This window comes from Anser cygnoides, chromosome 30 (assembly GCF_040182565.1).
Source record: "Anser cygnoides isolate HZ-2024a breed goose chromosome 30, Taihu_goose_T2T_genome, whole genome shotgun sequence".
Classification (NCBI taxonomy): domain Eukaryota; kingdom Metazoa; phylum Chordata; class Aves; order Anseriformes; family Anatidae; genus Anser; species Anser cygnoides.
This window is the reverse complement of record NC_089902.1, coordinates 156763-226551: the sequence shown is the minus strand read 5'-3', so window position 1 is coordinate 226551 and position 69789 is coordinate 156763. Positions and strand designations below refer to the sequence as shown.

The following is a 69789-nucleotide window of genomic DNA, read 5'->3' as shown; positions in this document are numbered from 1 at the left end:
TCTGCAGGGCTGCTCTCAATGAGTTCTTCTCCCAGCCTATCCCCATGTCTGGGATTTCCCCGGCCCAGGTGCAGCACCTTGCACTTGGACTTCCTAAATGTCATAAGGATCACATGGGCCCAGTGCTCAAGCCTGTCCAGGACCCCTTGGATGCCATCCCTTCCTTCTATAGTATCACTAGTATATCACTATAGTATCTATAGTATCCACCACTCAGCTTGGTGTCATCTGCACTCAATGTCGCTGTCTATGTCATTGATGAAGACATTAAACAGTACTGGTCCCAGGACAGACCCCTGAGGTAAAGCACTTGTCACGACCCTCCACTTGGATATAGATCCATTGATTGCCAGTCTGTGGTTTTGACCTTAGCCACTGAATGGCGCACCCATCAAATGCGTCTCTCTCCAATTTGGAGACCAGGATGTCATGTGGGACCGTGTCAAAGGTCTTACAGAAGTCTCAGTAGATGACATTGGTCAGTCTTCCTTTATCATCTGATGTGGTCACTCCATTGTAGAAAGCCATCAATTCGATATGCCACAATTTACTTTTTGGTGAAGCCATGCTGGGTGTCTCGGATCACTTCTTTGTCTTGCATGTGCCTGCCACTGATTCCAGGAGGATCCTTTCCATGGTCTTGCCAGACACAGAGGTGAGGTTCACCATTCTGTAGCTCCCTGGGTCCTCCTTTCTACCGTTCATCAAAAGGGGAGTGATGTTTTCCTTTTTTCCAGTCACCAGGGACTTCACCCGACTGCCAGGACTCTTCAGATATGATGGAGAGAGGCTTGGCAACTACATCAGCCAGTTCCCTCAGGACCTGGGGTGCATGTCATAAGGCCCCATAGACTTGTACGTGTTTAGTTTCACAAGGTGTTCCCAAACCTGCTCTTCACTTACAGTGGGTGGGACTTTGACCCCCAGTCTCCATCTCTGGGTTCAGGGAAATGAAAGACTTGGGAAGCCTGACTGACAGTGAAAACTGAGGCAAAGACGTTGCTGAGTCCCTCAGCCTTCTCCATGTCTGTCATTACCAGTTCACCCTTCTCATCCACCAGAGGGGGAACACTCTCCTTGGCCTTTCTTTTCTGAGCCATGTATCTGTAGAATCGCTTCCTGTTATTCTTTGCTTCACCTGATAAGCTCTGTTCCATCCGTGCCTTGGATTTTCTTATCCCATCCCTGCACATCCAAAACAAATCCATGCATAAGGGCCTGGGAAAAAGGAACCCTGGACCATCGAAGCCATTCTGGAAACAAAACTTGTAGGTAGGAAGCGCAGTTTTGTGGAGGTGCAGAACCGATGGGCATGTTGTGGAGGATGTTCCTAAAGACCTTTGTGCCCTTTCCCTCCTGACTACAATGCCACTTCTGTCTCAAGACTAGAGTAGCCAAGAGAGGTGAGACAGATACTCTGGGATCAAGAATGTCATCAGAAAGCTGACCCCAATAAGATATGGGGAGGTCAAGAGCAGCCTGGACAAGAGAGATGTGAGATTTTGGGGTGGGAAGAAGAGCTTGGCCAGCAGAAATTAATGATTTCGCAGAGGTAAGAGGGGTCATATAATGTTGATGCTGCGGTAACACTGGCTTAAAACAGTCACGTATGGCCCTTATTTTACTTGAACCAGGAATTTTAATCCCTCAACCTAAATGCTACTCCAACACTCTGACAGGAATCAGTTTTCTCTCTTGCTAATCCTAATGCCTTCCCTTAACACTAGCATTAAAATATTCTATTTAAACCTAGACTTTTTGGGAGACCTAAACAAAAACCTAAAGTATAGAGCTTGTCCATACTTTAACCACAGACCTGACACCACAAGCAGATCAGCAAACACTCCCACTAAAACTTTGCTTAATGTCTACCCCAGAAAGAAAAAACAGGTACCGAGGGGTCTAGAGAGAGCTCAGATCTCCTGCCCCAGCAGGAAGAATGTGGCTGTAGCAGTGACTGGGAGGTCACTTCTGTCTCTGCAGCTGATAGGGCAGCAGCAGGAACGTATCACGCAAACGGACTGTGAGGTCCCTTGTGTCTGGAGGTGGCAGGTCAGCCTTGGCTTCTCCCTGGGATGTGCACTTTGGGGCTGCCATCTGCCAGTGGCCCTGCTAGGCCAGCCTAAGGCCCCTTCTTGGCATGCTGCCTGTGGGATCCCCTCTGCCTCCATCCCCAGGAGGACCCAGACAGAAAGAAGGCCCGCAGAGGGGTTGTCCTGTCCCTTCTGCTTGAGTCCAGGACTGGACAGCAGGAGGCACAAGGCCTGGCTGTGTCTAGCCAAGAAGCTGCAAGGCCAGCAGCAGGCCCAGGCCTTGGGAGATGCTGCTGAGGTGACTTCCGTCTGCTTGGCTGACAGGCCGCAAGGAGCCTGATGGGTTGGGATGCCTGCTTCAGGAGTAGTTTCCACCCTGATGGAGCTTTGTTTTGTTGTGGAGATGAGCAGGAGAGAAAAAACTGCCACAAAGTGTACCTTATAAGGTTGGCAATGGCCATGAGGAAGAAGAAATGTCCAGGGGAACAACTGGTTTTGCTGCTAGAGCCTGAGGCAAAGAAGGCATTAAGTGCCTCAGCCTTCACCTCATCTCTTGTCACCAGGTTTCCTCCCACAGACAAGAAAAGATGATGAAGCTCCTGAATCCTCCATTATTAGAGTGTTTCTATAAAGAGTTTTTATTGTCTTTGACAGTAATAGATGGATTGACATCCACCTGGGCTTTAACCCATCTGTATACTTCCCTGCACAGCTCCATAACTTTTAGGACACAGCTCCAGACAAAATGAAACCATGCATGAGAAGGAAGCACAGAAGAGGTGGAACCTGGCAGCCTTCTGTGCCCTGCCCTTCTGTGACTCGGTGCTGCGATTCCATTCAGCTGGTTACTCCTGTGTTATCCAAACCTTCCTACAGCTCCTGATGCTGCTGTCTTGTCAGAGAAAGCACAAACACAGAAAGGTGGAACTGTCTGCCTGCAGACATGAACACCTGTCAGAATGGAGCATCAGAGTGAGGGAGAAACTGCAGGATTTTGCCTACAGAAACCTCTTGACCTTTACAAGGAGAAGAGCCCAGTCCTGCAGCAGAGGAAGAGGAACCCCACACATCAGGGCAGACTGGGACCCTGCTGAGTGAGCAGTGCCCAGGAGGAGGAGGGCCTGGGCACCATGAGAGGTCTCATACGAGCTACTCAGCTAAGACCCCATATGACAGCACATGGACAAGGGTCTACAGCCAGCAGCGAAAGAGGTGCATGTCTGGGAGACGCTACGATACTCTGGAAATCAGAGGAGCAAGGAAATAGGCAAGGCTGAAAGTCCCAACAAACCGAGATCTTTGTGCCCAAGGCTATGGCTTTTGTCTCTGTCACTGAGGCCTAGGAAGAGACAGCGTATTGCTAAAGAACCAGGACCTCCTCATCCCCACTGATTAACCAGGCAGGGGTCGTACCATTCTCCTGCACTTGGCCATGCACATCCCCATCTCCTCCCGCCCCACGAAGAGCCCTGAGCAGTGTGTGAAGGGAAAGGATCTCCCTTCCCAGGGGCTGGGGGTCAAGGCCTGGCCCTTGTGCTTGATGACACACATCCAGTTTTCCTACACACCAGTGCCACCTTCACACTGCCTTTGTCTCCTTGTCCTCACTGCCTCCAATGCTCTGCTCTAACGAGCTCCAAGGGAGGCTGTGTCAGTGCTGGCCCTCAGGGGGACACTGCAGGAAACTTGCCTCTGACTTGGACTTCTGGAGAGATGTCTTCAATTGTCTCTCAGTGCCTGAGGTTCGTGGGCTCCTCAGCAGAGCCCCCCGAGGGGGGATTCCAATGCCTTGGGCTGGGCGTGTGGTGCTGAGCTGGGCCGGGCTCGTGGGACAGAGAGAGCTCGTGGCAAGAGGGCCCTGGTGCAGAGAGACAGCTGTGCCCAGGAGCAGCTCCTGTGCACAGCGCAGCAGGGCTGGGGGCTCTGACCGCAGGTGGCAGGGGGACAGGAGAGAAGGAGAGAGGGCTTGGAGGCAGTTGGCAGTGGGAGGATGCTGAGAGCTGCCTGCAGGAGAAATGTGCACAGCCCTTGACAAGGTACGTCTCTGGCTGCAGGGCCATGCAGCTGCACGTCCTGGAAGGGTCTCCTGCTGGGTCTTGTTTCTGGGAGGGCAGTGGGCAATGCAGTAGGCTTTGAGAGTCCTGCTGGATGGCACTGCGAGCTGAGGAAGTTTGGCCCAAGCCCCTTGGAGTTTCGTAATCCAGCTGCCTCCAGTCAGCCAAGAGTGTGTGGCCAAGCCTTCTTCAGACACTGAAGGGGATGGAGATGGGATATTGGGACGTCCAGCTTGTGCATATTCTTGTCTGTCTGTGGGGTGTTCTTCTGGTCTGCAGGCTGCTCTCCAGCAGGATGCTGCTCTCTCGTGGCATGCTTGTGTTATCCAGGTGCCCCAAGGAGGAGACACCTCCATGCTAAGACCATGTCCGTGCTCCTGGATGGCTGCCTGTGGGCAGCTGGAGTGAGGCCTCTGCAGCCCTGGTGAAGAGGGAAAAGCTGAGATCCTGCTCATGCAAGACAAGGTGAGGATCCTGTCCAGATGCACTTGGTATGGGGCTTCTCTGCTCTCAGATGTCGGTACTTTCTTCTCATGGGAACAACGAATAGATTGTTCCTCCCAAACATTACAGGCGTAGCTACCAGAAAATGAAACAAATATATGTCCCTTGTTCGACACAGTCGTTGGATACATTCTTTGAAGCAACACTGCGAAGCTCGTGGTCGGACCAGTGGACTGAACTTGAGTTTCCCCCATGTTCCTGCCTCCCTCCTGCTGCACAGCAGGAAGGACTCCTCTGGAGCCCACAGCAGCCCCTGCTCCCAGTGCCACTCTCAGCCAGCACCAGCTGCAGCTCAAGCAGGAGACCTGCAGAAAGGTTCTCCTGCAAAGAGAGAGTCTTGGGCTGGTGGTGCTCTAAGAATTGCAATAGGTTTTCCTCAGAGAAGTCTGCTTTAACTTTTTTCTGCCTTATCCTCTTCAACAGACAGCTGTGTCCAGAGTCAGGAAATGCCCAACATCAGCCCTGTGAGCGAGTTCCTCCTGCTGGCATTCGCAGACACGCGCGAGCTGCAGCTCCTGCACTTCGGGCTCTTCCTGGGCATCTACCTGGCTGCCCTCCTGGGCAACGGCCTCATCCTCACCGCCGTAGCCTGCGACCACCGCCTCCACACCCCCATGGACTTCTTCCTCCTCAACCTCGCCCTCCTCGACCTGGCCTGCATCTCCACCACTCTGCCCAAAGCCATGGCCAATGCCCTCTGGGACACCAGGGCCATCTCCTATCAAGGGTGTGCCGCACAGGTCTTTTCCTTTCTCTTCTTTATATCAGCAGAATTTTATGTTCTCACCATCATGTCCTACGACCGCTACGTTGCCATCTGCAAGCCCCTGCACTACGGGAGCCTCGTGGGCAGCAGAGCTTGTGCCCAGATGGCAGCAGCTGCCTGGGGCAGTGGTTTGCTCAATGCTGTCCTGCACACGGCCACTACCTTTTCCCTGCCCCTCTGCCAAGGCAATGCTGTGGACCAGTTCTTCTGTGAGATCCCCCAGATCCTCAAGCTCTCCTGCTCAGGTTCAGACTACCTAAAGGAACTTAGACTTCTGGTTGTTAGTGCATGTTTAGCATTTGGTTGTTTTGTTTTCATTGTGCTGTCCTATGTGCAGATCTTGAGGGCCGTGCTGAGGATGCCCTCTGAGCAGGGCCGGCACAAAGCCTTTTCCACGTTCCTCCCTCACCTGGCCGTGGTCTCCCTGTTTGTCACCACTGCCATATTTGCCAACCTGAAGCCCCCCTCTATCTCCTCCCCATCCCTGGACCTGGTGGTGGCAGTTCTGTACTCGGTGGTGCCTCCAGCAGTGAACCCCCTCATCTACAGCATGAGGAACCAGGAGCTGAAAGCCACACTGAAGAAGCTGATTCTAGTAGTAGTATTTACTTAGTAAGGATCTGTCTGTCTCTCTTTTCTAGTTTAACTCAAGTTAATCTCAGGCAGGTTGTGACCGTTAGGTGTAGCATTTGTCCTGTTTTCAGTTAGGACAGAGTTAATGTTCCTCCTAGTAGCTGGTAGCGTGCTATGTTTTGGATTAGGATGAGATGAGTGCTGATAACAAGCTGATGTTTTAATTGTTGCAGAGCAGTGCTTACACCAGGACAAGGACTTTTCAGCTTCTCGCTCTGTCTTGCCAGCGAGCAGGCTGGGGGTGCAGCAGGAGCTGGGAGGGGACAGACCCAGGACAGCTGACCCCAACTGGCCAAAGGGGTATTCCATACCATCTGACGTCATGCTAAACAATATATAGGGGTGGCTGGCCGGGGTGGGGGGGCCGGCTGCTCGGGGATAGTCTGGGCATCAGTCAGCGGGTGGTGAGCAATTGCATTCTGCATCACTTGTTTGTGACATTATTATTATTGTTATTATTATCCTTTTTTTCCTGTCCTAATAAATCCTTTTCTATTTATGTCAACCCACAAGTTTTCATTTCTTTCTTATTCTCCCCCCCCTATCCTAGAGAGGGAGGGGGAATGACGAGCGGACATCTACAATGATTTCGTAGAAGCAAGAGGCTTCACGTAACATTGATGCTGCTTTAACACTAAATTGAAACAATGATGTAAGGCCGTTACACAATTTTAAAGAGTAACCTAAATCCCTATACCTAAATGCTACTCCAACACCCTGACAGGAATCCACTAGTTTAATGCTTGAACTCAAAGGATTCCATGAAGCAAAACTCAGCCCATAGCCCTTTCCCTTGCCTTTACTCTTGTGCTCACCCTAATTCCTGCCCTTAACACTAGCATTAAAATCCTCTATTAAACCTAGGCAGACGGAGAACAAAAAACTATTCCACAAAGCTTGCCCATAACCTAACCAAAGACCTGATACCCTAAGCTGAACAACACATTTGCTAAATTTCTAACCCAGAAAAGTGAGCCCTAGTCCCAGAGGGACTAGAGAGGTGAGCTCTGCCTCAGGATCTCCTGCCCCAGCAGGAGGAATGGGACTGGGGCAGTGACTGGGAGGTCACTTCTGTCTCTGCAGCTGATAGGGCAGCAGCAGGAACGTGTCACGCAAAGGGACTGTGAGGTCCCTTGTGTCTGCAGGTGGCAGGTCAGCCTTGGCTTCTCCCTGGGATCTGCACTTTGGGGCTGACATCTGCCAGTGGCCCTGCTAGGCCAGCAGAAGGCCCCTGCTTGGCATGCTGCCTGTGGGATCCCCTCTGCCTCCATCCCCAGGAGGACCCAGACAGAAAGAAGGCCCGCACAGGGCTTGTCCTGTCCCTTCTGCTTGAGGCCAGGACTGGACAGCAGGAGGCACAAGGCTTGGCTGTGTCTAGCCAAGAAGCTGCAAGGCCAGCAGCAGGCCCAGGCCTTGGAAGATGCTGCTGAGGTGACTTCTGTCTGCTTGGCTGACAGGCCTCAAGGAGCCTGATGGGTTGGGATGCCTCCTTCAGGAGTGGTTTCCACCCTGATGGAGCTTTCCTTGGTAGGAGAAAAGAGCAGGAGACAAAAACTTCCACAAAGTGCACCTTGGAATGTTGGCATGGGACATGAGGAGGAAGAAATGTCCCTCAGAGGGCAGTGCTGTAGTGACAGAGGTCACCCAAAGAGTGTCTTTGATCACACCATGACTTTAAGTTTTAAGGAACAGCTGATTAAGTTTGACGAGACATGGGTGAGATGATGGAAATGCCGGGATGAGAGCAAGGTTGTGGACAGAGATGGGTGTCTGCAGGCTTCAAGGAAATAGGGCAAAGAGTGGGACAGCATAGGAAAGCCTGCAGAGGAGAAGGCAGAGGGTGCTGGCAAGAATGGAAGGCCCCAACAGCCCTGACGTTTCTATCCCTTTGGCTAGAGCTTCTGAGGAGACGAGATAGAGTCATTGCAATGGGGCCTCTTTGCTTCCTTGATACCCTGTGCAGGGGTTGGAAGGTGTCCTAATGAAGTTCTTCTCATGGCATCACACTGCCCACCACATCATAGAGACCCCAAGAAGAGCCCTGAGCCAGACGGGGGGGTGCAGGATCTCCCCTCCCAGGCGCTGGGCTCAGGCCTTGGCCCTTCTGCTTCACCAAAACCAACCAAGATTTTTCTCAGCACAGCGCTTTGCCTGTCTGCAATCATGGCCTCCAATGATCTGCCCTAACAAGTCCCTGGGGAGGCTTTGTTAGGAACAGCCCTCAGTGGGGCCCATTAATACTCCAAATCACTTCAACTTTTCCTTCTGACTTTACTTTCTCAAGCAGTTGCATCATTCTCCTCTCAGTACCTGAGTTTCATTGACTCAGCACCAAAATACACCGTGGAACTCATTAAAACAGAGAAAGTCCTAAGCAGCCATATCTCTCCCACAGTTTTCTTCACGTCTTTAAGACTTGTAGAGCTAATTGGAGAACTTTCATGGTGTAGTTAAGGAGGAAGATTTCAAAGAGCAACTAGTAGAAATCTTTCCTCATTTTAAAGGCTGAATTTTGTTGCATTTCAGTTTAGAGCATCATTCTCCTATAGACACTGTTCTAGGGTTTCTCCTTTGGAGCCCTGCTTAGGGTAGGAAAAGCAGGGTTTTTCCTATTTAAAAACAAAGAATAGGAAACGATGCTGCAGTTTTCAAACCAAAAAAAAAAATAAAGTTCAAGTTCCTCATTTTGTTGCCTCCAGTGAAGTTTACCTTCCCAAAAGGATGACTGTACATGATGTATTTTACACTGATTAATAGGAAATTTTTAATAGTAGTGTTAATATTAATCCATATCATACTAATTCAATGATAAATGATGAGTTTCTTGCTAAGGAAACCATTAAACAGACTGCTGAGAGATGGGCGAGCTGGAACTCACTGAAACTCAAAGCAGCAACTGGGTTGGTGAGAGCGGTCTGAATGATCCAAGAGTAAGGGGAGGGCAAAGCAGGAGAACCATGGGAAGTGCATAGGTGCAGACAGGCAGCTGGAAAGGGGACATTCAGCAGGGTCTGTGTAATCAAGTCAGGTTTTGTACCTGTAAAATGAGGGAGCACATCATGATAGACAAAGCAATGACAATGCAAGTACAGGTGAACACCAGTATTTCTTCTCGAGTGCTGAATATAGATCATGGAAATTAGCATTTCTTCATGATAGAAATTCCACTTCACGTGAGACTTTTTATGGAAGGGATTGAATCATTTGAGCTGATGAGTAGTTGTTTTATTAGTTAAGTACTAAAAAAATTACTGGGCATTGAGGCAGAGCTTGCTGTCTGACCATAAGCATAACCAGGGAAAACCTCCTGATGCCCCATTGTGTTTTTGGCACTTTCCTGGACCAGCAGATGTCAGAAAAGACCTGCAGGAGACCGGAGCCCTTTGGGAAAATCAGGTGGAGCCAGGTGGAGTTCCCAGGGCACCTCCACTGCCAGCAGTGGTCTTTGTCCCTGTAACTGCAGCTCAGCCCAGCACAGGAAACCCCTTCAAAGACAACACCCTAGTTCAGTGGGTTTCTGGGATTGGCCTAGATTTGAAATGGCCATTGGAAACCCATGATACTCCTCCTTATTCCTACGAGATACATGAAAACCCATTAAGCTTCCTGGGTCATGTTTAGCAAACTGGCTGAAAAACTCAAGTATAGCGTGCTTCAAATGGCTGAGGCAGAACCCATCAGCTTGCCCCACTCTGGGGAATCATCCCCTTCCAACTAGGGATATGAAAGTGAAAAATGTGAAATGACCCGTCAGGTCAATGCGCAGAGTAAGGGAAAGTCACACATACCGTGCCGGAGTAGCAGAAGGCAAAAAGCACTGCATTGTGCCTCAGAGCAATCAAGGAGACCTAATCCAGTTCATCCATGAGATGAAGCAGAGTGAAGGACGTTGAGTTGTGTCCTAACATGAAGAAGGATGTACATCACTGGTGAAGGAGCTGTCTTTTTGTGCCATCACCAATGCAAGTTATACAAGAACTACATCAAATAAAGGTAAGCTGTCCCACCCTGGCCCTGTCACACCACGGGGCAGCGGAGGGACCTTTTTCACTTTCAGCCTCTTCTTCAGAGAGGCTTTGCCCTCTCCCTGCACACCACGGGGCAGAGCCTGGCCCTGGACGCTCCGTGAGCGCCGTGCAGGTTGTGGCAGGCTGCGGTGAGGGGACGAATGCCCTGGGCCCCCTTCCTGCTCTGCCCAGGCCAGCAAGGGCCCCGAGCGGCCTCGTGTCCCCTGCCCCTGCAGCTCGGGGCTCCCTTCCCCAGCCCTGGCTCTGCAGCACCAAGCCCTGCTGGGAGCCCTCCCCTGCATGCTGCCACCGCTCCCTGACGCTGCTGGTGCCCTCTGCCGGGCACTGCCCAGCCCAGCCCAGCCCCTGCCCACCTCTCCCCACCTCCCGGACCTCTCCCCAGCCCAGCAGCCCAGGCTGGGCTGGCCCCAGGGCAGTGCCCACCGCAGCCTGCTGCAGGGCTCTGGGCACGGCCAGCACAGCCCCAGCCCCTCGCAAGGCACCGCAGCTGCTGGCACAAAGGCGGCTCTGGGCCTCCCCAGCAGCCCCCGCGCTGGGGCCAGCCACGGCTCAGGAGATGGAGGGCCATGAAGCTGCAGGAGCCCTGCTCTCCTGCCTGGGACATCCCCAGCACAGAGTGCCTGTGCCCCGCAGGGCCAGCCCCGCTCCCCAGGCCAGCACAAGAGGCCTGGCCCACGCACAGAGCAGCTCCAGATTCCTCTCCAGGATGCCATTTGCCATCAGACCCAGCACCACTGGGACAGTCCCAGGCCAATCAAGGCCAGTTACTGTTTGCTGGGCCATAGGCAAGCAAGAAGGCAGCTCCCGGTCCAGCCCTTGGTCCTTCACCGATCACTCTGGGGTTCTGATCCATTGTGAGGCCCAGAAAAGCAAGAGGTCTGTTCAGGAAGCAGCTCCTGGGGTGTATTCCTGAAACCAGGTTTGCAAGAGGCGTGCAGAGACATTGAAGAGATGCCAGTGTAGAGATAACAGGACTGTCACCAACATACATGAGCTCTCAGGGCTTATCCAAATACAAGAAGCACAATGTGGAAGCCAGAAGAGAGCAGCTGTGGAAAGGCCACGTCCTGCTGCTGGCCATGGCCATGGCTCCAGGGAAGCAGCAGCCCCGACCCGAAGGCAGCAGAGAGGCAGAGCCCAGCGGGCAGTGAGGGGCAGCCGCGAGGGCCAGCGGGGCTGCTCCTCCCTGTGGCAGATGGGCTCTGGGCCCTGAGCCCCTCCTGTGTGCTGGGGCTTCTCCCCCAGCTCCAGACAAGGGGAGAAACGGAAGCTGAGACCTATGAAGTTCGCAAGGTTTCTTCAGTAGGTGTAGGTACACAGGAAGCCGGCTTCTATAGGTAAATAACTGACAAGGAGGAGACTAAGAATAACATTATTTAATCAAAAGCATATTAATTATATAAAATAATAATACAGGCATTTAGTAACAGAAGAAATCTTGAAAGTTTCTGAGAAAAGTTGAGATTTTTAATTGTAGGCGTATTATTATAGGTGAATTTGCTGAAGATGTGTGCATTCAAGTAGTGTCCTCACTGAATCCCTTAGTTCCTGGTTCCTCAGGCTGTAGATGAGGGGGTTCAGTGCTGGAGGTACCACCGAGTACAGGAATGACACCAGCAGGTCCAGGGATGGGGAAGAGATGGAGGGGGGCTTCAGGTAGGCAGGAATGCCAGTGCTGACCATCAGGGAGACGACGGCCAGGTGAGGGAGGCACGTGGAAAAGGCTTTGTGCCGGCCCTGCTCAGAGGGCATCCTCAGCACAGCCTTGAAGATCTGCACATAGGACACCAAAATGAAGACAAAACAACCAAAGACTAAAGAAACACTAAACACAAGTGCCCAAACTTCCCTGAGGTTGGCATCTGAGCAGGAGAGCTTGAGGATCTGGGGGATTTCACAGAAGAACTGGTCCACAGCATTGCCTTGGCAGAGGGGCAGGGAAAAGGTAGTGGCCGTGTGCAGGACAGCATTGAGAAAGCCACTGCCCCAGGCAGCTGCTGCCATCTGGGCACAAGCTCTGCTGCCCACGAGGCTCCCGTAGTGCAAGGGCTTGCAGATGGCAGCGTAGCAGTCGTAGGACATGAGAGTAAGAACATAAAATTCTGCTGTAATCAAGAAGGCAAAGAAAAAGACCTGAACAGCACACCCTTGATAGGAGATGGCCCTGGTGTCCCAGAGGGCATTGGCCATGGCTTTGGGGAGAGTGGTGGAGATGCAGCCCAGGTCGAGGAGGGCGAGGTTGAGGAGGAAGAAGTACATGGGGGTATGAAGGCGGTGGTCGCAGGCTACGGCGGTGAGGATGAGGCCGTTGCCCAGGAGGGCAGCCAGGTAGATGCCCAGGAAGAGTCCAAAGTGCAGGAGCTGCATCTCGCGTGTCTGCGAATGCCAGCAGGAGGAACTCGCTCACAGAGCTGCTGTTGGCCATTTCCTGACTCTGGACGCAGTGATCTGTTGAAGAGGATAAAGCAGAAAAAAGTTAGAACAGACTTCTCTGAGGAAAACCTGTTGCAGTCTTAGAGCACCCCTAGCAAGAGGCTCTCTCTTTGCAGGAGAACCTTTCTGCAGCTCTCCTGCTTGAGCTGCGGCTGGTGCTGGCTGAGAGTGGCACTGGGAGCAGGGGCTGCTGTGGGCTCCAGAGGAGTCCTTCCTGCTGTGCAGCAGGAGGGAAGCAGGAACAAGGGGGAAACTCAACTCCATTCGACTTGTCGGTTGTTGCAAACAAGTCATCTGAACGCAGAGCTGAGCTGTAGGGATTTTGTTTGCTTTATTTTATCCCAGTAGCCCCCGTAATGCTTAGGATAGGTATTGGATGGTTGAATGCCCTCACATTTCCTGGACACTCCTGCTGATATTTTATGGGAGTGTCCATTAGTGAAGACCGAGAAGAGCCCCTCTCTCCACCAGTCCTGTTCTCAGCTCCCTTGTGGCACCCCTCTCTGAGTTACACTATCATCCCATTGAGGTGTTTCCCTGAGAAGAAACAGGAGAATTCTGCTGAGGAAGAAGGGCCACAGCAAGCCAGATGGAGTTTGGGAGCTTCTCTTCTTTGCATGGCTGCAGGAGCTCCGGGGCAGCTGGCAGAGAGCCCGGCCTGGCCAGGCAGGGCAGGGTGTTCTGGGCTGACCGGGGGCACCTGGCTTAGGGCACTCCGAGGGGCTTCTGCCAGACTGCTTCACCTCGCAATGCAACCCATCAGGACTCTCAAAGCCTACTGCATTGCCCACTGCCCTCCCAGAAACAAGACCCAGCAGGAGACCCTTCCAGGACGTGCAGCTGCATGGCCCTGCAGCCAGAGACGTACCTTGTCAAGGGCTGTGCAGATTTCTCCTGCAGGCAGCTCTCAGCATCCTCCCACTGCCAACTGCCTCCAAGCCCTCTCTCCTTCTCTCCTCTCCCCGTGCCAGCTGCGGTCAGAGCCCCCAGCCCTGCTGCGCTGTGCACAGGAGCGGCTCCTGGGCAGAGCTGTCTCTCTGCACCAGGGCCCTCTTGCCACGACCTCTCTCTGTCCCACGAGCCCGGCCCAGCTCAGCACCAGACGCCCAGCCCAAGGCATTGGAATCCCCCCTTGGGGGGCTCTGCTGAGGAGCCCACGAACCTCAGGCACTGAGAGACAATTGAAGACATCTCTCAACAAGTCCAAGTCAGAGGCAAGTTTCCTGCAGTGTCCCCCTGAGGGCCAGCACTGACACAGCCTCCCTTGGAGCTCGTTAGAGCAGAGCATGGGAGGCAGTGAGGACAAGGAGACAAAGGCAGTGTGAAGGTGGCTCTGATGTGTAGGAAAAATGGATGTGTTTCATGAATGAAAAGGGCCAGGCCTTGACTCCCCATCCCTGGGAAGGGAGATCCTTTCCCTTCACACACTGCTCAGGGCTCTTCGTGGGGCAGGAGGAGATGGGGATGTGCATGGCCAAGTGCAGGAGAATGGTACGAGCCCTGCCTGGTTCATGGGTGGGGGCGAGGAGGCAATGAGGCCCTGGTACTTTACCGAGAAGCTGTCTCCTCCTAGGCCTCAGTGGCAGAGACAACAGCCAGAACCATGGACACAAAGCCCTGGGTCCCGTTGGGACTCTCAGCCTATTCAGAGGCCTCTGTCCTCTCCACACCAGGCTGTCCTAAGGACTCCCAGACCTGCACATCTTTCCCTGCTGGTTGTAGACCCTTATCTGTGTGGTGTCACACTGGATCTGAGCTGAGTCTGATAACTCAGATCTTCTTGGTGGCCATGCTCCTCGTAAGGCAGCTCTGTAGGAAGCTGGCCTGGTTCCTGGGGAGCAGCACCACTGCTCGTATGGCATCCCTCGTGGTGCCCAGGCCCTCCTCCTCCTGGGCACTGCTCACTCAGCAGGGTCCCAGTCTGCCCTGATGTGAGGGGTTCCTCTTCCTCTGCTGCAGGACTGGGCTCTTCTCCTTGTAAATGTCAACAAGTTCCTTTATTCAAACTCCTGCAGTTTCTCAAGGCTCCCCTGGACCAATGCTGCATTCTGTCAGCTGTTAATGTCTGCAGGCGGATGGCTCACCCTGATTATGCCGCCTCTCACAAGGTAACAGCAGCAGGAGTTTGCAGGACAGTTTGGACAATACGGCAGTAACCAGTTGAATGGAACTGCAGCACAATCTCATATAAGGGTACAGGGTAGAATGCTGCCCAATTCCACTTTTTCTCTTCTTCCTTCTCATGCCTGCTGTTATTTTGTCTGGAGCTGTGTCCTATATACAAACACTGCACCATACCAGCTAATAGGAAGAAAATTAAATCTATCCCAGCCAAAACGAGGACAATATCCACCCCATATTCCACACCATCTGCATCATGCTCAGCTCCAGTACTTTCTAATTAATCACCACCACCTTTTCTCTTTTGATATACACACAGAGATATCATGCCATTGGTCTGTGGGTGTCCTGCTGTTGGCTAGGTTCAAGTTAATTTTCCTCCTAGTAGCTGGTATGATGCTGTGTTTTGCATTTAGCATGAGAAGAATGACGATCACACACTGATGGCTTAGTTGTTGCCCAGCAGTGGAGGGCTGGGGGTGCCTGAGGAGCTGGGGGGGACAGAAGCAGGACAGCTGACCCCAAGTGGCCAAAGGGATGTTCCATACCGCAGCCGTCATGCTGAACAATCAATATGGGGTGGCTGGCCAGGGTAGGGGGTACCACTGCTGCGGGACAGGCAATCACCATCACGATCATCATCATCATTGTTCGTATTATTTGTCTTCCCTTTCTGTCCTATTAAACTGTCTTTATCTCAAACCATGACTTTTTTTTTTTTAGTTTATTTTATTTTTTTCCCCCTGCTCATTCTCTCCTGCATCCGCTGGGGGTGTAGCAGGGTGTGTGTGTGAGGGAATGGCTGTGTGGTGCTGAGCTGCCTGCTGGGTTAAAACACGCTCTTTTTGGTGCCCGACATGGAGCATAAAGTTTGAGCCAATGACAGATCTCACCACAGCATGTTAAAAGTAAACCTTTATAAGCATGAGTTGATTTTAATGGTTGCTGATCACAAACTTGATTTTCTTTCTTTTTTTATTTTTTTTTTTTAATCTCAGGTCTGTTGTGCTCAATTTCAGAACTGTGTTGTATAGCACATGACTTCCTGTATGTCTCCCCTGTCATACTGTTTATCTTTTCTGATGGCTGCTTCAAGTTTATTCTTTTCTTGTATTGTGTAACACTGGCTTATGATATGACTCAGAAACTATTAAGAACTACACTCTTGACCTTTTCTCCTCAGGAAACCAAGCCACTGGGGGGAGACAAGGGGAGGACACTTTTCCCCACTGGTTCACTCTCCCTTTCTCCTGCACCTCCCCCTTCTCCTCCAGCCTAATTACACTAGCTCTTCAAAGCTCTGAATATCCTTGGGATGGTCAAACCAGCATGTTCCTATTGTTATGTCTCCTGCATATTTTTCAGCTTTTGTTTATGTTTAAGCAACTACTTAATGCATGCCATCCAGAGATCTGTCCAGAGGCAGGAGAGTGAGGAGTGGCAGGGACTGTGGGAGGATCTGGGCAGGCACCTAGAGCAGGGGGCACCTCCAAAGCTTTGGAACTTCATCCCTGAGACAGTACAGAATCCTAAAAAACTGCGAAATGCTTGGAAAAGTGGTGTTATCACCCTGGCATTTCCAAAGAGACACATACCACTGCAGTGTGCTGGGTCTCAGCCTATGCCTACAGAGCCACAATCAATGCCACTCCAACCTCTGTGACAAGTCCTGCAGCCACTCCAACCCCTCTGACAGACCCTGCAGCCACTACAGCATCTGCAAAATGCCCTGCAGCAACTCCAGCTCCTTTCATGGGCCCTGTGTCTGCGCCAGAGAAGCAACCTGTGTCTGTATCAGTTGCTCTTATATGCAAGAAAAACAATGGATATGAAAGTCATTTTTTTTTAAGAAAGGAAAGGAACTCCTACCCAGACAAGAAAGGAGGAGAAAGAAGATGAAGCAGGCTTCAGAAAAGCTGGACCATCATGTGAGTAGGAGGACCAAGAGGAACAGGTCCTAAGGGCATCAGTAATCACGCGATCCCTATCCCTGTGCTGCTCTGGTGCTGGGAGAAATGGGGCCCCTCCCTGGACTTAGAGGTCAGGAAAGGAGAGATGGTGGGTACACACGATGTGTCACCCTCTGGTTTCACCTGTGTGACCATGGAGAGGACATGAGAAAGTGGGATGGAAAATCTGCCTCAACCCTAGAGGCACGGGTATGTGAGTGGCAAGGAACAACAGTCCCTAAAAGGGGTTCTTAGAGAACTGCTGCTCCACTTTCCAGCGGGCAGTCCTGCAGACACAGTAAGGAATACTATGGGCAGGACGAGAGGGGCCCTGCCTCCAGCCAGGGGGAGGAAGGGGACCATCGGCCGTATTGGACTGTGAGGATTCGATGGCCTTGCACATCAGGCCCCCAGAAGTCTCAGGCTCCAGTGGACACCACTGCACAGCGTACCCTAGTGCCATCAAGCTGTGGAGGGGTGAACCCATTTGTATGTCTGGAGTGACAGGGGGATGCCAACACTGACCTGTACTGGAGGCTGAAGTGAGTCTAAGTGGGAAGGAGTGGCAAAAGCACCCCACTGGGACTGGCCCCGGACTCTGTGCATCCTTGGAAGAGACTGCTTCAGGAGAGGAGAGATATTTCAGGGACCCAAAAGGGTATGGGTGGGCTTTTGGCACAGCTGCCTTGGAGACGGAGGACATGATGCTGTTGTCTGCCTTGCCTTGGTCTCTCACAGGACCCTTCTGTTGTGGGGTTGATGAGGGCTGAAGGACAGCTGGTGCCAATCACTGCCACAGCGGTGCACCTCAGTCAGTAGAGCACCAACCGAGTCCGCTGACAGAGGATTGTCGTGGCCTGAAGGAAGTCATGCAGTGCTGAGTGCTGCCATGCCGGACACGGTAGAGCTTCCATGCAAACTGGGATCAAAGGCACCCAAGCATTTTGCCACAACTGATGTCGCTAATGCATTTTTCTCTTTGCGTTTGCCAGCAGATTGAAGGCCACAGCTTGCTTTCAACCTGGCATCGACTGCCCCAGGGCAGGAAACTCAGCCCTACCATTTGCCATGGACTGATCCAGAGTGCCCTGGAAGAGGAGGAAGCTCCTGAACACCTGCAGTACATCGATGGCATTGTTGTGTGGGGTGACAGAGCAGAGGAAGTGTTTGAGAAAGGGAAGAAAATACTCCAAATTCCTCTGAAAGCTGATTTTGCACTAAAAGAAATGAAGGTGAAGGGACGTGCACAAGAGATCCTGCTGCAGGCTGGCCAGGGTCCGGGGGACCAATGCTCAGGGACAGGTTGAGCATCGGTGAGGGGCTTCTCAGCAATTGCATGGTGCATCACTTGCTTTGTAAATATTAATATTATTACTGTTATTGTTATTATTGTTATTGTTACTATTTTAACTTCCTTTTCTGTCTTTTCAAATTTTAAATCATTCGCTATTGTCTGGGCCCTTGTGCTAGTTGAAACAAATACACTTTGTCTACACATCAGGGTCACCTTCACATTACCTTTGTCTCCTTGTCTTCACTGCCTCCAATGCTCTGCTCTAACGAGCTCCAAGGGAGGCTGTGTCAGGGCTGGCCCTCAGGGGGACACTGCAGGAAACTTGCCTCTGACTTGGACTTGTTGAGAGATGTCTTCAATTGTCTCTCAGTGCCTGAGGTTCGTGGGCTCCTCAGCAGAGCCCCCAGAGGGGGGATTCCAATGCCTTGGGCTGGGCGTCTGGTGCTGAGCTGGGCCGGGCTCGTGGGACAGAGAGAGCTCGTGGCAAGAGGGCCCTGGTGCAGAGAGACAGCTCTGCCCAGGAGCAGCTCCTGTGCACAGCGCAGCAGGGCTGGGGGCTCTGACCGCAGGTGGCACGGGGACAGGAGAGAAGGAGAGAGGGCTTGGATGCAGTGAGGAGCGCAGCAACAGAGGGCAGCGTGTGGCAGGACAGATCTGCAGGCTCTTGGCACCGTGAGTCTCTGGCTGCAGGGCCATGCAGGTAGGGTTGCCAGAGGGGTCTTCTACAGCTGGCACATCCGATGGCTGACAGCATCTGTCCGGATGGGTCTCTGTTTCTCCAGCAAGAAGTAGAATACGTTGTAGAGAACGGCATTTAGAAGCGGTCATTTCGAGAAGAAGACTGAGGCTTGGTTTATCTGAAGGAGAAGGCTTTTTTTTGGATTCCGTGCTTTCTGATTCCTGCATTGCAAGGGAGGCAAGTTTGATGGCAATGTGTTCTCAGGATTGTACAGGAGACTGAGAATCCCACAGCATTGCACTGAGAGATCGGTATGGAAGCAATGAGATTCATACAGGTTCTTCTGCCAAGAGAGAGGATCGTCTGGGGGGTGTTCTAAGACATGGAATAGGTTTTCCTCATTGAAGCCTCTTCTAACTTTGTTATGCATTCTTTCTCTTCAACAGACAGCTGTGTTTAATGTTAGCAAATGCCCAACAGCAGCTCTGTGAGCGAGTTCCTCCTGCTGGCATTCGCAGACACGCGCGAGCTGCAGCTCCTGCACTTCGGGCTTTTCCTGGGCATCTACCTGGCTGCCCTCCTGGGCAACGGCCTCATCCTCACCGCCGTAGCCTGCGACCACCGCCTCCACACCCCCATGGACTTCTTCCTCCTCAACCTCGCCCTCCTCGACCTGGGCTGCATCTCCACCACTCTCCCCAAAGCCATGGCCAATGCCCTCTGGGACTCCAGGGCCATCTCCTATCAAGGGTGTGCCGCACAGGTCTTTTTGTTTTCCTTCTTTATATCAGCAGAATATTCCCTTCTCACCATCATGTCCTACGACCGCTACGTTGCCATCTGCAAGCCCCTGCACTACGGGAGCCTCGTGGGCAGCAGAGCTTGTGCCCAGATGGCAGCAGCTGCCTGGGGCAGTGGCTTTCTCAATGCTGTCCTGCACACGGCCACTACATTTTCCCTGCCCCTCTGCCAAGGCAATGCTCTGGACCAGTTCTTCTGTGAAATCCCCCAGATCCTCAAGCTCTCCTGCTCAGATGCCTACCTCAGGGAAGTTGGGGCACTTGTGTTTAGTGTTTCTTTAGTATTTGTTTGTTTTGTTTTCATTGTGCTGTCCTATGTGCAGATCTTCAGGGCAGTGCTGAGGATACCCTCTGAGCAGGGCCGGCACAAAACCTTTTCCACGTGCCTCCCTCACCTGGCCATCGTCTCCTTGTTTGTCAGTACTGGCATGTTTGCCTACCTGAAGCCCCCCTCCATCTCCTCTCCATCCCTGGATCTGGTTGTGGCATTGCTGTACTCTGTGGTTCCTGCTGCCATGAATCCCCTCATCTACAGCATGAGAAACAAGGAGCTCAGGGATGCATTGAGGAAAGTCTTTGGATACATGCTTCTTCATCATTAATAATGGGCGCAAAGCCCTCGGGGCTGCCCCTCACTGCCCGCTGGGCTCTGCGTCTCTGCTGCCTTCGGGTCGGGGCTGCTGCTTCCCTGGAGCCATGGCCATGGCCAGCAGCAGGACGTGGCCTTTTCACTGCTGCTCTCTTTTGCTTCTACATTGTGCTTCTTGTATTTGGATAAGCTCTGAGATCTCATGTATGTTGGTGACAGTCCTGTTACCTCTACATTGCCATCTCTTCAATGTCTCTGCACGCCTCTTGCAAACCTGGTTTCAGGAATACACCCCAGGAGCTGCTTCCTGAACAGACCTCTTGCTTTTCTGGGCCTCACAATGGATCAGAACCCCAGAGTGATCGGTGAAGGACCAAGGGCTGGACTGGGAGCTGCCTTCTTGCTTGCCTATGGCCCAGCAAACAGTAACTGGCCTTGACTGGCCTGGGACTGTCCCAGTGGTGCTGGGTCTGATGGCAAATGGCATCCTGGAGAGGAATCTGGAGCTGCTCTGTGCCTGGGCCAGGCCTCTTGTGCCCGGGGCTGCTGGGGAGGCCCAGAGCCGCCTTTGTGCCAGCAGCTGCGGTGCCTTGTGAGGGGCTGGGGTTGTGCTGGCCGTGCCCAGAGCACTGCAGCAGCCTGCGGTGGGCACTGCCCTGTGGCCAGCCCAGCCTGCGCTGCTGGGCTGGGGAGAGGTCCGGGAGGTGGGGAGAGGTGGGCAGGGGCTGGGCTGGGCTGGGCAGTGCCCGGCAGAGGGCACCAGCAGCGTCAGGGAGCGGTGGCAGCATGCAGGGGAGGGCTCCCAGCAGGGCTTGGTGCTGCAGAGCCAGGGCTGGGGAAGGGAGCCCCGAGCTGCAGGGGCAGGGGACACGAGGCCGCTCGGGGCCCTTGCTGGCCTGGGCAGAGCACGAAGGGGGCCCAGGGCATTCGTCCCCTCACCGCAGCCTGCCACGACCTGCACGGCGCTCACGGAGTGTCCAGGGCCAGGCTCTGCCCCGTGGCCACAAGCCCTGCAGGCCCTCCTCCTGCAACCCCGAGTGCGGTGGCTGCAGCAGAGGGGACCCCCAGCCAGCCCCTGCATGGGGCTCTGCCACCTGCCTCACCCCGGCCCTCTCCAGCGCCCTCCTCGCTGCTCTCTGATGCACGCCAGCACCTCCCCGTGCGTGCCGGCCAGCACATCTGCTGAGGGCCAGTGCGGCTGCTGCAGGGGCAGGGAGCTCAGCATGGCCCTTGCAGCCCCCTGCCCTGGGCCTGCCCCTCCCCTTGCCCTCGGCCCCGGCCTTGTCTCTGCTGGCAGGAGCGCTCTTGGCATGCGCTTCCTGGCCTCCCCTCGCCTGCGCACAGCTGCTGCCCACTCAGGCTGCTGGCACAAACGTGTCCTCACAAGCAGCACCACCCCTTGGGCTGTTTCTCCTGGCCTCCCCCAGCTACTGCCTTGGCTCCTTGTCTCTGCTGGGCCCCACCTTCCACACCCAAATGCGTCCCTTGGCTGTCAGCTCCCTCTCTCCTGCCCTGTGGGGTGACAGGGCCAGGGTGGGACAGCTTACCTTTATTTGATATAGTTTTGTGTATTTGCATTGGTGATGGCACAAAAAGACAGCTCCTTCACCAGTGATGTACATCCTTCTTCATGTTAGGGCACCACTCAGCGTCCTTCACTCTGCTTTATCTCACAGATGAACTGGATTAGGTCTCCTTGATTACTCTGAGGCACAGTGCAGTGCTTTTTGCCTTCTGACACTCCAGCACAATATGTGTGACTTTCCCTTACTCTGCGCATTGACCTGACGGGTCATTTCACATTTTTCACTTTAAAAAACATAGTTGGACAGGGACCATTTCCAAAGTGGGGCAAACTGATGGGTTCTGCCTCAGCCATTTGAAGCGTGCTATATTTGAGTTTTTCAGCCTGAGTTTGCTAAAGTTGACCCAGGAAGGTAAATGGATGTTCATGTGTCTAGTAGGAATAAGGGAAAGTATCTCAGGTTCCCAAAGGCCATTTGAAATCTAGGTCAATCCCAGAAACCCACTGAACTAAGGTGTTGTCTTTGAAGGGGTTTCCTGTGCTGGGCTGGGCTGCAGTTACAGGGACAAAGACCACTGCTAGCAGTGGAGGTGCCCTGGGAACTCCACCTGGCTCCACCTGATTTTCCCAAGGGGCTCCGGTCTCCTGCAGGTCTTTTCTGACATCTGCCAGTCCAGGGAAGTGCCTCAAACACAACGGGGCCACAGGAGGTTTTCCCTGGTTATACTTATTTTCACACAGCAAAGTTCTGCCTCAAAGCCCAGTAATTTTTTAATACTAAACTAATAAAGCAACTACTCATCAGCTCAAATGATTCAACTCCTTCCAATAAATGTCTTACGTGAAGTATAATTTCTGTCATGAAGAAATGAGAATTTTCAGGATGTATATTCAGCACAGGAGAAGAAATACTGGTGTTCACCTGTACTTGCATTGTCATTGCTTTCTCTGTCGTGGTGTGCTCCCTCATCTTCCAGGCACAAAACCCATCTTGATTACACAGACCCTGCTGAATGTCCCCTTTCCAGCTGCCTGTCTGGACCTATGCACTTCCCATAGGTCTCCTGCTTTGCCCTCCCCTTACTCTTTGATCATTCAGACTGCTCTCACCAACCCAGTTGCTGCTTTGAGTTTCTGTCAGTTCCAGCTCGCCCATCTCTCAGCAGTCTGTCTAATGGTTTCCTTAGCAAGAGACTCATCATTTATCATTGAATTAGTATGATATGGGTTAATATTAACACTACTATTTAAAATTTCCTATTAATCAGTGTAAAATACATCACGTACAGTCATCCTTTTGGGAAGGTAAACATCACTGGAGGCAAAAAAAATGAGGAACATATTTTTTTTTTTTAATTGCAGGATGATTTCCTGTTGTTTGTTTTTAAAAAGGAAAAACCCTGCTCTTCCTACCTAAGCAGGGCTTCAAAGTATTATCCCTAGACCAATATCTATGGGAAAATGATGCTCTAAACTGAAATGCAACAAAATAAAGCCTTCAAAATGAGGAAAGATTTTTGTTAGATGCTCTTTGAAATCCGTCTCCTTTACTACACCATGAAAGCTCTCCAATTAGCTGCACAAGTCTTGAAGACTTGAAGAAAACTGTGGGAGAGATATGGCTGCTTAGGACGTTCTGCATTTTAATGAGTTCCATGGTGTATTTTGGTGCTCAGTCTACGAAGCTCAGGTACTGAGAGGAGAATGATGTAACCGCTTGAGAAGGTAAAGTCAGAAGGAAAAGTTGAAGTGACTTGGAGTATTAATGGGCCCCACTGAGGGCTGTTCCTAACAAAGCCTCCCCAGGGACTTGTTAGGGCAGATCATTGGAGGCCATGATTGCAGACAGGCAAAGCGCTGTGCTGAGAAAAGTCTTGGTTGGTTTTGGTGAAGCAGAAGGGCCAAGGCCTGAGCCCAGCCACTGGGAGGGGAGATCCTGCACCCCCAAGTCTGGCTCAGGGCTCTTCTTGGGGTCTGTATGATGTGGTGGGCAGTGTGATGCCACGAGAAGAACTTCATTAGGACACCTCCCCACCCCTGCACAGGGTATCAAGGAAGCAGTGAGGCCCCATTGCAATGACTAAATCTTGTCTCCTCAGAAGCTCTAGGCAAAGGGACAAAAACGTCAGGGCTGTTGGGGCCTTCCCTTCTTGCCAGCATCCTCTGCCTTCTCCTCTGCAGGCTTTCCTATGCTGTCCCACACTTTGCCCTATTTCCTTGAAGTCTGCAGACACCCATCTCTGTCCACCACCTTGCTCTCACCCCAGCATTTCCATCATCTCACCCATGTCTCGTCTACCCTCATCAGCTGTTCCTTGATGAACACAAAGCGTGGGTATGATCATAGGCTCTCTTTAGGTGACCTCTGTCAGCACAGCACGACCCTTTGAGGGACATTTCTTCTTCCTCTTGGCCAGTGCCACCCTTCCAAGGCGCACTTTGTGGCAGTTTTTTCTCTCCTGCTCTTTCGTACTACCAAAGAAAGCTCCATCAGGGTGGAAACCACTCCTGAAGCAGGCATCCCAACCCATCAGGCTCCTTGTGGCCTGTCAGCCAAGCAGACAGAAGTCACCTCAGCAGCATCTTCCAAGGCCTGGGCCTGCTGCTGGCCTTGCAGCTTCTTGGCTAGACACAGCCAAGCCTTGTGCCTCCTGCTGTCCAGTCCTGGACTCAAGCAGAAGGGACAGGACAAGCCCTGTGCGGCCCTCCTTTCTGTCTGGGTCCTCCTGGGGATGGAGGCAGAGAGGATCCCACAGTCAGCATGCCAAGCAGGGGCCTTCTGCTGGCCTAGCAGGGCCACTGGCAGATGTCAGCCCCAAAGTGCACATCCCAGGGAGAAGCCAAGGCTGACCTGCCACCTCCAGACACAAGGCACCTCACAGTCCCTTTGCGTGACACGTTCCTGCTGCTGCCCTATCAGCTGCAGAGACAGAAGTGACCTCCCAGTCACTGCCCCAGTCCCATTCCTCCTGCTGGGGCAGGAGATCCTGAGGCAGAGCTGACCTCTCTCTAGCCCCCTCGGTACCTATTTTTCACATTTTGTGTTAGAGATTTAGGAAAGTTTTATTGGGAGTGTTTGGTATTCTGTTTGTGGTGTCAGGTGTCCGGTTAAGGTATGGAGAAGCTCTGTGTTTTAGGGTTTTTTAGGTCTCCCAAGAAGTCCAGGGTTAAATAGAGCATTTTAATGCTAGTGTAAAGGAAAGGGATGAAGAGCGAAAATGGATTCCTTTCAGAGTGTTGTGGTAGCATTTAGGTTTAGAGATTAAAATTCCTGGTTCAAGTAAGGTAAGGGGCTTACATGACTGTTTTAAGTCAGTGTTAAAGCAGCATCTACATTACATGAACCCTCTTACCTCTATGAAATCATAATTTCTTGCTGTCCAAGCTCTTCTTCCCACCCTGAAATCTCACATCTCTCTTGTTCAGGCTGCTCCTGACCTCCCCATATCTTATTGGGATCAGCTTTCTGATGACATTCTTGATCCCAGAGTATCTGTCTCACCTCTGTTGGCTACTCTAGTCTTGAGAAGGAAGTGGCATTGTTGTCAGGAGGGAAAGGGCACAAAGGTCTCTAGGATCATCCTGCTCAACATGCCCATCAGCTCTGCACCTCCACGAAACTGTGTTTCCTACCTACAAGTTTTGTTTTCAGAATGGCTTCTATGGTGCAGGGTTCATTTTTCCATGCCCTCATGCATGGTTTTGTTTCAGATGTACAGGGATGGGATAAGGAAAGCGAAGGCATGGATGGAACTGAGCTTATCAAGTGAAGCAAAGAATAACAGGAAGAGATTCTACAGATACATTGCTCAGAAAAGAAAGGGCAAGGAGAGTGTACCCCCTCTGATGGATGAGAAGGGTGAACTGGTAATGACAGACATGGAGAAGGCTGAGGGACTCAATAATGTCTTTGCCTCAACAACGTCTTCTCCTCAGTCTTCCCTGCCAGTCAGGCTTCCCAAGTCTTTCATTTCCCTGAACCCACAGATGGAGGTTGGGGGGGGGCAAAGTCCCACCTTCTGTAAATGAAGAGCAGGTTCGAAACCACCTGATGAAACTTAACGAGTACAAGTCTATGGGGCATGATAACTTGCACCTGAAGGAACTGGCCGATGTAGTTGCCAAGCCTCTCTCCATCATATTTGAAGAGTTCTGGCAGTCGGGTGAAGTCCCTGGTGACTGGGAAAAGGGAAATATCACTCCCCTTTTGATTAAGGGTAGAAAGAAAGACCCAAGGAACTACAGAACGGTGAACCTCACCTCTGTGCCTGGCAAGACCATGGAAAAGATCCTCCTGGAATCAATGTCAGGCACATGCAGGAGAAAGATGTGATCCGAGACAGCCAGCATGGCTTCACCAAAGGGTAGGTTGTGCCGGACCAATCTGGTGGCTTTCTACAATGGAGTGACCACATCAGACGACAAGGGAAGACTGACCAATGTCATCTACTTCGACTTCAGATGATCAAGATGATCTTTAAGGTCCCTTCCAGCATGGGCCATTCTGTGATTCGATGGTCTCACAAACTATATCTCAAGCATGACTCCCATCCCATCAGCCTTCCTGTGGTCTCTCACCTGACCAGAACAGAAGGTGCCTCGCCATCATCTTCAGTGCCATGTGCATGCCTCTGCCCTTTACGGTCCCTGTCTGGGCCACATTCCTGCTGCTGGTCCGTCAGCTCCAGAGACAGAAGTGACCTCCCAGCCTCCTTCCCAGCCACGTGCTTCCTGCAGGCCCAGCAGATCCTGAGGCACACCTGCTCCCATCACAGCATTCCCAGCCAGCTCTTCCTCGTGGCCTCTGCTCTGATCACATACCTGTCACCTCACATGCCTCTTCCAATGCCATGTGACTGCTGCAGGACCTCACAGCCCCTGCCCTGCCCCAAGGGGACAAAGAGCTGAAGTTAGAGGTAGGAGTGGGGTTGAATGTGAGATGTGCTGTGTGCATGGTGGAGGGCTTTGGGGTCTAGGTGTTCAGGACAAAGATTAGGGATTAGAGGTCACCTTCCGGGGTTAAGGGAATGGCAAGGGCTTTAAGGGAGGGATTGGTGTTTTGCTCAAGGATCCTGCTCAAGGTTTAGGACAAGGTCAAGCTTTGAGTCTTATAGTTTAGTTCTGGGTTGAGGGCTAGGGTTAAGGCTGGGATTAAGCTGGTTAGACTTAATCATCCTTCTGCTTGCTCTCCTAGTAGAAAATGGGTTTAATATCTGCCTTTTCCAAGTCCCGGGGAACGTCTTTGATCAATCCGTCCTTTCCAAGGTCTTTGAGATAGGTCTTATGACGATGTCTGCAGATCCACCTCTCCACCTGCAGACCCATCTCTCAACCTTCCAAAACCACCTCTAAGCAACCCGAGGACTGACCAGGAAGATGATGAAGGTTTGGGAAAGGCCTTGATTAAGATCTCTGAGCAGGGCTGTTCTGCACTTCACATACAGTGATGATGGTGTCGTAGGAAACAGTAACACTCGTGAGGACAGAAAAGCAGGTGGATAAGGCCTTGGGCCTGCCAACACAGGGTGCACACACATGAAAACTGCACGAGAGCAAAGAGGAAGATTGGATCCAAAATACAGATCGTGAAAGCAAAGACCATGAGTATCACCGTGGCACTGCAGGAGAGGCGCAACAATGGGACAAAACCACAGAAGGTGTCCACAACACTGGGGCCAAAGCACTGTAGCTGGGAGGAGGAGAAATAATTACTGTACATGAGAGAAATTCCCCTGGTTCAGGTACAGCTGCCTTCTGGAGTCAGACTTTCCACTTCACGAGCTTGGCAGAGAACAGGGATGGCGTACAGCCCAGGGCTGACCGTAGGACATGGCCCCCAGCAGGAAGCACTCCGGTCATGCAGAAGGTGCATCTGACAGTGCTCCCACCTCTGTGAGCAAAGGGGGTGCTGTCCCCAGCCAGGAAGCTGGCCAGCAACTGGCGCAGAGTGGTGGAGTTCTACAAGGGTGCAAGGAGGACAAATCCCCAAGGAAGAAGGCCACAGGCATCTGCAGGTGTTTGCTTGTAGCCACCAGCACAATGATGAGGGGGTTCCACGTCCCAGTCACCGTGCTGGTCATGAGAAAGAGGAAGGAGAGATTTGTGTGTGGGTAGACCTTCCATATTCACAGTAGTTGAAACTCAACCAATGCTACCTTAATGTCCCTTTCCACTTATGGAAACCCTTTTAGAGCATTCTGGTCCCCCCTCTCTTGTTAGGACACCAAGGAGCAAGATGTTTCTTTCTCAGTTCCTAAAAGAACGGGTGAAGGGTGTTCAGAGGGATAAAATGATCCCTGGCTGTCATGGCTGCAGTGTCCTGCCCTGAAGTGGGAAGGGAATAAATAGGTGTTAAGGGAGGGAATCATTTCTTCTCATGTTTGACAACCACACTCTAATAGCACAAATCACACTTCTAAAACCAGTCTCTCCCCTGTTCAGAGAGGAGCAGTCGGTGATGACTTCAGTCTGCTTCAAACACCACAGCCCAGCAGAGACCCTGCTGCCTTCGGGAGCTGTCAGCCCTGAGGCCTTGGGGACACCTCGCAGGAGCCCAATGGCACAGAGCAAGCGATGCCATGGTCGGGTGCTGTGCTGCTGAGCTGGGCCGGGCTCCTGGGCCCAAGGGGAGCTCGTGGCAAGAGGGCCCTGGTGCAGAGAGACAGCTCTGCCCAGGAGCAGCTCCTGTGCACAGCGCAGCAGGGCTGGGGGCTCTGACCGCAGCTGGCACGGGGAGAGGAGAGAAGGAGAGAGGGCTTGGAGGCAGTGAGGAGCGCAGCAACAGAGGGCAGCGTGTGGCAGGACAGATCTGCAGGCTCTTGGCACCGTGAGTCTCTGGCAGCAGAACAGGTAAATGGGATTTCCAAAGAGTTTTTCTGAAGCCAACACAGCTCATGGCGGATAACATCTGACAGGACAGATCTCTCTGTTTCTCCAATATGAGGTAGACGCTGCCATTCCTCCTGGCTTCTCCACCTGGCCGTGCTGCTGCTGCTCTTGTTCCCAGGCTGCCTGGGGATGGGGGTTTCACCCGCCCATGGAGCAAGCCCTCGGGTTGCTTGGGGGAAGGGGAGTATGGGGACAGGTTGAGGGATCTGGAGATGGGCACTTGGAGCCCTGATTCAGCAGTGTCCTGGTTCTTTTCAGGTGAACATGTGGTTATTCTGCAGCTCATAGACATGCCAGCAGAAGAGACCAGCCTTTTTTTGACAGACTGGCTGCCCCTCGGAAGGGCAGTCTGCACTAAAGGGACAGTCCCTTGTATCTGACGATCGACAACATTTCACTTGGAGTGCAGAAGGAATGAAAATATTAAAGAAACAGCAATTCTCACACCCCTGCTATGCAGTTGGGTGAATTTGGAACAGCAATGTGGATAATCACTTAATATCAGGATTGAATTTAATCAGGGATGACCACATGTTCCCCTTTCCTTATTGTTATAGGTGAGGACTGATCACTACATTGACCACAGCAAAGTTCCCTTATTGCAGGGACACCCTCAGTCAGTGTCAGTTAAAACTCATGAAAGGGACCTGACCGATGTCTGCTTGAGAGGACGAAACAGAATTAGTTATTATCAGGTAATTCTGTACTATCCTACTGTGCTTTAGCTCCTTGGGCAGGACCCCATGCCCAGAAGCAGGAAATGCCCAACAGCAGCTCTGTGAGCGAGTTCCTCCTGCTGGCATTCGCAGAAACGCGGGAGCTGCAGGAGATGGGTGGGAATGCTCTGATGAGCTCAGCTGTGCCTCAGGATCTCCTGCCCCAGCAGGAGGAATGGGACTGGGGCAGTGACTGGGAGGTCACTTCTGTCTCTGCAGCTGATAGGGCAGCAGCAGGAACGTGTCACGCAAAGGGACTGTGAGGTCCCTTGTGTCTGGAGGTGGCAGCTCACCCTTGGCTTCTCCCTGGGATGTGCACTTTGGGGCTGCCATCTGCCAGTGGCCCTGCTAGGCCAGCAGAAGGCCCCTGCTTGGCATGCTGCCTGTGGGATCCCCTCTGCCTCCATCCCCAGGAGGACCCAGACACAAAGAAGGCCCGAACAGGGGTTGTCCTGTCCCTTCTGCTTGAAGCCAGGACTGGACAGCAGGAGGCACAAGGCTTGGCTGTGTCTAGCCAAGAAGCTGCAAGGCCAGCAGCAGGCCCAGGCCTTGGGAGATGCTGGGGAGGTGACTTCTGTCTGCTTGGCTGACAGGCCGCAAGGAGCCTGATGGGTTGGGATGCCTCCTTCAGGAGTGGTTTCCACCCTGATGGAGCTTTGTTTTGTTGTAGAGAAGAGCAGGAGAGAAAAAACTGCCACAAAGTGCACCTTATAAGGTTGGCAATGGCCATGAGGAAGAAGAAATGTCCAGGGGAACAACTGGTTTTGCTGCTAGAGCCTGAGGCAAAGAAGGCATTAAGTGCCTCAGCCTTCACCTCATCTCTTGTCACCAGGTTTCCTCCCACAGACAAGAAAAGATGATGAAGCTCCTGAATCCTCCATTATTAGAGTGTTTCTATAAAGAGTTTTTATTGTCTTTGACAGTAATAGATGGATTGACATCCACCTGGGCTTTAACCCATCTGTATACTTCCCTGCACAGCTCCATAACTTTTAGGACACAGCTCCAGACAAAATGAAACCATGCATGAGAAGGAAGCACAGAAGAGGTGGAACCTGGCAGCCTTCCATCCCCTGTCCTTCTGTGACTCTGTGCTGCGATTCCATTCAGCTGGTTACTCCTGTATTATCCAAACTTCCCTGCAGCTCCTGATGCTGCTGTCTTGTCAGAGATAGCACAAACACAGAAAGGTGGAACTGTCTGCCTGCAGACATGAACACCTGACAGAATGGAGCATCAGAGTGGGGGAACCTTGAGAAACTGCAGGATTTTACCTACAGAAACCTCTTGACCTTTACAAGGAGAAGAGCCCAGTCCCACAGCAGAGGAAGAGGAACCCTGCACATCAGGGCAGACTGGGACCCTGCTGAGTGAGCAGTGCCCAGGAGGAGGAGAGCCTGGGCACCACGAGTGGTCTCACACTAGCTACTCAGCTAAGACCCCATATGACAGCACACAGACAAGGGTCTACAGCCAGCAGCGAAAGAGGTGCATGTCTGGGAGACGCTACGATACTCTGGTAATCAGAGGAACAAGGAAATAGGCAAGGCTGAAAGTCCCAACAAACCGAGATCTTTGTGTCCATGGCTCTGGCTGTTGTCTCTGTCACTGAGGCCTAGGAAGAGACAGCGTATTGCTAAAGAACCAGGACCTCCTCATCCCCACTGATTAACCAGGCAGGGGTCGTACCATTCTCCTGCACTTGGCCATGCACATCCCCATCTCCTCCTGCCCCACGAAGAGCCCTGAGCAAGGTGTGAAGGGAAAGGATCTCCCTTCCCAGGGGCTGGGGGTCAAGGCCTGGCCCTTGTGCTTGATGACACACATCCAGTTTTCCTACACATCAGGGTCACCTTCACACTGCCTTTGTCTCCTTGCCCTCACTGCCTCCAATGCTCTACTCTAACGAGCTCCAAGGGAGGCTGTGTCAGTGCTGGCCCTCAGGGGGACACTGCAGGAAACTTGCCTCTGACTTGGACTTGTTGAGAGATGTCTTCAATTGTCTCTCAGTGCCTGAGGTTCGTGGGCTCCTCAGCAGAGCCCCCCGAGGGGGGATTCCAATGCCTTGGGCTGGGCGTGTGGTGCTGAGCTGGGCCGGGCTCGTGGGACAGAGAGAGCTCGTGGCAAGAGGGCCCTGGTGCAGAGAGACAGCTGTGCCCAGGAGCAGCTCCTGTGCACAGCGCAGCAGGGCTGGGGGCTCTGACCGCAGGTGGCACGGGGACAGGAGAGAAGGAGAGAGGGCTTGGAGGCAGTTGGCAGTGGGAGGATGCTGAGAGCTGCCTGCAGGAGAAATGTGCACAGCCCTTGACAAGGTACGTCTCTGGCTGCAGGGCCATGCAGCTGCACGTCCTGGAAGGGTCTCCTGCTGGGTCTTGTTCCTGGGAGGGCAGTGGGCAATGCAGTAGGCTTTGGGGGTCCTGCTGGATGGCACTGCGAGGTGAGGAAGTCTGGCAGAAGCCCCTCGGAGTGGCCTAAGCCAGGTGCCCCCGGTCAGACCCGAACACCCTGCCCTACCTGGCCAGGCCGGGCTCTCTGCCAGCTGCCCCGCAGCTCCTGCAGCCATGCAAAGAAGAGAAGCTCCCAGGCTCCCTCTGGCTTGCTGTGGCCCTTCTTCCTCAGCAGCATTCTCCTGTTCCTTCTCAGGGAAACACCTGAATGGGATGACAGTGCAGCTCAGAGATGGGCGACACAAGGGAGCTGAGAACAGGACTGGTGGACAGAAGGGCTCTTCTCAGTCTTCACTAATGGACACTCCCATTAAATATCAGCAGGAGTGTCCAGGAAATGTGAGGGCATTCAACCATCCAATACCTATCCTAAGCGTTACAGGGGCTACTGGGATAAAATAAAGCAAACAAAATCCCTACAGCTCAGCTCGGCGTTCAGATGAGTTGTTTGCAACAACCGACAAGTCGAATGGAGTTGATTTTCCCCCTTGTTCCTGCTTCCCTCCTGCTGCACAGCAGGAAGGACTCCTCTGGAGCCCACAGCAGCCCCTGCTCCCAGTGCCACTCTCAGCCAGCACCAGCCGCAGCTCAAGCAGGAGAGCTGCAGAAAGTTTCTTCTGCAAAGAGAGAGGCTTGTAATGAGAGTGCTCTAACACTTGCATCATGTTTTCCTCAGAGAAGTCTGAAGCATTGCACTGAGAGATCCGTATGGAAACAATGAGATTCATACCGGTTCTTCTGCCAAGAGAGAGGATCGTCTGGGTGGAATAGGTTTTCCTCATTGAAGCCTTTTCTAACTTTTTTCTGCCTTATCCTCTCCAACAGAAAGCTGTGTCCAAAGACAACAAATGGCCAACAGCAGTTCGGTGAGCGAGTTCCTCCTGCTGGCATTCGCAGACACGCGTGAGCTGCAGCTCCTGCGCTTCGGGCTCTTCCTGGGCATCCACCTGGCTGCCCTCCTGGGCAACGGCCTCATCCTCACCGCCGTAGCCTGCGACCACCGCCTCCACACCCCCATGTACTTCTTCCTCCTCAACCTCGCCCTCCTCGACCTGGGCTGCATCTCCACCACTCTGCCCAAAGCCATGGCCAATGCCCTCTCTTCTTTGTATCAGCAGAATTTTATGTTCTCACCATCATGTCCTATGACCGCTACGCTGCCATCTGCAAGCCCCTGCACTACGGGAGCCTCGTGGGCAGCAGAGCTTGTGCCCAGATGGCAGCAGCTGCCTGGGGCAGTGGCTTTCTCAATGCTGTCCTGCACACGGGCACTACATTTTCCCTGCCCCTCTGCCAAGGCAATGCTGTGGACCAGTTCTTCTGTGAAATCCCCCAGACCCTCAAGCTCTCCTGCTCACGTTCAGACTACCTAAAGGAAGTTAATCTTCCGGTTGTTAGTGCATGTTTAGCATTTGGCTGTTTTGTTTTCATTGTGGTGTCCTATGTCCAGATCTTCAGGGCCATGCTGAGGATGCCCTCTGAGCAGGGCCAACACAAAGCCTTTTCCACGTGCCTCCCTCACCTGGCTCTGGTCTCCCTCTTTCTCTGCACTGCCATGTTTGCCTACCTGAAGCCCCCCTCCATCTCTTCCCTATCCCTGGACCTGGTGTTTTAATTTCTGTACTCAGTGGTGCCTCCAGCAGTGAACCCCCTCATCTACAGAATGAGGAACCAGGACCTCAAGGAGGCAGTGAGGAAACTGTTTGGACACATGCTTTTGTGAACCATTAATGTTCACTTGAGTTCCAGGTTTATTTCAGAAACAGGAAAATATTTTTTATTATTTGCCTTTATGAATATTTTCTCCAAGTTGTGGTTTTCGTTTAAATAAAGTTATTCTTAACATTCTGCCCGTTATATTTTCTAACTTACTTTAACCGAATTGTCTCATGTACTTATAAAACTGGGCTTCACATGTAGATAAATACAGTAAAGAAGCCAGGAGAAATTCATTGTTATCAGCTGCCGTCTCTTCCCATCTCCTGTGCAGCTGGGGGAGCAGCCCCAGCACACAGGAGGGGCTCAGGGCCCAGAGCCCAGCTGCCACAGGGAGGAGCAGCCCCGCTGGCCCTCGCGGCTGCCCCTCACTGCCCGCTGGGCTCTGCCTCTCTGCTGCCTTCGGGTCGGGGCTGCTGCTTCCCTGGAGCCATGGCCATGGCCAGCAGCAGGACGTGGCCTTTCCACTGCTGCTCTCTTCTGGCTTCCACATTGTGCTTCTTGTATTTGGATAAGCCCTGAGAGCTCATGTATGTTGGTGACAGTCCTGTTATCTCTACACTGGCATCTCTTCAATGTCTCTGCACGCCTCTTGCAAACCTGGTTTCAGGAATACACCCAAGGAGCTGCTTCCTGAACAGACCTCTTGCTTTTCTGGGCCTCACAATGGATCAGAACCCCAGAGTGACCAGTGAAGGACCAAGAGCTGGACCAGGAGCTCCTTTTTGCTTGACTATAGCCCAGCAAACAATAACTTGCCCTTGAATTATCTGCTTGGGACTGTCCCAGTGGTGCTGGGTCTGATGGCAAATGGCATCCTGGAGAGGAATCTGGAGCTGCTCTGTGCGTGGGCCAGGCCTCTTGTGCTGGCCTGGGGAGCGGGGCTGGCCCTGCGGGGCACAGGCACTCTGTGCTGGGGATGTCCCAGGCAGGAGAGCAGGGCTCCTGCAGCTTCACGGCCCTCCATCTCCTGAGCCGTGGCTGGCCCCAGCGCGGGGGCTGCTGGGGAGGCCCAGAGCCGCCTTTGTGCCAGCAGCTGCGGTGCCTTGCGAGGGGCTGGGGCTGTGCTGGCCGTGCCCAGAGCCCTGCAGCAGGCTGCGGTGGGCACTGCCCTGGGGCCAGCCCAGCCTGGGCTGCTGGGCTGGGGAGAGGTCCGGGAGGTGGGGAGAGGTGGGCAGGGGCTGGGCTGGGCTGGGCAGTGCCCGGCAGAGGGCACCAGCAGCGTCAGGGAGCGGTGGCAGCATGCAGGGGAGGGCTCCCAGCAGGGCTTGGTGCTGCAGAGCCAGGGCTGGGGAAGGGAGCCCCGAGCTGCAGGGGCAGGGGACACGAGGCCGCTCGGGGCCCTTGCTGGCCTGGGCAGAGCAGGAAGGGGGCCCAGGGCATTCGTCCCCTCACCGCAGCCTGCCACGACCTGCACGGCGCTCACGGAGCGTCCAGGGCCAGGCTCTGCCCCGTGGTGTGCAGGGAGAGGGCAAAGCCTCTCTGAAGAAGAGGCTGAAAGTGAAAAAGGTCCCTCCGCTGCCCCGTGGTGTGACAGGGCCAGGGTGGGACAGCTTACCTTTATTTGATGTAGTTCTTGTATAACTTGCATTGGTGATGGCACAAAAAGACAGCTCCTTCACCAGTGATGTACATCCTTCTTCATGTTAGGACACAACTCAACGTCCTTCACTCTGCTTCATCTCATGGATGAACTGGATTAGGTCTCCTTGATTGCTCTGAGGCACAATGCAGTGCTTTTTGCCTTCTGCTACTCCGGCACGGTATGTGTGACTTTCCCTTACTCTGCGCATTGACCTGACGGGTCATTTCACATTTTTCACTTTCATATCCCTAGTTGGAAGGGGATGATTCCCCAGAGTGGGGCAAGCTGATGGGTTCTGCCTCAGCCATTTGAAGCACGCTATACTTGAGTTTTTCAGCCAGTTTGCTAAACATGACCCAGGAAGCTTAATGGGTTTTCATGTATCTCGTAGGAATAAGGAGGAGTATCATGGGTTTCCAATGGCCATTTCAAATCTAGGCCAATCCCAGAAACCCACTGAACTAGGGTGTTGTCTTTGAAGGGGTTTCCTGTGCTGGGCTGAGCTGCAGTTACAGGGACAAAGACCACTGCTGGCAGTGGAGGTGCCCTGGGAACTCCACCTGGCTCCACCTGATTTTCCCAAAGGGCTCCGGTCTCCTGCAGGTCTTTTCTGACATCTGCTGGTCCAGGAAAGTGCCAAAAACACAATGGGGCATCAGGAGGTTTTCCCTGGTTATGCTTATGGTCAGACAGCAAGCTCTGCCTCAATGCCCAGTAATTTTTTTAGTACTTAACTAATAAAACAACTACTCATCAGCTCAAATGATTCAATCCCTTCCATAAAAAGTCTCACGTGAAGTGGAATTTCTATCATGAAGAAATGCTAATTTCCATGATCTATATTCAGCACTCGAGAAGAAATACTGGTGTTCACCTGTACTTGCATTGTCATTGCTTTGTCTATCATGATGTGCTCCCTCATTTTACAGGTACAAAACCTGACTTGATTACACAGACCCTGCTGAATGTCCCCTTTCCAGCTGCCTGTCTGCACCTATGCACTTCCCATGGTTCTCCTGCTTTGCCCTCCCCTTACTCTTGGATCATTCAGACCGCTCTCACCAACCCAGTTGCTGCTTTGAGTTTCAGTGAGTTCCAGCTCGCCCATCTCTCAGCAGTCTGTTTAATGGTTTCCTTAGCAAGAAACTCATCATTTATCATTGAATTAGTATGATATGGATTAATATTAACACTACTATTAAAAATTTCCTATTAATCAGTGTAAAATACATCATGTACAGTCATCCTTTTGGGAAGGTAAACTTCACTGGAGGCAACAAAATGAGGAACTTGAACTTTATTTTTTTTTTTGGTTTGAAAACTGCAGCATCGTTTCCTATTCTTTGTTTTTAAATAGGAAAAACCCTGCTTTTCCTACCCTAAGCAGGGCTCCAAAGGAGAAACCCTAGAACAGTGTCTATAGGAGAATGATGCTCTAAACTGAAATGCAACAAAATTCAGCCTTTAAAATGAGGAAAGATTTCTACTAGTTGCTCTTTGAAATCTTCCTCCTTAACTACACCATGAAAGTTCTCCAATTAGCTCTACAAGTCTTAAAGACGTGAAGAAAACTGTGGGAGAGATATGGCTGCTTAGGACTTTCTCTGTTTTAATGAGTTCCACGGTGTATTTTGGTGCTGAGTCAATGAAACTCAGGTACTGAGAGGAGAATGATGCAACTGCTTGAGAAAGTAAAGTCAGAAGGAAAAGTTGAAGTGATTTGGAGTATTAATGGGCCCCACTGAGGGCTGTTCCTAACAAAGCCTCCCCAGGGACTTGTTAGGGCAGATCATTGGAGGCCATGATTGCAGACAGGCAAAGCGCTGTGCTGAGAAAAGTCTTGGTTGGTTTTGGTGAAGCAGAAGGGCCAAGGCCTGAGCCCAGCGCCTGGGAGGGGAGATCCTGCACCCCCACGTCTGGCTCAGGGCTCTTCTTGGGGTCTCTATGATGTGGTGGGCAGTGTGATGCCATGAGAAGAACTTCATTAGGACACCTTCCAACCCCTGCACAGGGTATCAAGGAAGCAAAGAGGCCCCATTGCAATGACTCTATCTCGTCTCCTCAGAAGCTCTAGCCAAAGGGATAGAAACGTCAGGGCTGTTGGGGCCTTCCATTCTTGCCAGCACCCTCTGCCTTCTCCTCTGCAGGCTTTCCTATGCTGTCCCACTCTTTGCCCTATTTCCTTGAGGTCTGCAGACAACCATCTCTGTCCACAACCTTGCTCTCATCCCGGCATTTCCATCATCTCACCCATGTCTCGACAAACTTAATCAGCTGTTCCTTAAAACTTAAAGTCATGGTGTGATCAAAGACACTCTTTGGGTGACCTCTGTCACTACAGCACTGCCCTCTGAGGGACATTTCTTCCTCCTCATGTCCCATGCCAACATTCCAAGGTGCACTTTGTGGAAGTTTTTGTCTCCTGCTCTTTTCTCCTACCAAGGAAAGCTCCATCAGGGTGGAAACCACTCCTGAAGGAGGCATCCCAACCCATCAGGCTCCTTGCGGCCAAGCAGACAGAAGTCACCTCACCAGCATCTTCCAAGCCCTGGTCCTGCTGCTGGCCTTGCAGCTTCTTGGCTAGACACAGCCAAGCCTTGTGCCTCCTGCTGTCCAGTCCTGGCCTCAAGCAGAAGGGACAGGACAAGCCCTCTGCGGGCCTTCTTTCTGTCTGGGTCCTCCTGGGGATGGAGGCAGAGGGGATCCCACAGGCAGCATGCCAAGCAGGGGCCTTCTGCTGGCCTAGCAGGGCCACTGGCAGATGTCAGCCCCAAAGTGCCGATCCCAGGGAGAAGCCAAGGGTGACCTGCCACCTCCAGACACAAGGGACCTCACAGTCCCTTTGCGTGACACGTTCCTGCTGCTGCCCTATCAGCTGCAGAGACAGAAGTGACCTCCCCGTCACTGCCCCAGTCCCATTCCTCCTGCTGGGGCAGGACATCCTGAGGCAGAGCTGACCTCTCTTGTCTCTTTGAGAGTAGGGCTCACTTTTCTGGGTTAGATATTTAGGAAATTTGTTGGTCTGCTTACGGTGTCAGGTCTTTGGTTAGGTTATGGGCAAGCTTTGTGGATTAGCTTTTTGTTCTACATCTGCCTAGAAGTCTAGGTTTAATAGAGGATTTTAATGCTAGTGTTGAAGGCAGGGATTAGGGCGAGCACAAGATTAAAAGCAAGGGAATGGGCTATGGGCTGAGTTTTGCTTCATAGAATACTTTGAGTTCAAGCATTAGACTAGTGGATTCCTGTCAGGGTGTTGGAGTAGCATTTAGGTTTAGGGATTTAGGTTACTCTTTAGAATTGGGTAACAACCTTACTTCGATATTTTGATTCAGTGTTAAAGCAGCATTAACATTACCTGAAGCCTCTTACCTCTACAAAATCATTGTAGAGGTTCGCTCACCCTTCCCCCTCCGTCTCTAGGATGGGGGGAGAGAATTAGAAAGAAATGAAAACTTGTGGGTTGAGATAAATAGAAAGGGTTTATTAGGACAGGAAATAAGGGATAATAATAATAATAATAATTATAGTAATAATAATAATGTGTACAAACAAGTGATGCACAATGCAATTGCTCACCACCTGCTGACCGATGCCCAGCCTATCCCCGAGCAGCCGGCCACCCCACCCCGGCCAGTACCCACATATTAATTGTTCAGCATGACGCCAGATGGTATGGAATACCCCTGTGGCCAGTTGGGGTCAGCTGTCCTGGGTCTGTCCCCTCCCAGCTCCTGCTGCACCCCCAGCCTGCTCGCTGGCAGGACAGAGCGAGAAGATGAAAAGTCCTTGGCCTAGTGTAAACACTGCTCTGCAACAATTAAAACATCAGCATGTTATCAGCGCTCTTCTCATCCTAATCCAAAACATAGCACCCTACCAGCTACTAGGAGGAAAATTAACTCTGTCCTACTAGAAACCAGGACAAATTCTATACCTAAAGGTCACAACTTGCCTGAGATTAACTTCAGTTAAACTAGAAAACGGAGATAGACAGTTCCTTACTACGTAAATACTACAACCAGAATCAGTTTCTTCAGTGTGGCTTTCAGCTCCTGGTTCCTCATGCTGTAGATGAGGGGGTTCACTGCTGGAGGCACCACCGAATACAGAAATGACACCATCAGGTCCAAGGATGGGGAGGAGATGGAGGGGGGCTTTAGGTAGGCAAACATGATAGTGCTGATAAAGAGGGAGACCACGGCCAGGTGAGGGAGGCACGTGGAAAAGGCTTTGTGCCGGCCCTGCTCAGATGGAATCCTCAGCACTGCTCTGAGGATCTGCACATAGGACACCTCAATGAAAACAAAGCAACCGAATGCTAAACATGCACTAACCACCAGAAGACTAACTTCCTTTAGGTAGTCTGAACGTGAGCAGGAGAGCTTGAGGGTCTGGGGGATTTCACAGAAGAACTGGTCCACAGCATTGCCTTGGCAGAGGGGCAGGGAAAAGGTAGTGGTCGTGTGCAGGACAGCATTGAGAAAGCCACTGCCCCAGGCAGCTGCTGCCATCTGGGCACAAGCTCTGCTGCCCACGAGGCTCCCGTAGTGCAGGGGCTTGCAGATGGCAGCGTAGCGGTCATAGGACATGATGGTGAGAACATAAAATTCTGCTGATACAAAGAAGAGAGGGCATTGGCCATGGCTTTGGGCAGAGTGGTGGAGATGCAGCCCAGGTCGAGGAGGGCGAGGTTGAGGAGGAAGAAGTACATGGGGGTGTGGAGGCAGCGGTCGCAGGCTACGGCGGTGAGGATGAGGCCGTTGCCCAGGAGGGCAGCCAGGTGGATGCCCAGGAAGAGCCCGAAGCGCAGGAGCTGCAGCTCACGCGTGTCTGCGAATGCCAGCAGGAGGAACTCACTCACCGAACTGCTGTTGGCCATTTGCTGTCTTTGGACACAGCTTTCTGTTGGAGAGGATAAGGCAGAAAAAAGTTAGAAAAGGCTTCAATGAGGAAAACCTATTCCACCCAGACGATCCTCTCTCTTGGCAGAAGAACCGGTATGAATCTCATTGTTTCCATACGGATCTCTCAGTGCAATGCTTCAGACTTCTCTGAGGAAAACATGATGCAAGTGTTAGAGCACTCTCATTACAAGCCTCTCTCTTTGCAGAAGAAACTTTCTGCAGCTCTCCTGCTTGAGCTGCGGCTGGTGCTGGCTGAGAGTGGCACTGGGAGCAGGGGCTGCTGTGGGCTCCAGAGGAGTCCTTCCTGCTGTGCAGCAGGAGGGAAGCAGGAACATGGGGGAAAATCAACTCCATTCGACTTGTCGGTTCTTGCAAACAACTCATCTGAACGCCGAGCTGAGCTGTAGGGATTTTGTTTGCTTTATTTTATCCCAGTAGCCCCTGTAACGCTTAGGATAGGTATTGGATGGTTGAATGCCCTCACATTTCCTGGACACTCCTGCTGATATTTAATGGGAGTGTCCATTAGTGAAGACTGAGAAGAGCACTTCTGTCCACCAGTCCTGTTCTCAGCTCCCTTGTGTCGCCCATCTCTGAGTTGCACTGTCATCCCATTCAGGTGTTTCCCTGAGAAGGAACAGGAGAATGCTGCTGAGGAAGAAGGGCCACAGCAAGCCAGAGGGAGCCTGGGAGCTTCTCTTCTTTGCATGGCTGCAGGAGCTGCGGGGCAGCTGGCAGAGAGCCCGGCCTGGCCAGGTAGGGCAGGGTGTTCGGGTCTGACCGGGGGCACCTGGCTTAGGCCACTCCGAGGGGCTTCTGCCAGACTTCCTCACCTCGCAGTGCCATCCAGCAGGACCCCCAAAGCCTACTGCATTGCCCACTGCCCTCCCAGGAACAAGACCCAGCAGGAGACCCTTCCAGGACGTGCAGCTGCGTGGCCCTGCAGCCAGAGACGTACCTTGTCAAGGGCTGTGCACATTTCTCCTGCAGGCAGCTCTCAGCATCCTCCCACTGCCAACTGCCTCCAAGCCCTCTCTCCTTCTCTCCTCTCCCCGTGCCACCTGCGGTCAGAGCCCCCAGCCCTGCTGCGCTGTGCACAGGAGCTGCTCCTGGGCAGAGCTATCTCTCTGCACCAGGGCCCTCTTGCCACGAGCTCTCTCTGTCCCACGAGCCCGGCCCAGCTCAGCACCAGACGCCCAGCCCAAGGCATTGGAATCCCCCCTCGGGGGGCTTTGGTGAGGAGCCCACGAACCTCAGGCACTGAGAGACAACTGAAGACATCTCTCCAGAAGTCCAAGTCAGAGGCAAGTTTCCTGCAGTGTCCCCCTGAGGGCCAGCACTGACACAGCCTCCCTTGGAGCTCGTTAGAGCAGAGCATTGGAGGCACTGAGGGCAAGGAGACAAAGGCAGTGTGAAGGTGACCCTGATGTGTAGGAAAACTGGATGTGTGTCACCAAGCACAACGGCCAGGCCTTGACCCCCAGCCCCTGGGAAGGGAGATCCTTTCCCTTCACACCTTGCTCAGGGCTCTTCGTGGGGCAGGAGGAGATGGGGATGTGCATGGCCAAGTGCAGGAGAATGGTACGACCCCTGCCTGGTTAATCAGTGGGGATGAGGAGGTCCTGGTTCTTTAGCAATACGCTGTCTCTTCCTAGGCCTCAGTGACAGAGACAACAGCCAGAGCCATGGACACAAAGATCTCGGTTTGTTGGGACTTTCAGCCTTGCCTATTTCCTTGCTCCTCTGATTACCATAGTATTGTAGCGTCTCCCAGACATGCACCTCTTTCGCTGCTGGCTGTAGACCCTTGTCTGTGTGCTGTCATATGGGGTCTTAGCTGAGTAGCTCGTATGAGACCACTCGTGGTGCCCAGGCTCTCCTCCTCCTGGGCACTGCTCACTCAGCAGGGTCCCAGTCTGCCCTGATGTGCAGGGTTCCTCTTCCTCTGCTGTGGGACTGGGCTCTTCTCCTTGTAAAGGTCAAGAGGTTTCTGTAGGTAAAATCCTGCAGTTTCTCAAGGTTCTCCCACTCTGATGCTCCATTCTGACAGGTGTTCATGTCTGCAGGCAGACAGTTCCACCTTTCTGTGTTTGTGCTATCTCTGACAAGACAGCAGCATCAGGAGCTGCAGGGAAGTTTGGATAATACAGGAGTAACCAGCTGAATGGAATCGCAGCACAGAGTCACAGAAGGGCAGGGCACAGAAGGCTGCCAGGTTCCACCTCTTCTGTGCTTCCTTCTCATGCATGGTTTCATTTTGTCTGGAGCTGTGTCCTAAAAGTTATGGAGCTGTGCAGGGAAGTATACAGATGGGTTAAAGCCCAGGTGGATGTCAATCCATCTATTACTGTCAAAGACAATAAAAACTCTTTATAGAAACACTCTAATAATGGAGGATTCAGGAGCTTCATCATCTTTTCTTGTCTGTGGGAGGAAACCTGGTGACAAGAGATGAGGTGAAGGCTGAGGCACTTAATGCCTTCTTTGCCTCAGGCTCTAGCAGCAAAACCAGTTGTTCCCCTGGACATTTCTTCTTCCTCATGGCCATTGCCAACCTTCTAAGGTGCACTTTGTGGCAGTTTTTTCTCTCCTGCTCTTCTCTACAACAAAACAAAGCTCCATCAGGGTGGAAACCACTCCTGAAGGAGGCATCCCAACCCATCAGGCTCCTTGAGGCCTGTCAGCCAAGCAGACAGAAGTCACCTCACCAGCATCTCCCAAAGCCTGGGCCTGCTGCTGGCCTTGCAGCTTCTTGGCTAGACACAGCCAAGCCTTGTGCCTCCTGCTGTCCAGTCCTGGCCTCAAGCAGAAGGGACAGGACAACCCCTGTGCGGGCCTTCTTTGTGTCTGGGTCCTCCTGGGGATGGAGGCAGAGGGGATCCCACAGGCAGCATGCCAAGCAGGGGCCTTCTGCTGGCCTAGCAGGGCCACTGGCAGGTGTCAGCCCCAAAGTGCCGATCCCAGGGAGAAGCCAAGGGTGACCTGCCACCTCCAGACACAAGGCACCTCACAGTCCCTTTGCGTGACACGTTCCTGCTGCTGCCCTATCAGCTGCAGAGACAGAAGTGACCTCCCAGTCACTGCCCCAGTCCCATTCCTCCTGCTGGGGCAGGAGATCCTGAGGCACAGCTGAGCTCCTCAGAGCATTCCCAACCATTTCCTCCTTGTGGCCCACAAGCCGATCAGATCCATGGCCCCTCACACTCATCGGTGAATGCAATGGTCCTGCACGGCAACCTCATGGTTCCTGCCCTGCTTCAAGGGAACAAGAACCTAACATTGCGGGTTAGGAGAGGGTCTGAAGGAGAGGAGGTTAATGCACAGGAGGACAGGGTTTGGATGTCAGTTGTTCATGTATGGCATTAGGGACTACGGCGAACATTTCTGGGTGAGAGCTTAATCAAATATTTAGTGGGAGGGTTTGGTGTTGTGCTTGGGGTGTCAGGTCTGCGGTTAGGGTATGTGCAAGCTCTTTGGTTTAGTGTTTTGTTTAGGTCTGCAAGAACACTGGGGTTAAATAGAGCTTTTTAATGCTTGTGTTAAAGGCAGGGATCAGGGTGAGCAAGTGTGTGAAGGTAAGGGAAAGGCCTTATAGACTTATCTTTGCTTCAGGGGATATTGTGGTCAAAAATTTGAGCAGTAGATTCCTGTCAGGGTGTGGAGTGGCATTTAGATTTAGGTATTAATGTTACAGGTTAAAATAAGGTAAAGGCCTCACATGACTGCTTTAAGTCAGCTTTATGGTGGGATCAACATTACCTGAGCATTCTTACCTCTCCAAAATCATTAGCTTCTGCTGGCCAAGCTCCTCTTCCCTCCCCCAGATCTCACATCTCTCCTGGGCAGGCTTCTCCTGACTTCCCCATATCAGTCATCTTCTTAGGGGCAGCTTTCTGATGGCTTTCATGAACTCAGAGTATCTGTCTCACCTCGGTTGGCTACTCTGTTCCTGAGAAAGAAGCAGCTCCCAAGCCAGCAGGGAGAAGGACACAAAGGCTGTAGGAGCACCCTGCACAATGTGCCCAGCAGCTCTGCAACACCACAAAAGTGTGGTTCCTACCTGCAGTTTTGGTTCATATGGACAGGGTAAATTTTTGCAGGCCCTCCTCCAGGCTTTATGTTCCCCCAGACATGTAGGAGTCAGTGGTCCCCTCTGTGTAGAAAACTGAAAGCAGCCCTGAAGGATGAGTTAGGCAAATGCTGAAACCTCTGACATGACAACACCTGTTCAAGACCTCTTCCCCTATGGGGCCCACTTAGGAAGAGAGGATCTCACAAACTGTATGCAGAGCAGATGCATCTGGTGTCCCATCATGGAGACCAGCAGATGTGAGCCTAAAGGCACAGGTCCCAGCCAGGAGCCAAGGGATGACCTGTCAGCTGCTTCAGAAAAAAGTCATCTCACAGGCCACTTAACAGCCATTAGCTTCCTACTGGACTTGGAGCTTCAGAGGCACCACTGAGCTCATAATACCACACCTACAAAACACCCCCTTTTTGGCCCAGAATCTGCCCAGGTAGAAGTGATCTGGTTGTGATCCTTCCAGCCCATGGCACAGCTCCTGGGCTCCCAGTCTCTCTGACACACAGGAGCCAGTGCCGTGCCAGTTCGGGGAGGTGCTAGGGCAGGAGGGACCTTGCAGTCAAATCACTCGCCAGACTCCTTGGCTGGGGCTGCTGCGTGCCCTGGAGCTGCAGAGGTCTCCTCTGCCTGCTCACAGCAGATTGAGCCCTTGAGCTGTGGTGAGTCCACCTTGGAGGAGATCCCCCCTTAGGAGGGAAGTGCTGCAGCGCAGGCCGGCTGTGCCACTGCCGTGCCCACTGCCTGTCCCTGCCTGCAGTCCCAGCACAGCCCCACAGCAGCACTGGAACCAAGCTACAGGAGCAGCCGGGCCTGACCCAACCAGCAGGGCTCAGCACCAGAGGGGGGCAGTGGCAAGAGAGCAGCTCGGCATGCCCCAAGCGCTGGTGCTCCCTGCCCGTGCTGCTGGGATGGGACTCTTTTCCTCTGCAGCCCTGCACATGGCACTGCCCCTGCAGAGCCAGAGCAGCTCTCAGAGGAAGGAAGTCACACAAGGAAGGCAGTGCAGGCTCCTTCACTTTGTTTATGTTCACAGAGAGACGGTTCTCCTCATGTACAGAGTCTCAGTATATACATTCAACACGTACATACTGAAATGGAAGTGGAACAACGGGCTCCTTTCTTTTACTTAAATTCACAGAGGGCCTGGCTCCTCATATACAGAATCTCTGAGCTATACTTGACAGGTACATACAGTAAAAGAAATGAGATGAATCATTAGGCCGCACCTCGAGTACTGTGTTCAGTTTTGGGTCCCTCGCTACAGGAAGGACATGGACGTGCTCGAGCGAGTCCAGAGAAGGGCGACCAAGCTGGTGAGGGGTCTGGAGCACAAGTCTTATGAGGAGCGGCTGAGGGAGCTGGGACTGTTCAGCCTGGAGAAGAGGAGGCTCAGGGGCGACCTTATCGCTCTCTACAGTTACCTTAAAGGAGGCTGTAAAGTGGTGGGGGTTGGTCTGTTCTCTTACGTGCCTGGTGACAGGACGAGGGGGAATGGGCGTAAGTTGCGACAGGGGAGTTTTAGGTTGGATGTTAGGAAGTACTTCCTTACCGAAAGGGTTATTAAGCATTGGAACGGGCTGCCCAGGGAGGTGGTGGAGTCACCATCCCTGGAGGTCTTTAAAAGACGTTTAGATGTAGAGCTTAGCGATATGGTTTAGTGGAGTACTTAGTGTTAGGTCGGAGGTTGGACTCGATGATCTTGAGGTCTCTTCCAACCTAGAAATCTGTGATACTGTGATACTGTGATATCATTTTAATGGGCAACTTTAGCCGTATTAAAACAAAGAAAGTCCTGTAATAAAACACTCATAAATAAACAAACACACACAAAAATAATTATATACATAATATTAGTTGTTCTTGCAGTCATTGGCATTATTAGTCATCTGCAGAGGTAGAATGGAAATTTATTGCTTCCGAAACACATCTAGTCATCAATTTCCAGAGCGCATGCTTGAGCTCCTGGTTCCTCATGCTGTAGATGAGGGGGTTCAGTGCTGGAGGCACCACTGAGTACAGAAAAGACACCACCAGGTCCAGGGACGGAGAAGAGATGGAGGGGGGCTTCAGGCAGGCAAACATGCCAGTACTGATAAATAGAGAGATCACGGCCAGGTGAGGGAGGCACGTGGAAAAGGCTTTGTGCCGGCCCTGCTCAGAGGGCATCCTCAGCACAGCCCTGAAGATCTGCACATAGGACAACACAATGAAAACAAAACAACCAAAGACTAAAGAAACATTAAACACAAGTGCCCCAACTTCCCTGAGGTAGGCATCTGAGCAGGAGAGCTTGAGGATCCGGGGGATTTCACAGAAGAACTGGTCCACAGCATTGCCTTGGCAGAGGGGCAGGGAAAATGTAGTGGCTGTGTGCAGGACAGCAGTGAGAAAGCCACTGCCCCAGGCAGCTGCTGCCATCTGGGCACAAGCTCTGCTGCCCACGAGGCTCCCGTAGTGCAGGGGCTTGCAGATGGCAACGTAGCGGTCGTAGGCCATGATGGTGAGAACATAAAATTCTGCTGTAATCAAGAAGGCAAAGAAAAAGACCTGTGCAGCACATCCTTGATAGGAGATGGCCCTGGTGTCCCAGAGGGCATTGGCCATGGCTTTGGGGAGAGTGGTGGAGATGCAGCCCAGGTCGAGGAGGGCGAGGTTGAGGAGGAAGAAGTCCATGGGGGTGTGGAGGCGGTGGTCGCAGGCTACGGCGGTGAGGATGAGGCCGTTGCCCAGGAGGGCAGCCAGGTAGATGCCCAGGAAGAGCCCGAAGTGCAGGAGCTGCAGCTCCCGCGTGTCTGCGAACGCCAGCAGGAGGAACTCGCTCACAGAGCTGCTGTTGGCCATTTGCTGGCTCTGGGCATGGCGTCCTGCCCAAAGAACAAAAGCACAGTAAGATAGTACAGAATTACCTGATAATAACTAATTCCGCTTCGTCCCCTCAAACAGACTTCGGTTAGGTCCCTTTCATGAGTTTTAACTGACACTGACTGAGGATGTCCCTGGAATAAGGGAACTTTTCTGTGGTCAGTGTAGTAACCAGTCCTCACCTATAACGATAAGGAAAGGGGAACATGAGGTAATCCCTGATTAAATTCACTCCTGATATCAAGTGATTATCCACATTGCTGTTCCAAATTCACCCAACTGCATAGCAGGGCTGTGAGAATTTCTGTTTCTTTTTAGATTTTCATTCCTTCTGCACTCCAAGTGAAACCTTGTCGATCCTCAGATACAAGGGACTGTCCCTTTAGTGCAGACTGTCCTTCCCGAGGGGACAGCCAGTCTGTCAAAAAAGGCTGGTCTCTGCTGCTGGCATGTCTATGAGCTGAAGGATAACTACATGTTCACCAGAAAAGAACCAGGACACTGCTGAATCAGGGCTCCACGTGCCCATCTCCAGACCCATCACCCTGTCCCCGTACTCCCCTTCCCCCAAGCACCCCGAGGGCTCACTCCATGGGCATGTGAAACCCCCATCCCCAGGCAGCCTGGGAACAAGAGCAGCAGCAGCACGGCCAGGTGGAGAAGCCAGGAGGAATGGCAGCGTCTACTTCATATTGGAGAAACAGAGATATCTATCCTGTCAGATGCTATCCGCCATGAGCTGTGTTGGCTTCAGAAAAACTCTTTGGAAATCCCATTTACATGTTCTGCTGCCAGAGACTCACGGTGCGAAGGGCCTGCAGATCTGTCCTGCCACACGCTGCCCTCTGTTGCTGCGCTCCTCACTGCCTCCAAGCCCTCTCTCCTTCTCTCCTGTCCCCGTGCCAGCTGCGGTCAGAGCCCCCAGCCCTGCTGCGCTGTGCACAGGAGCTGCTCCTGGGCACAGCTGTCTCTCTGCACCAGGGCCCTCTTGCCACGAGCTCTCTCTGTCCCACGAGCCCGGCCCAGCTCAGCACCAGACGCCCAGCCCAAGGCATTGGAATCCCCCCTCGGGGGGCTTTGGTGAGGAGCCCACGAACCTCAGGCACTGAGAGACAATTGAAGCCATCTCTCAACAAGTCCAAGTCAGAGGCAAGTTTCCTGCAGTGTCCCCCTGAGGGCCAGCACTGGCACAGCCTCCCTTGGAGCTTGTTAGAGCAGAGCAGGGAGGACAAGGAGACAAAGGCAGTGTGAAGGTCACACTGATGTGTAGGAAAACTGGATGCGTTTCAGAAAGCACAAGGGCCAGGCCTTGACCCCCAGCCCCTGGGAAGGGAGATCCTTTCCCTTCACACACTGCTCAGGGCTCTTCGTGGGGCGGGAGGAGATGGGGATGTGCATGGCCAAGTGCAGGAGAATGGTACGAGCCCTGCCTGGTTCATGGCTGGGGGCGAGGAGGCAATGAGGCCCTGGTGCTTTACCGATAAGCTGTCTCCTCCTAGGCCTCAGTGGCAGAGACAACAGCCAGAGCCATGGACACAAAGCCCTGGGTCCTGTTGGGAGTCTCAGCCTTTCTACAGGCCTTGCTGCTCTCCACACCAGACTGTCCTAGGGACTTCCAGACCTGCAAATCTTTTCCTCCTAGCTCTAGCCCCTTATCTGTGTGGTGTCACACTGGATCTGAGCTGAGTCTGATAACTCAGATTTTTTGGTGTCCATGCTCCTCGTAAGGCAGCTCTGTAGGAAGCTGGCCTGGTTCCTGGTGAGCAGCACCACTGCTCGTATGGCATCCCTCGTGGTGCCCAGGCCCTCCTCCTCCTGGGCACTGCCCCCTCAGCAGGGTCCCAGTCTGCCCTGATGTGTGGGGTTATTGTTCTTCTGGTGCAGGACTGGGCTCTTCTCCTTGTAAGTGTCAAGAGGTTTTTATAGGAAAAATCCTTCATTTTTTTCATTGTTCCTCCACACTGATGCTCCATTCTCTCAGCTGTTAATATCTGCAGGCAGATGGCTCACCCTGGTGATGCTGTCTATTACAAGATAACTGCATCAACAATTGCAGGACAATTTGGACAATAGGGTATTTAGTGGAATAAAGCTGCATCATATCATCACATAATTATAGGGGATTGAATTCCACTGGATTCTATCTTTTCTCTGCTTCCTTCTCATGTGTTCTGTCATTTTGTTTGGAACCGCATTCTGAATGTTGTGAGGCTGTGCAGGGAAAAAATTTGAAGGTCAAAAGACCAACTGGAACCCAATCTATCTATTAAGGATAATTAAATAATAATTTATATTTTAATTCATAAAACATTCTCATTCTCCAGCAGCAAGAACAGTTGTTCCCCTCTTACTCAGACTCCTGAACTGGTAGATAGGGACAGCGAGTGGCATGAAGCCCTCATAATCCATGAGGAAAAGTTTTGAGACCTGCTACTCCACTTAGACGTACGCAAGTCTATGGGGCCAGGTGGGATCCACGTGTTGGTACTGAGGGAGCTGGCAGAAGTGCTCACCAGGCCACTTTCCATCATTTATCAGCAGTCCTGGCTATCAGGCAAGGTCCCAGTTGACTGGCGACTAGCAAATGTGACGGCCCCAGAAGGGGCAGAAGGAGGATCTGGGGAACTACAGGCCTGTCAGTCTGACCTCGGTGCTGGCGAAGCTCATGGAGATGATTATCTTGAGTAGCATCACGTAACACTTACAGAACCACCAGGTGATCAGACCCAGTCAGAACGAGTTTACCAAAGCCAGGTCCTCCTTGGCAAATCTGATCTCCTTCTAAGACAAGGCGATGTGCTCAGTGGAGAAGAGAAAGGCTGTGGATGTAGTCTACCCAGACCTCAGTAAGGCTTTTGAAACTGTTTCCCCCAGCATTCTCCTGGGGAAACTGGCTGCTCAAGGCCAGGAGGGATGTATGCTTTCTTGGGTTAAAAATTGGCTGTATCTTCTTTTTCAATAATTTCATCAGTGATCTGGATGAAGGGATCGAGTGCACCCTCAGTAAGTTGGCAGACGACACCAAGTTAGATGCAAGTGCAGATCGACTCAAGGGTGGGAGGGCTCTGCAGAGGGATCTGGATAGGCTGCACCCATGGGCTGAGGCCGACTGCATGAAATTCAACAAGGCCAAGTGCTGGGTCCTGTACTTGGGGCACAACAGCCCAACATAATGCTGGGGGAAGGGTGTCTGGACAGCTGCCCAGGGGAAAAGGATCAGGGGATATTGGTGGATAGTCGGCTGAATAGGAGCCAGCAGGGTGCTCAGGTGGTCAAGAAGGCCAACAGCATCCGGGCTTGTACCAGGAATACTGTGGCCAGCAGGAGTAGGGAAGTGATTGTGCCTCTGTACTCAGCCCTGGTGAGGCCACACCTTGAGTACTGCATTCAGCTCTGGGGCCCCCAGCACAAGAAGGACATGGATCTATTCGAATGAGTCCAAAGGAGGGCCACGAGGATGATCAAGGGGCTGGAGCACCTCTCCTATGAAGACAGGCTGAGGGAGTTGGGGTTGTTCAGCCTGGAGAAGAGAAGGCTCCGGGGAGACCTTACAGCGGCCTTCCAGTACCTAAAGGGGCCTACAGGAAAGCTGGGGAGGGACTCTTCATCAAAGAGAGCAGTGATAGGACTAGGGGTAATGGTTTAAACTGAAAGAGGGTAGATTCAGATTAGACATTAGAAAGAAGTTCTTTACTCAGAGGGTGAGAGGAACAGGCTGCCCAGAGAAGTTGTGGATGCCCCATCCCTGGAGGTGTTCAAGGCCAGGTTGGATGGGGCTTTGAGCAACCTGGTCTAGTGGAAGGTGTCCCTGCCCAGGGCAGGGGAGTTGGAATGATGTGATCTTTAAGGTCCTTTCATACCCAAACTGTTCTGTAATTCTGTAAATATGAAACACAGCACCATACCAGCTACTAGGAAGAAAAATTTACTCTTTTGCAGGAAAAACTAGGACAATATTCACCGCTTATTCCATACCGTATCTGTCATGCTCCGGTCCAACACTTTCCAATTAATCACAGCCACCTGTCTTTTCTGTCTTTTGATATGCACACAAAAAGATCATCTCCTTAGCCTATTTGTGTCTATAGTAATAATCATAATAATATATTCTATTATTATGTTGTTGTTGTTATTATTGTTGTTATTATTTCCTTTGTGTCCTATTAATCTGCTTTTATATCAACCCATAATTTTTTTTTTTTTCCTTTCCTCCCAGTTCTCTCCTCCATCCCAGTGGATGAATAGCTTTGTAGTGCTGAGCTGCCTGCCGGGTCAAACCACAGCAAGTCTTCTTGGTGCCTAGTGTGGAGCACAAAGGTTGAGATGACAGATCTGACCAGAGCGTTTTAAAAGTAAGTTCTTCTAAGCATTAGATCAGTATAGCAGTTGCTGATCACAATGTCGACCTTTTTGATCTGGGGTCTGTTGTGCTTGTTTTCAGAATTGTGTTGTATAGCACATTGCTAACTGTCTGTCTTCCATGTCAGGCTGTTCATCAATTCTGGGGACAGGTTTAAGGTTAATCTTTTGCTGTATTGGATAACTCTGACTTAGGATAGGATAAAAGTATTGCCACCTCTGTACCTACGGAACCATCTCTTCATCACTTAGCAACTCTTAATAATTACACTCTTTTACACTTTTTGCCTTTTCTCCTCAGGGAGTAAATCTATGTGGGGTGGGGCAGGAGGTGGGGGGGTGGAACTGGTATGGACAGTGGGGGAGGCCTTTCCCCATTTCTTCATTCTCCTTTTCTCCTTCACCTCCCCCTTCTCCTCCAGGCTAATTACAATAGCTCTTCAAAGCTTTGAATATCCTTGGGATGGCCAAACCAGCATGTTCCTATTGTTACATTTCCTGCATGTGTTCCATCTTTTGTTTATGTTTAAGCAACTACTTAATGCATGCCATCCAGAGATCTGTCCAGAGGCAGGAGAGTGAGGAGTGGCAGGGAGTGTGGGAGGATCTGGGCAGACACCTAGAGCAGGGGGCACCTCCAGTGCTTTGGAACTTCACCTCTGAGCAAGTGCAGAATCCTAAAAAACTGTGAAATGCTTGAAAAAGTGGTGTTATCACCCTGGCATTTCCAAAGAGACACATACCACTGCAGTGTGCTGGGTCTCGGCCTATGCTTACAGAGCCACAATCAATGCCACTCCAACCTCTGTGACAAGCCCTGCAGCCACTCCAACCCCTCTGACAGACCCTGCAGCCACTACAGCATCTGCAAAATGCCCTGCAGCAACTCCAGCTCCTTTTGTGGGCCCTCTGTCTGGGCCAAAGAAGCAACCTGTGTCTATATCAGTTGCTCTTATATGCAAGAAAAAACAATGGATATGAAAGTCATTTTTTTTAGAGAGAAAATAAAATCCTACCTAGCCAAGAAAGGAGGAGAAAGAAGATGAGGCAGGCTTCAGAAAAGCTGGGCCATCATGTGAGTAGGAGGACCAAGAGGAAGAGGTCCTAAGAGCATCAGTAATCACGCGATCCCTATCCCTGTGCTGCTCTGGTGCTGGGAGAAACGGGGCCCCTCCCTGGACTCAGGGGGCAGGAAAGGAGAGATGGTGGGTACACACGATGTGTCACCCTGTGGTTTCACCTGTGTGACCATGGAGAGGACATGAGAAAGTGGGATAGAAAATCTGCCTCAACCCTAGAGGCACGGGTATGTGAGTGGCAAGGAACAACAATCCCTAAAAGGGGTTCTTAGAGAACTGCTGCTCCACTTTCCAGCGGGCAGTCCTGCAGACACAGTAAGGAATACTATGAGCAGGACGAGAGGGGCCCTGCCTCCAGCCAGGGGGAGGAAGGGGACCATCGGCTGTATTGGACTGTGTGGATTCGATGGCCTTGCACATCAGGCCCCCAGAAGTCTCAGGCTCCAGTGGACACCACTGCACAGCGTACCCTAGTGCCATCAAGCTGTGGAGGGGTGAACCCATTTGTATGTCTGGAGTGACAGGGGGATCCCAACACTGACCTGTACTGGAGGCTGAAGTGAGTCTAAGTGGGAAGGAGTGGCCAAAGCACCCCACTGGGACTGGCCCCGGACTCTGTGCATCCTTGGAAGAGACTGCTTCAGGAGAGGAGAGATATTTCAAGGACCCAAAAGGGTATGGGTGGGCTTTTGGCACAGCTGCCTTGGAGACGGAGGACATGATGCTGTTTTCTGCCTTGCCTTGGTCTCTCACAGGACCCTTCTGTTGTGGGGTTGATGAGGGCTGAAGGACAGCTGGTGCCAATCACTGCCACAGCCGTGCACCTCAGTCAGTAGAGCACCAAGGGAGTCCGCTGACAGAGGATTGTTGTGGCCTGAAGGAAGTCATGCAGTGCTGAGTGCTGCCATGCCGGACACGGTAGAGCTTCCATGCACACTGGGATCAAAGGCACCCAAGCGTTTTGCCACAACTGATGTCGCTAATGCATTTTTCTCCATCCGTTTGCCAGCAGACTGAAGGCCACAGCTTGCTTTCAACCTGGCATCGACTGCCCCAGGGCAGGAAACTCAGCCCTACCATTTGCCATGGACTGATCCAGAGTGCCCTGGAAGAGGAGGAAGCTCCTGAACACCTGCAGTACATCGATGGCATCGTTGTGTGGGGTGACAGAGCAGAGGAAGTGTTTGAGAAAGGGAAGAAAATACTCCAAATTCCTCTGAAAGCTGATTTTGCACTAAAAGAAATGAAGGTGAAGGGACGTGCACAAGAGATCCTGCTGCAGGCTGGCCAGGGTCCGGGGGACCAATGCTCAGGGACAGGTTGAGCATCGGTGAGGGGCTTCTCAGTGATTGCATGGTGCATCACTTGCTTTGTACATATTATTGTTATTCTTGTTATTGTTATTATTGTTATTATTACTGTTTTAACTCCTTTTTCTGTCTTTTCAAATTTTCAATCATTCATTATTGTCTGGGCCTTTGTGCTTAGTGAAACAAATACACTTTGTCTACACATCAGTGTCACCTTCACAGTGCCTTTGTCTCCTTGTCCTCACTGCCTCCAATGCTCTGCTCTAACGAGCTCCAAGGGAGGCTGTGTCAGTGCTGGCCCTCAGGGGGACACTGCAGGAAACTTGCCTCTGACTTGGACTTGTTGAGAGATGGCTTCAATTGTCTCTCAGTGCCTGAGGTTCGTGGGCTCCTCAGCAGAGCCCCCCGAGGGGGGATTCCAATGCCTTGGGCTGGGCGTCTGGTGCTGAGCTGGGCCGGGCTCGTGGGACAGAGAGAGCTCGTGGCAAGAGGGCCCTGGTGCAGAGAGACAGCTCTGCCCAGGAGCAGCTCCTGTGCACAGCGCAGCAGGGCTGGGGGCTCTGACCGCAGGCACCCAGGCAGAAAGGGATTCCAGGCAGCCTGCAGGGTGCGGGCAGAGGAGAGCTGAGTGCAGGAGAAACCTTCACAGCCCTGCACACGGTAAGTCCCTGGCTGCAGGACAGTGCAGGGGAGGTTCCTGGAAGGGGCTCCTGGGTCCGGGACGTCTCTGCCTGGCCAGGAGCTGCCAGGATGTCTCTCATGGCTTGTGCGGTGTGGAGGAGAAGGTGCTGCAGGGCAGCCTTGTGCAGAGGAAGGGGAGGGCAGGGGCTGCCTGCAAAGAGAAGGCACTTTCTGCAGTCTCTGCCTGCCTTTTCCTGCTCTAATTCTGGGGCAGGCTCTGTGTTAACAGAGTTGTAGGGATTGCACAGGTGATGGAACTTCCTCTTGCATTGAACAGAGACAAAAACGGGTTAGTGAGGAACCTGAGAATATCCCTTCCCTTCTCCCTGCTTACAGACTGCACCAGGGCTTTTCTGAGCTGGTCTTTAGGACCTGCAGATAGGGAGATGTCCCCAAAGCTGTCCCCATCCTCGGGAGGTGTCTGCAAGGCAGAGCTGGGCACACAGCAGGTGGGATGGGGTCTGTGAGCATGGACGGGAGGAGACGTGGGGACAGAGAAAGAGCTGCTGGCAGGGACAGCTGCAGGCAGCAGGGACATGAGCAGGCAGTGAGAGGGAGCTGCTGCAGAGCATACGTTAGAGTTTTTGTTATACGCAGGGTCCCTTGATCACTCCCTGTGAATCAGCATCCTTGCCATGTACTTGTCCTTGAATTTTGCACAGCTGAGCTAAAAGGGAGGCATTTCCACCTGCACTTGGAGCTGGTGCCCTCTCCTCCCAGCACAGCCCAGGTAATTTTTCAGCACAACCTCTGATAGCCATCCCCCAGCTGAGTGCTGCAAGCAGCCAGCAGCTGGGCACCAGGGGATGGACAGAGCAGCCCTCCTGGATGTGACCTGTGGCTGAGTCTTGCAAACTCAAAAACAGGTAGCACTGCAGTGGAGAAGAGGTGGCCCATGGGGAGCTGAAGGGCAGAGGTGGCTGCTGTGTACAGGACACTCAGCAAGCACACAGCAGGGCTTCAGCCCGGGAGAGAGACAAAGGTCACTTGGAAAGAAAGGCAATATGGAGGCTTTTATGAGGACTGATATGAGTATTGCTCAAAGAAATTTCCCCTACAGTCTATATTTTTTCTTCTTTTCAGTCTCCCTGATGAAGGTCAGGAAATGCCCAACAGCAGCTCTGTGAGCGAGTTCCTCCTGCTGGCATTCGCAGACACGCGGGAGCAGCAGCTCCTGCACTTCGGGCTCTTCCTGGGCATCTACCTGGCTGCCCTCCTGGGCAACGGCCTCATCCTCACCGCCGTAGCCTGCGACCACCGCCTCCACACCCCCATGGACTTCTTCCTCCTCAACCTCGCCCTCCTCGACCTGGGCTGCATCTCCACCACTCTGCCCAAAGCCATGGCCAATGCCCTCTGGGACACCAGGGACATCTCCTATCAAGGCTGTGCTGCACAGGTCTTTCTGTTTGTCTTCTTGATTGGAGCAGAATTTTATGTTCTCACGGTCATGTCCTACGACCGCTACGTGGCCATCTGCAAGCCGGGAAAATCTGCACTACGGGAGCCTCGTGGGCAGCAGAGCTTGTGCCCAGTTGGCAGCAGCTGCCTGGGGCAGTGGCTTTCTCCATGCTGTCCTGCACACTGCCAATATGTTTTCACTACCTCTGTGCCATGGTAATGCCTTGGACCAGTTCTTCTGTGAAATCCCCCAGATCCTCAAGCTCTCCTGCTCAGACTCAGATGACTTCAGGGAAGTTGGGTTCATTGCATTTAGCTTCTGTTTAGGTGTTGTTTGCTTTGTTTTCATTGTGCTGTCCTATGTGCAGATCTTCAGGGCAGTGCTGAGGATGCCCTCTGAGGAGGGCCAGCACAAAGCTTTTTCCACGTGCCTTTCTCACCTGGCCGTGGTCTCCCTCTCTATCAGCACTGCCACATTTGCCCACCTGAAGCCCCCCTCCATCTACTCCGCACACCTGGACCTGGTGGTGTCATATCTGTACTCAGTGGTACCTCCAGCAGTGAACCCACTCATCTACAGCATAAGGAACCAGGAGCTCAAGCATGCACTGAAGAAGCTATTTCAGTTGTCTTCCAGAAGCAGTTAGCTGCATCTGTGCTGTTGCAATGGGAATAAGTCACAAAAATATAATCATAGAATCATAGAATATCCCGAGTTGGAAGGGACCTATAAGGATCATCAAGTCCAGCTCCTGGTACCACACAGGTCTACCCAAAAATTCAGACCATGGGACTAAGTGCACAGTCGAAATGCTTCTTAAACTCCAAGAGGCTTGGTGCAGTAACTAGTTCCCTGGGGAGCCTGTTCCAGTGGGTGACCACGCTCTCAGGGAAGAACCTTTGCCTGATGTCCAGCCTAAACCTCCCCTGCCTCAGCTTGACACCATTCCCATGGGTCTTATCACTGGTGACTAAAGAGAATAGATCGGCGCCTGCTCCTCCACTCCCCCTCACGAGGAAGTTGTAGACTGCGATGAGGTCTCCCCTCAGCCTCCTCTTCTCCAGGCTGACCAGGCCAAGTGACCTCAGCCGCTCCTCATACATCTTCCCCTCTAGGCCCTTCACCATCTTTGGAGCCCAGTATCTTACTGACTTGAAGAAAGAGGCTTTAATCTCTCCTGGTTTCTTTCCTAATGAAGGAGCACAAAAGAGACGCGTGTCCTTGTCTCTGAAGAGGAGGTGAAGGAACAGCTAGGGCAAGGGACACAAAAATCAGTTGTGCCAGACTAAACTGTGGTTGTATCTGAGCTTGGAGACTGCAACCCTCTTCAGACTTCCAGATCTAGAGGAACACTTTGGCTGCAGCCTAAAAGCCACGTGTACATAAGCTCCCCCAAGCCAGCCAATCTCCTTCCCATGACCTGCCAGGAAACAGCAATGTAGGCATGTAACCAAATTAAAGCCCAAACCTTCAGCCCAGCCCTTGACCTGAATAGTGAGTGAGGATCCGGATCCTGGCATTTATACGTCAGAGTTTGTATGCAGCCAAAGTAAATAGTGTAGTCACAGGTCACAGGGCTAGATTTTGAGAAGTCCTACAGAAAGAAGAGATCTCAGAAAAGCAAATTTAAATAACATTAATGTCAAGAAAAGTAATTCTGATTGCTATATTCTTTATCTGCCATGACTAGACAGAAGAAAATCTATGATAGCCATTTTCCCTTCAAGGTCATTTTCTTTTTCCTTTTATTTCTTCTATTAATTTATAAATTGATTGATTGATTGATTGATTGATTTTAACAGGCTCTGTACTAATTTTCCTCACAGAAGGACTAAAAGAAATGTGACCCTTGTGCACCATTTGTAGTTAATTAATTAGGTCAACTCTAACCACTAAGCCCCTTCTCAGGCTATTTCTATTAGTGATAAGGAGCGGTTGACCTTCAAAGACTGAAGCCAGGTAGATGAGCCTATTCCACAAGGTCTCTTGGCTCCACCCTTGTTAAGTGAAATCTGCCAGGTGTGGATCATTTGACCTTTGCTCTATAGGAAGCATGAAGAGTGGTGGGGAATTGCTTCCCCAGGGGAGTTGGAGGCTTGTGTTATCTAGGGTGCTTTTCTATTGTGGTGCAATGGACTCAGTGTTCCGCATAGGCTGCTTTTTCTTCATGTTTTCTACCATCTCTGTGAAATAGTTTTAGTGACTCTAGGAGCTAGCTATGTTGGTGGTGCCTTCTCAGTACAGTAAAACCCTGGTGGTACGACTTCACTGTGAAGTAGTTGGGAAGTGACTCAAGCTCAGAAGCTGGCAGGTAAGTGTTCCTGGGTTCTACAGTTGTTTGATGTTGAGGAGTTTGAGTACTTCCTTCACCTTGTCTGTTTTCAGTGGAATTACTTACGTGGGTTCTGAGCTCCCTTTCCAGCCCTTAAAAATAAAATAAAATAATAATAAAAAAGACAAACTCAGAAGCTCAAGTGTTTACAGGTGAGCCTGACTTTGAAGAATGTTCTTAAGTATTTATTAAGATGGAACAACAGCCTGTGTGAAAAAGGTGCCTTAATGTGAACTCAGATGATGTCTTGTGGTAAGTAGAAACAGATCTGGATAGATACTGGTGGCATTAGTGTTACTTTCACTAAGTGGAAATTGTGAGAATGTTCTGTTCCTACAGAAAATAATGTTCTCACTATAGGCAAGTCAAAAGCAGTGGGAAGGAAGCCTGTCCTCTTCCCTACAGGCCTGCGTCTCGGCTGTGGAGAAACTTTTGGAAGAGGTCCACCAACTTAAAGAGAACTGATCTTCCTCCCCACCTGTACAAACCAGTGTCTCAGCTCTCAGGGTTAAGCGTCCTTCTGTGCTAAGAAGATGACAGAGTGTGTAGAGGCTACCCGAGAAACTCCCTGAAGAACACCACTGCTGCCGAGAAGAACCTGCACCTTGTACTTTGCCGCAACCGAACTGACAAGCGAGGCAGAGAGTGAAACGGTGGGGAACTGTGTGACGAGGTAAAGAACTCCGGAAAATGAGCCCTATCCACTTTTTGCGATACATAGTAATAGGTGTGATTGTTTTCACTGTTCCTGGGTCTGCGCACCCTCATAAACCTTTTACATGGAGCCTAATTAGATGGGAAGATCACCATGTTGTGCAGCAGATAACTACTGCTGGGGGCTCTAGCTTTAAGGTCTCACTGTGTGACCTTGTGACATGGGGCAAAAATATAGCAAACGTGTTCTGGTCAATTAAGCTTCTATATGTGCCCAAGTTCTAACCTGGGAAAGCCGTATTGTAATTATCCAAATGAATACTTTTGTGCTTATTGGGGTTGTGAGACTATCGCCACAGACTGGAATCCTGGAGCTGGAGCAGATAAATATTTGAAGGTGGGATATGGGCCACCAGGATGTAATTATAAGGGTGAACTACGGCACTACACCACCCTCCATGGCGGAGGTCTACAGTACTACAGGTCAGATTGCAAATTCACATACATCAATGTAACCCAACCGGGGGATCAAAGATGGACCCTGGGACAACGTTGGGGAATCAGGTTTTATGAATCTGGAGCTGATAGGGGAGGGATAATGTATATAAAGAAAGAAGAGGCTAAGAACCCCCAACGGGTGGGACCAAATCAAGAACTGTCAGGGAGTATTTTAAGGATTCAACCTACACAAGCTTTTGAAATACAAACTGCTAATAGCCCAAAACCACTAAAGGTTATTAATAAATCAGTGGGTCAAAAATATGAAATTAAAAATGAAGGGATGACTGAGAATAACATGTGGAGAATCATGAATGCTAGTTATTACTTATTGAATCAGACAAATCCAAACGTACCTAGACCTTGCTGGTTATGTCTTGATATAAGGCCTCCATATTACAACGCTGTTGGGGATCTGGGAAAGGCCACCCATTCAAGTAACACCAACCCTCCACAATGCAATTGGGGAAGGGATGTGGGAATAACATTGACGGAAGTAACTGGGAATGGCAGGTGTGTAGGTACGATCCCTAGTGAGAAGCTCCATCTATGCAGTATTATGGAGAAGATTACACCAGGAGGTAAAGAAAAATGGTTAATACCCGCAAATAACGCTAGATGGGTCTGCTCATCGATGGGTGTTACCCCTTGTTTATCACTTGAACTCTTTAATGTATCTCAAGGTTTCTGTATACAGGTGATAATTGTACCAAGAATTCTATAGCATTCTGAGGAGTACGTATATACATGGCACACGGTAGCAGAGTACCATCTAACAAAAAGAGAACCAATCACGGCTGTAACATTGGCTACGTTGATAATTCTGGGAGGTACCGGGGTGGGCACTGGAGTTTTCTCTCTGGTCAGACAAAGCCAGGAGTTCACCTCCCTATGTGTGGCTATAGGTGAAGACTTAATTCAAGTTGAACAGTCGATTACTGCCCTGGAAAAATCGGTACTGTCACTATCAGAAGTTGTTTTGCAAAATTGTAGAGGACTAGATCTGACATTTTTGCAACAAGGTGGATTATGTGCTGCCTTGAAAGAAGAATGCTGTGTATATGCAGACCACACTGGAGTAGTGAGGGATACAATGATGAAGCTCAGAGAAGGATTGGAAAAGAGGAAACGAGAAAACAAAGCCAGGCAGAATTGGTACGAATCTTGGTTTAATTATTCACCTTGGCTTACAGCTTTGCTGTCAACAATAGCAGGACCTTTGTTGTTATTAGTGTTAGGGCTAACCTTTGGACCATGTGTTTTTAACCGAGTAATCGCGATTGTAAAAAGCCATTTAGAGGCAACGCATTTGATGCATATCCGTGCTAAATATGAACCCATAACTACGGATGAGGATGCTGAAACGTTAATGCTTAGTAGTCAGGCATACCAGGAATTAATGAACAAAATAACTAACTAAAAGAAAAAGGAGGGATTGTGATGTATAAAGCATGTTTGTTCATTATTTCCCATGGCTATATTAAGAAGGAACAAAGGGAGTCACCCAGGTGGCGGCAAGAACCGTGAGGCACCCAGCCTGTTGCTGTCTCGGACAGAAGATCGAGAGAACTTTGTGTAAACAATGTAATTGCAAAAATGATAACCCACTGCCCTATCTTGAGACAAACCAACATGACCAATTAAGGAGGGGAAAACACCACATACCAAGCAGAGGAAGACTACTGCCTTCATCCGTGCGACCACAGGAGGGACCGGAGACGACCCCCTAGCAACAGTCGACACAGCCGCAGTACCAGGAAGGGGGGCTATGTAACCCCGGAAGAACCTGGTGATAAAAGGGTACTGCGAAAGGGGGGGGGGCGCGCACCGTTTGGAGGAGCACGGACTCCCTGGCCGCCCAGCGCTGTTTTGCTTGCTGATCGCTTACTCAATAAACTAATTATTTCTGGCTAAAAGAGTAATTTATAACAGGACAGCAGGACCATCTCCTATCAAGGGTGTGCCGCACAGGTCTTCTTTTCTGTCTTCTTGGCTGGAGCAGAATGTTCCCTTCTCACTGTCATGGCCTACGACCGCTACGTTGCCATCTGCAAGCCCCTGCACTACGGGAGCCTCGTGGGCAGCAGAGCTTGTGCCCAGATGGCAGCAGCTGCCTGGGGCAGTGGCTTGCTCAGTGCTGTCCTGCACACGGCCACTACATTTTCCCTGCCCCTCTGCCAAGGCAATGCTGTGGACCAGTTCTTCTGTGAAATCCCCCAGATCCTCAAGCTCTCCTGCTCAGACGCCTACCTCAGGGAAGTTGAGGCACTTGTGTTTAGTGTTTCTTTAGTCTTCGGTTGTTTTGTTTCCATTGTGTTGTCCTATGTGCAGATCTTCAGGGCTGTACTGAGGATGCCCTCTGAGCAGGGCCAGCACAAAGCCTTTCACGTGCCTCCCTCACGTGTCCCCTGGCCGTGGTCTCCCTCTTTGTCAGCACTGCCATGGTTGCCTACCTGCAGTCCCCCTCCATCTCTTCCCCATCCCTGGACCTGGTGGTGGCAGTTCTGTACTCAGTGGTGCCTCCAGCAGTGAACCCCCTCATCTACAGCATGAGGAACCGGGAGATCAAGGATGCCCTGAGGAAACTGATGACTAGATGTGTTTCGGAAGCAATGAATTTCCATTCTACCTCTGCAGATGACTAATAATGTCAATGACTACAAGAACAACTAATATTATATATATATAATTTTTTGTGTGTGTGTTTGTGTATTTATGAATGTTTTCATTATAGGACTTTCTTTGTTTTAATGCGGCTGAAGTTGCCCATTAAAATGATAAGATTCATCTCATTTCTACTACAGTATGTACCTGTCGAGTATAGCTCAGAGATTCTGTACATGAGGAGCCCGTCTGTCTGTGAACATAAACAAAGTGAAGGAGCCTGCACTGCCTTCCTTGTGTGACGTCCTTCCTGTGAGAGCTGCTCTGGCTCTGCAGGGGCAGTGCCATGTGCAGGGCTACAGAGGAAAAGAGTCCCATCCCAGCAGCACGGCCAGGGAGCACCAGCGCTTGGGGCATGCCGAGCTGCTCTCTTGCCACTGCCCCCCTCTCGTGCTGAGCCCTGCTGGTGGGGTCAGGCCCGGCTGCTCCTGTAGCTTGGTGCCAGTGCTGCTGTGGGGCTGTGCTGGGACTGCAGGCAGGGACAGGCAGTGGGCACGGCAGTGGCACAGCCGGCCTGCGCTGCAGCACTTCCCTCCTAAGGGGGGATCTCCTCCAAGGTGGACTGACCACAGCTCAAGTGCTCAGTCTGCTGTGAGCAGGCAGAGGAGAGCTCTGCAGCCCCAGGGCACGCAGCAGCCCCAGCCAAGGAGCCTGGCGAGTGATTTCACTGCAAGGTCCCTCCTGCCCTAGCACCTCCCAGAACTGGCACGGCACTGGCTCCTGTGTGTCAGAGAGGCTGGGAGCCCAGGAGCTGTGCCATGGGCTGGAAGGATCACAACCAGATCACTTCTACCTGGGCAGATTCTGGGCCAAAAAGGGGGTGTGTTGAAGGTGTGGTATTATGAGCTCAGTGGTGCCTCAGAAGCTCCAAATCCAGTAGGAAGCTAATGGCTCTTAAGTGGCCTGTGAGGTGACTTTTTTCTGAAGCGGCTGACAGGTCATCCCTTGGCTCCTGGCTGGGATCTGTGCCTTTAGGCTCACATCTGCTGGTCTCCATGACAGGCCAGCAGATGCATCTGCTCTGCACAGAGTTTGTGAGATCCTCTCTTCCTAAGTAGCTGGTAGCCCCCATAGAGGATGAGGTCTTGAACAGGGGTTGTCATGTCAAAGTTTTGAGCTTTTGTCTGAACTCATCTTTCAGGGCTGCTTTTGTGGTGGTGCAGAGCTGCTGGGCACATTGTGCAGGGTGCTCCTACAGCCTTTGTGTGCTTCTCCATGCTGGCTTGGGAGCTGATTCTTTCTCAGGAGCAGAGTAGCCAACAGAGGTGAGACAGATACTCTGAGTTCATGAAGGCCATCAGAAAGCTGCCCCTAAGAAGATGACTGATAAGGGGAAGTCAGGAGAAGGCTGGCCAGGAGAGATGTGAGATTTGGGGGAGGGAAGAGGAGCTTGGCCAGCAGAAGCTAATGATTTTGGAGAGGTAAAAATGCTCAGGTAATGTCGATCCCACCATAAAGCTGACTTAGAGCAGTCATGTGAGGCCATTGCCCTATTTTAACCTGTAACATTAATACCTAAATCTAAATGCCACTCCACACCCTGACAGGAATCCACTGCTCTAAGTTTTGACCACAATATCCCTTGAAGCCAAAATAAGTCCATAACACCTTTCCCTTACCTTTACACACTTGCTCACCCTGATCCCTGCCTTTAACACAAGCATTAACATGCTCTATTTAACCCAAGTCTTCTTGCAGACCTAAACAAAACGCTAAACCAAAGAGCTTGCCCATACCCTACCTACAGACCTGACACCCCAAGCGCAACACCAAACCCTCCCATTCAATATTTGATTAAGCTCTCACCCAGAAAGGTTCGCCACAGTCCTAATGCCATACATGAACAACTAACATCCAAACCCTGTCCTCCTGTGCATTAACCTCCTCACCTTCAAACCCTCTCCTAACCCTTAACGTTAGGTTCCTCTTCCCTTGGAGTAGGGCGGGAACACTGAGGTGGCCGTGCAGTCACATGGCATTCAGAGATGGATGTGAGGGGCCATGGATCTGATCGGCTTGTGGGCCACAAGGAGGAGATGGGTGGGAATGCTCTGAAGAGCTCAGCTCTGCCTCAGGATCTCCTGCCCCAGCAGGAGGAATGGGACTGGGGCAGTGACTGGGAGGTCACTTCTGTCTCTGCAGCTGATAGGGCAGCAGCAGGAACGTGTCACGCAAAGGGACTGTGAGGTCCCTTGTGTCTGCAGGTGGCAGGTCAGCCTTGGCTTCTCCCTGGGATGTGCACTTTGGGGCTGACATCTGCCAGTGGCCCTGCTAGGCCAGCAGAAGGCCCCTGCTTGGCATGCTGCCTGTGGGATCCCCTCTGCCTCCATCCCCAGGAGGACCCAGACAGAAAGAAGGCCCGCACAGGGCTTGTCCTGTCCCTTCTGCTTGAGGCCAGGACTGGACAGCAGGAGGCCCAAGGCTTGGCTGTGTCTAGCCAAGAAGCTGCAAGGCCAGCAGCAGGCCCAGGCCTTGGGAGATGCTGGTGAGGTGACTTCTGTGTGCTTGGCTGACAGGCCGCAAGGAGCCTGGTGGGTTGGGATGCCTGCTTCAGGAGTGGTTTCCACCCTGATGGAGCTTTCTTTGGTAGTAGGAAAGAGCAGGAGAGAAAAACTGCCATAGGGTGCACCTTGGAAGGGTGGCACTGGCCACAAGGAGGAAGAAATGTCCCTCAAATGGTAGTGCTGTGGTGCCAGAGGTCACTCAAAGAGTGTTTGTGATCACACCATGGCTTTGTGTTCATCAAGTAACAGCTGATGAGGGTTGACGAGACATGGGTGAGATGATGGAAAGTCCTGGATGAGAGCAAGGTGGTGGACAGAGATGGGTGTCTGCAGACTTCAAGGAAATAGGGCAAAGTGTGGGACAGCAGAGGAAAGGCTGCAGAGCAGAAGGCAGAGGGTGCTGGCAAGAAGGGAAGGCCCCAACAGCCCTGACCTTTTTGTCCCCTTGGCTAGAGCTTCTGAGGAGACGAGATAGAGTCATTGCAATGGGGCCTCACTGCTTCCTTGATACCCTGTGCAGGGGTGGGGAGGTGTCCTAATGAAGTTCTTCTCGTGGCATCACACTGCCCACCACATCATACAGACCCCAAGAAGAGCCCTGAGCCAGACGTGGGGGTGCAGTATCTCCCCTCCCAGTGGCTGGGGTCAGGCCTTGGCCCTTCTGCTTCACCAAAACCAACCAAGACTTTTCTCAGCACAGCGCTTTGCCTGTCTGCAATCATGGCCTCCAATTATCTGCCCTAACAAGTCCCTGGGGAGGCTTTGTTAGTTACAGCCCTCAGTGGGGCCCATTAATACTCCAAGTCACTTCAACTTTTCCTTCTGACTTTACTTTCTCAAGCAGTTGCATCACTCTCCTCTCAGTACCCAAGCTTAGTAGAGTTAGCACTAAAATACACCATGGAACTCATTAAAACATAGAAAGTCCTAAGCAGCCATATCTCTCCCACAGTTTTCTTCATGTCTTCAAGACTTGTGCAGCTAATTGGAGAGCTTTCATGGTGTAGTTAAGGAGGAAGATTTCAAAGAGCATCTAATAGAAATCTTTCCTCATTTTAAAGGCTGAATTTTGTTGCATTTCAGTTTGGAGCATCATTTTCCTATAGATATTGATAGTTATTGATATAGATTTTTGCCTCCAGTGAAGTTTACCTTCCAAAAGGATGACTGTACATGATGTATTTTACAATGATTTACACTAAATTTTAAATAGTAGTGTTAATATTAATCCACATCATACTAACTCAATGAGAAACGATGAGTTTCTTGCTAAGGAAACCATTAGACAGACTGCTGAGAGATGGGCGAGCTGGAACTCACTGAAACTCAAAGCAGCAACTGCGTTGGTGAGAGCGGTCTGAATGATCCAAGAGTAAGGGGAGGGCAAAGCAGGAGAACTATGGGAAGTGCATAGGTCCAGACAGGCAGCTGGAAAGGCGGCATTCAGCAGGGTCTTTGTAATGAAGACGGCTTTTGAGCCTGGAAGATGAGGGAGCACACCATGAGAGACAAAGTGATGACAATGCAAGTACAGATGAACACCAGGATTTCTTCTCCTGCAATTAATATAGATCATGGAAATTCACATTTCTTCATGATATAAATTACACTTCATGTGAGACATTTAACAGAAGGGGTTGAATCATTTGAGCTGATGAGTAGTTGCTTTATTAGTTAAGTACTAAAAAAAATTACTGGGTATTGAGGCAGAATTTTGCTGTCTGACCATAAGCATAACCAGGGAAAACCTCCTGTGGTCCCGTTGTGTTTGAGGCACTTCCCTGGACCAGCAGATGTCAGAGAAGACCTGCAGGAGACCGGAGCCCTTTGGGAAAATCAGGTGGAGCCAGGTGGAGTTCCCAGGGCACCTCCACTGCCAGCAGTGGTCTTTGTCCCTGTAACTGCAGCCCAGCCCAGCACAGGAAACCCCTTCAAAGACAACACCCTAGTTCAGTGGGTTCCTGGGACTGACCTAGATTTGAAATGGCCTTTGGGAACCCATGATACTCTCCCTTTTTCCTACGAGACACATGAACATCCGTTTAGCTTCCTGGGTCATCTTTAGCAAACTCAGGCTTCAAAACTCAAGTATAGCGTGCTTCAAATGGCTGAGCCAGAACCCATCAGCTTGCCCCACTTTGGGGAAATGGTCCCTGTCCAACTGAGGTTTTGAAAGTGACAAATGTGAAAGGACCCGTCAGGTCAATGCGCAGAGTAAGGGAAAGTCACACATACTGTGCCGGAGTGTCAGAAGGCAAAAAGCACTGCACTGTGCCTCAGAGCAATCAAGGAGACCTAATCCAGTTCATCTGTGAGATAAAGCAGAGTGAAGGACGTTGAGTTGTGTCATAACATGACGAAGGATGTACATCACTGGTGAAGGAGCTGTCTTTTTGTGCCATCACCAATGCAAATTACACAAGAACTACATCAAATAAAGGTAAGCTGTCCCACCCTGACCCTGTCACACCACGGGACAGCGGAGGGACCTTTTTCAGTTTCAGCCTCTTCTTCAGAGAGGCTTTGCCCTCTCCCTGCGCACCACGGGGCAGAGCCTGGCCCTGGGCTCTTCCTGACGTCCCTGCAGCTCCTGGCAGGCAGCGGTGAGGTGCCCCTCAGCCTTCCCTCCTGTGCTGCCAGGGCACACGGCTGCCTCCTGCCCAGCTCACTGCCCACCAAGAACGTCCGACAGGGCTGCTTCCCAAGCTGGGCCTTGCCCAGGCTCAGTCCCCTGCAGGTGCAGAAACTGGCCCTTGTCCTGGTGGCTTTTCATGGCCTTCCTCTCAGTACGCGCTCTTCTCATGCTTGATCTTTTTAACTGAATTCAGAGGCTTAGGAGAACCTTTTGGTACAGACTACTGCAGAGAAAACTTCGAGTCCCTCAGCCACATCTCTGCTTTTCCTCCACATTGCAGCTGGGCTCTTCAATCCCACAACCTCTGCTGTACCTGAAGAGAAATCATGAGAAGGAAGAGTCACAGAAAATGACTACCTGCTGGTTCCTTTATTTCGTTAATTACCAAGAGCTTATCAGCACCTGTACATGAGGTCTCTGGGTTAAAAATAAATAAATAAAAGGTAGAAGAAGTGAGATAGAAGTGAGATGAAGAAAAATACTTTAATTGGAATAATATTGCAAAGAATGAAAGGCAGTTTTGAACTACATGAATAAAGGCACTTCTGCCTTGCCCGGGTATATGTGAGGAAGATGTGCAGGTACCTCATTGATGGGGAAATGCTGTATATTCGAATAACATCCTCAGTGCTTCCTTTAGCTCCTTGTTCCTTGTGCTGTAGATGAGGGTTTCACTGCTGGAGGCAACGCCGAGTACAGAACTGAAACCGCCAGGCCCAGGGATGGGGAGGTGATGGAGGGAGGCTTCAGGCAGGCAGCCATGGTGGTGATGCTACGCAGGGAGACCACTTTGACCCAAAACACAGCACATCTTTACACCTGCTGAGGGTGCACTCACTCTATTCCGTCATCCAGGTCATTGACAAATAAGTTGAGCAGGACTGGACTCAGTGTAGATCCCTGGGGGACACTGCTGGCTACAGGCCTCCAACTAGACTCTGCTCCACTAAGCACAACCCTCTGAACTCTGCCATCCAGCCAGCCCACAATCCACCTCACTGACCACTCATCCATCCCACACTTCCTGAGCTGGCCTGTGAGGATGTTATGGGAGACAGTGCTGAAAGCCTTGCTGAAGTCAAGGTACACAACATCCACTGCTCTCCCTCACCCACTCACCTAGTCAGTCCATCATAGAAGGCTATCAAGTTGGTGAAGCACGGTTTCCCTTGGTGAACCCATGATGACTGCTCCTGATCACCTTCTTCTCCTCCACATGCTGGAGATGACCTCCAGGATGAGCTGTTCCATCGCCTTTCCAGGGATGGAGGTGAGGCAGACCGGGCTGTAGTTGCCTGGGGCCTCCTTCTTGCCCTTTTTGAAGAGCAGCATGACATGAGCTTTCTTCCAGTCGTCAGGCACCTCTCCTGTTCTCCATGACCTTTCAAAGGTGATGGAGAGTGGGCCAGCAGTAACATCCGCCAGCTCCCTCAGCACTCATGGATGTATCCCATCGGGGTCCAAGGACTTGTGGGTGTCAAGTTTGCCTAAGAGATCTCTGAGCTGATCCTCTTCAACCAAGGGAAAGTCCTCGTTTCTCCAGAGTTCCTCCCTTGTCCCTAAGGTCACAGATTCCAGAGGGCTGGTCTTAGCAGTGAAGGCTGAAGCAAAGGAGGCATTCAGTAATTCTGCCTTCCCTTTGTCCTTTGTCACCAGGGCACCCACCTCATTAAGCAGTGGGCCCACATTTTCCTTTGTCTTCCTTCTGCAACTGATGAGTTTGAAACAGCCCTTTTTGTTGTCCTTGACACCCCTTGCAAGATTTAACTCCAAATGGGCCTTGGACTTCCCTGTCGCTTCCCTGCATCCTCGGACAATGTCCCTATATTCTTCCCAAGTGGCTTGTCCCCTTTTCCACATTATATATGCTTCCTTCTTCCATTTCAGTCACCCCAGGGTCTCCTTGATCTTCCAAGCAGGTCTCTTGCCCCCTTTGCTTGACTTTTTGCTCACAGGATCACACAGCTCCTGAGCTTGGAGGACTTGGAGGTCAGTGCACTATTGCTGCCGGTGCACCGTTGTGGCAGCCATCGGCACCTGCTCTGCTTCGGCTCTCAGCAACCCCACAACAGAAGGGTCCTGTGCGAGACCAGGCAAGGTAGACAACTATTTGACGTTCTCTCTATTCAAGGCAGTTATGCCAACAGCCCTCTGGTGCCCTTTTGCTTAGTTGTTTACTAAAAAGCCAGAAACACAGTCTGGAGGCATGTCATTAGGGTTACCCAATGATGTTCACGTTACTCACGAGCTATCATGACTGGCCCCAAAGAAAGAAGGGGAAGGTGCCCTGCCTTGTGCCCTCCACCAAGTGGATTCATGAGTGTCGTACCAGTAGCACCTCAAATAGTATTTATTGGTGCAGATTTAGGGAAAGCATCACAAGCCCATATTTACTTTCCTAGTGGTAACTTAGAAGTTTCTTGCAACACGTAGTTGCTTTACAGGTAGGGATTTGTAGCAATTTGTAATAAAGACGTTCATGAAGACAGAGCAACGAGGTGTCCGTGTCCCTGTGTACTATGGAATCCTACCAACCTCCTGCCACGATCCATGGGCGGGCTGACCCTCCTAGGTCCTGAGCATCGTTACTGTGATGCCCTTGGAGTGGTCCTCAGAGCTGCAGGAGCAACCACAGACCTGGGGCTTGGTGACAGCCCTTTGCTGCAGAGAACAGACCCAGCCACAGGGGCTGGACCATTCAGGTGCCCCAGTGCCATGAAAATGGCTTTTTTTCTGCTCAGGTCTGCTCTCCCTCACACACACCAGACCTGTGGCTCATCACCCTGTGGAGGAGGAGGAGGCAAAGCGCTGCTGGTGCACGAGTAAGGGAGAAATACTCCACCTGTGGGAGGGCAGGGCTGGCGGGGAGGTGGCACAGGACAGGCACTGGCCTCTTTCTTCTATTCCCCACCCAGGGAGCCTTGAGACCACAGGTCAGTGTCCGTACTGCCCACAGGTGCCTGCAGTCCTGTATCATCAGGATCCACCTTCTCTCCTTCTGTACGTAACATTTTTACTTTGTTTCTCACAGTTTGGGGCCAGCATTGGTGGACCTGGTACC

At 51.7% G+C, this 69789-nt stretch overlaps 4 protein-coding genes across 4 annotated transcripts; 1 reads left to right on the top strand and 3 right to left on the bottom strand.

Annotated features, from left to right (window-relative positions):
• Nucleotides 1–11503: 11503 nt before the first annotated feature.
• On the bottom strand, nucleotides 11504–15220 carry LOC136787558 (olfactory receptor 14C36-like). The gene is made up of 2 exons (XM_066984869.1): nucleotides 15121–15220; nucleotides 11504–12123 (listed from the first exon to the last, which is right to left on the bottom strand). The coding sequence occupies exons 1-2, from the start codon at nucleotides 15218–15220 to the stop codon at nucleotides 11504–11506; spliced, it is 720 nt and encodes a 239-aa protein (XP_066840970.1).
• Nucleotides 15221–18738: 3518 nt separating this feature from the next.
• On the top strand, nucleotides 18739–61580 carry LOC136787769 (olfactory receptor 14C36-like). Its single transcript, XM_066985088.1, has 3 exons — nucleotides 18739–19776; nucleotides 20081–20087; nucleotides 61428–61580. Exons 1-3 carry the CDS (start codon nucleotides 18964–18966, stop codon nucleotides 61568–61570), a joined length of 963 nt encoding a protein of 320 aa, XP_066841189.1. The 5' UTR covers nucleotides 18739–18963; the 3' UTR covers nucleotides 61571–61580.
• Nucleotides 38762–39349, bottom strand: LOC136787542 (olfactory receptor 14J1-like). The gene has a single exon (XM_066984851.1). The coding sequence runs from the start codon at nucleotides 39347–39349 to the stop codon at nucleotides 38762–38764; it is 588 nt and encodes a 195-aa protein (XP_066840952.1).
• LOC136787770 (olfactory receptor 14C36-like) lies at nucleotides 45627–46699 on the bottom strand. The gene has a single exon (XM_066985090.1). The coding sequence runs from the start codon at nucleotides 46587–46589 to the stop codon at nucleotides 45627–45629; it is 963 nt and encodes a 320-aa protein (XP_066841191.1). The 5' UTR covers nucleotides 46590–46699.
• Nucleotides 61581–69789: the final 8209 nt, after the last annotated feature.

Excerpts from the sequence above, each read along its gene's own strand:
- LOC136787558 (XM_066984869.1), bottom strand. The coding sequence starts at position 15,220 with ATGATGATGATGATCGTGATGGTGATTGCCTGTCCCGCAGCAGTGGTA. Across the intron at positions 12,124-15,120 it reads TGTTCAGCATGACGGCTGCG|CAGAATTTTATGTTCTTACT; the intron begins GTATGGAACATC and ends TCTTGATTACAG.
- LOC136787769 (XM_066985088.1), top strand. The coding sequence starts at position 18,964 with ATGCCCAACAGCAGCTCTGTGAGCGAGTTCCTCCTGCTGGCATTCGCA.
- LOC136787542 (XM_066984851.1), bottom strand. The coding sequence starts at position 39,349 with ATGTCCTATGACCGCTACGCTGCCATCTGCAAGCCCCTGCACTACGGG.
- LOC136787770 (XM_066985090.1), bottom strand. The coding sequence starts at position 46,589 with ATGGCCAACAGCAGCTCTGTGAGCGAGTTCCTCCTGCTGGCGTTCGCA.